Below are 72,089 nucleotides of genomic sequence, written 5' to 3' on the forward strand. Positions count from 1 at the left end.
TTTGACCCAAGTTAATAAATTTGTAGGTAATGCTACCAAAAACTAATTGAGTGTATGTAAACTTCTGACCCACTGGGAATGTGATGAAAGAAAAAAAAGCTGAAATAAATTGTTCTCGCTACTATTATTTTGACATTTCACGTTCTTAAAATAAATTGGTGATCCTAACTGAGCTAAAACAGGGAATTTCTTCTAGGATTAAATGTCAGGAATTGTGAAAAACTGAGTTTAAATGTATTTGGTTAAGGTTAAGGTGTATGTAGACTTCCGACTTCAACTGTAATATGGTAATTCCCAGTGGTGTGGTGTTTTCTACTATAGGTGTTTCCTAAAGCAGTGTGAACATCTAACGGCTTTGTGAGTTACACTGCAATGATACATCAGACTGTACCGGCCAGATACAGTGGCAAGAAAAAGTATGTGAACGCTTTGGAATTACCTGGATTTACCTGGATTTCTGCATAAATTAGTCAGAAAATTTGATCTGATCTTCATCTTAGTCACAACAATAGACAAACACAGTGTGTTTGTTTTTTCTTGTCTATATTGAATACATAATTAAAACATTCCCAGTGTAGGTTGGAATAAGTATGTGAACCCCTAGGCTAATGACTTTTCCAAAAGCTAATTGGAGTCAAGAGTCAGCTAACCTGGAGTCCAATGAGACAAGATTGGAGATGTTGGTTAGAGCTGCCTTGCCCTATAAAAACACTCACAAGCATTGCCTGATGTGAACCATTCCTCGAACAAAAGAGATCTCAGAAGATCTCCTAAGATTAAGAATTGTTGATTTGCATTAAGCTGGAAAGGGTTACAAAAGTATCTCTAAAAGCCTTGATGTTCATCCGTCCACAGTAAGACAAATTGTCTATAAATGTAGAAAGTTCAGCACTGTTGCTACTCTCCCTAGCAATGGCCGTTCTGCAAAGATGACTGCAAGAGCACAGTGCAGAATGCTCAATGTGGTTAAGAAGAATCCTAGAGTGTCAGATAAAGACTTACAGAAATCTCTGGAACATGCTAACATCTCTGTTGACGAGTTTACCATACGTTAAACACTAAGCAATAATGGTGTTCATGGGAAGACACCATGGAAGAAGCCACTGCTGTCCAAAAAAAACAGTGCTGCACGTCTGAAGTTCGCAAAAGAGCACCTGGATGTTCCACAGCGCTACTGGCAAAATATTCTGTGGACAGATTAAACTAAAGTTGAGTTGTTTGGAAGGAAGGAACACACAACACTATATGTGGAGAAAAAAAGGCACAGCACACCAACATCAAAGTCTCATCCCAACTGTAAAGTATGGTGGAGGGAGCATCATGGTTTGGGGCTCAGGGCCTGGACAGCTTGCTAATTTTACCGGGGAATGTAAGGCTATCTGTCCGCCAATTGAAGCTCAACAGAAGTTGGGTGATGCAACAGGACAACGACCCAAAACACAGAAGTAAATCAACAACAGAATGGCTTCAACAGAAGAAAATGCGCCTGGAGTGGCCCAGTCAGAGTCCTGACCTCATCCCGATTTAAAATGCTGTGGCATGACCTCGAGAACGGTTCACACCAGACATCTTAAGAATATTGTTGAACTGAAACAGTTTTGGAATGGTCCAACATATCTCCTGACCGTTGTGCAGGTCTGATCCGCAACTACAGAAAATATTTGGTTGAGTTTATTGCTGCCAAAGGAGGGTCAACCAGTTATTAAATGCAAGGGTTCACATACTTTTTACACCCTCAATGTGAATGTGTACATGTTGTGTTCAATAAAGACATGAAAACGTATAATTGTTTGTTGTTTGTGTGTAGACTATGTTTGTCTAATTTTATGACCAATTTATTCAGAAATCCAGGTAATTCCAAAGGGTTCACATACTTTTTCTTGCCACTGTAAGTTAATGGAGCATGCATATAGGAGAGGGTCGGATGACTGTGGTGGCTGTATGAGTTTGCTGTCAAGGAGTTGTTGATGCACTCCCATTCAGGTTCAGTGAACTGCTCTAATTCTCTATTGTAAATGCCTTTCGGGAGAATTCCGAAGTGTGCCATGTGATGAGTAAAAAAAGAGGGAGCTGTTTGTTCCTCTGGATAACAGCCAGAACTAAATGCTACTGAAGCAAAACTTCTAAATAAATTCCCAGACGAATGACGGGGACCAGATCTGATAAATTAACAAACAACAAACTGTTCTTCATTCTACAGTGTTGTTTTAAGATACTGATTATTGGTTAAATTACACAATAGGAAAACAAGGACAGGCAGATCATGCAGATTAAAAAGGCAGTTCAAATGTCAGGGGGGGGGGGGGGGGGGCAGTCCAGAAAGATCACTTAACATTTTTGTCTCAAATTTCTTCTCTGCGTTAAAAAAATAAAATCTTCATTTGCCAGCTTTGGCAGCTGACACTTCCGTACTGGCAAAGGGTATGTGTACTGACAGGGATTAGCCAGTGCATGTGTTTTACCCCTTTTCAGCTTGGTTGTGTAATGTTCAAGACCAAGGTGTGATCGTGTGGTCCTTTCTTTGTAGGCCTTTGTCCTCCTCCTTCCCCTTATACTGGGTGGACAAACTGGTAGACCAGTCTCTGGGAGACGTCAGGCTTACGGATGATGCCCTTCTTGTAATACTGCCGTATGGAGCGGCTCAGCTTGTCATAGTTCATCGCTGGTCGGTTCTTCCTCCGTCCCCAGAGTCTTGCCACATGAGCAGAGTCCTCGATTTTGAAAATACCTGGCATACAGCAGAGTGGGATTAGATATGGAATACATTGTCACTCCATTCAATTGTCAGTTTCCGTCTTTTTGATGAAATTAGTAAATTATAATAAACATTAGAAGAGAGAAAAGGATGGATTATTGCAGAGTTGAAAATACTTCTGAACTTATCCCATCCCAGTTCTTGGCGGGTCACACAGCCTGCCTGGCTCACCTTTCTCCTTGTTGAGCCAGCGGATGCAGCGTCCGTAGTTGTGGGGCTTGAGGAGCAGCTCTCTGAGGAACTGCCACAGGTGGATGGGCTGGCCTGAGCACGACGAGTCTGCCTCCAACCACAGCTCTTCTCCACCTGCACAGAGGGGGGAGGGATGAGCACACACACACACACACATATTTGCCAACAAGACTGCACTATACATGACCCTCTGCTCTTCTACCTAGGAGCTATGAACACAACTGTCACTACTCCTTCCCAAGGGCCAACAACACTCTGGTCCTGGAGAAACGAGATTCATGTCACTTTCTGTCCTAACAAAGCTAATAGGCTAAACCTACCTGTGATTTTGCTGTCTCCAACTGAACACCTCTCTTTCATCCAGGCAGCTGTGGGGAGAGAAAGAAGGGGATACGAAAAGAGAGAGATGAATTGTTGCATTGTTTGAACAGAATAATACAAGCTTCACTATAGAAAACAGTAGCACAATATGTGCAGACTGTCTACGCTAGTCATACAGCTACAGTATTATAACACAGCTGACTGTCTGCACCAGTCATACAGCTACAGTATTATAACACAGCTGACTGTCTGCGCCAGTCATACAGCTACAGTATTATAACACAGCTGACTGTCTGCGCCAGTCATACAGCTACAGTATTATAACACAGCTGAATGTCTATGCCAGTCATACAGCCACAGTATTATAACACAGCTGAATGTCTACGCCAGTCATACAGCCATAGTATTATAACACAGCTGACTGTCTACGCCAGTCATACAGCTATAGTATTATAACACAGCTGACTGTCTACGCCAGTCATACAGCCACAGTATTATAACACAGCTGACTGTCTACGCCAGTCATACAGCTACAGTATTATAACACAGCTGACTGTCTGCGCTAGTCATACAGCCACAGTATTATAACACAGCTGAATGTCTACGCCAGTCATACAGCTACAATATTATAATACAGTTGAATGTCTGCGCTAGTCATACAGCCACTGAATTATAACACAGCTGACTGTCTACGCCAGTCATACAGCCACTGTATTATAACACAGCTGACTGTCTGCGCTAGTCATACAGCCACAGTATTATAACACAGCTGACTGTCTACGCTAGTCATACAGCCACAGTATTATAACACAGCTGAATGTCTATGACAGTCATACAGCTACACAGAGGAAAAAATATAAACGTAACATGGAACAATGTCAAAGATTTTACTGAGTTCCAGTTCATGTAAGGAAATAGGTAAATCAAAATGAATTAATTAGGCCCTATTCTATGGACTGGGAATACAGATATGCATCTGTTGGTCACAGATACCCTTTAAAAAATAGGGGTGTGGATCAGAAAACCACACCATTTGCGTTATACAGTGCTACACATTTCCTTCGCATAGAGTTGATAAGGCTGTTGATTGTGGCCTGTGGAATGTTGTCCCAGTCCTCTTCAATGGCTGTGCGAAGTGGCTGGATATTGGCGTAAATTAGAACACGCTGTCGTACACATCGATTCAGAGCATCCAAACGTGCTAAATGTGTGACATGTCTGGTGAGTATGCAGGCCGTGGAAGAACTGGGACATTTACAGCTTCCAGGAATTGCGTACAGATCCTTGCGACATGGGGCTGTGCATTATCATGTTGAAACATGAGGTGATGGGGGTGGATGAAAATGGCCTCAGGATCTCGTAACAGTATCTCTGTGCATTCAAATTAGCATTAATATAATGGGCAGCCATATGCCATACCATAACCCCACCACCACCATGGGGCACTCTATTTGCAATGTTGACAGCAAACTGCTCGCCCACACAACGCCATACACAATGTCTGCAATCTGCCTGGTACACACTTCTCCAGCGTGCAAGCGGCCATCGAAGGTGAGCATTTTCCCATTAAAGTCGGTTGCTCCATGAACTGCAGAGCCTGGTGAGGACGACGAGTACGCAGGTAAGCTTCCCTCATGAAATATGGGACCAACACTTTACATGTTGCATGTATTATAGCATACCTGACTGTCCACACCAGTCATACAGTTATTATAACACACCTGACTTCCAGATGTCCAGGTGGGCGTGCAGAGTGTCTCCGCACTGAGGGACCCTCTGCCTGAAGTCATCTTCACTCATGGCACACAGGTCTTTCCCAGTCTGCTCCTGGAAGGTCTTTCCAGCCTGAGGCAGTCTGTACAGATGCTCTGTCCACAGCAACCACTTCTGAACGTTCCCCGAGCTCCACTCCATGGGGTCTGGGGATAACAGATAAAAACAATAAAAATACAACTTTTGGGGGGGTTAGTCCCCTATACATCTATAGAAACTATTAGCTAGCAGTACTATTAACTAGCAGTAACATTTACGATAACTGTCAACTGCATGTCTGTTGACCTTCAATAGGGAAGGATCTTTTCAGGGTTAAAAAAAAACGTATGTGTGTGTGTGTGTGTGTGTGTGTGTGTGTGTGTGTGTGTGTGTGTGTGTGTGTGTGTGCGTGTGCGTGTGCGTGTGTGTGTGTGTGAGATCAAAGATCAAGTGACACTGTGGTATAGGGACCACACACACATCTAGCATCTCTACTGTGTTCATCGTTGTTTTGGTAACCCTCTTTAACTACCCTGAATAGATCCCTCCCTATATGTATCTATGTATGTATGCAGACATATACAAACACAAATGCTGTCAGTCAGAGGCCTATCACTGTCTTCATCTCAAGCAGTTTATTTGACTAGTATTTTCTCTGTGAGGTTCACTCTGGGTAAACTCTAATCACAGGCATGAGCTGGGGAGAATGGTGGTTTGCATAAGATACTGTACTGTTCTGTTGTGTATTCTACAATCGTTTTCATCATTTGAAACGCACCATGACACCACATTTTTGATACAACAGCAGCAGCAGCAGGACGAGGGGCTCTGAAATGTCAGGGTGTGACTGACTGAAGTCATCTTACAGTACACACACAGTACTGTATTCCTTCAACCTGCTGTTTGCTTTGCCAGTTGAACAGACCTCACCCAAGTACTGTGTACACGGCTGGCAGGCGAGCAACAACGTCATTCCCATAAAGTCCTGTTGGGTATGTGTTAAATGCATGCAAAGGTTGGGATTATACAGATCCTGGAGCAGACAAACATGACTTGCGTCAGAGAGATATCATTCTTCATCGAGCTGTCATCCAGCCATTATCATCTAGCAGCAGGAGTATCTTTTGTCTCCGGGAGACTTGTCTGCTCTGAATCAATACATCAATACCTCTGTCAATACCTGGACAGTAATGAATGAATACGCTAGAATGATCGGCCACGGTGTTCTTAATGCTATTAGATAATAAGAAGAATCTACCGCACACCCACAGCTGATTAGTGAAGGTGCTGAATCTACCGCACACCCACAGCTGATTAGTGAAGGTGCTGAATCTACCGCACACCCACAGCTGATTAGTGAAGGTGCTGAATCTACCGCACACCCACAGCTGATTAGTGAAGGTGCTGAATCTACCGCACACCCACAGCTGATTAGTGAAGGTGCTGAATCTACCGCACACCCACAGCTGATTAGTGAAGGTTCTGAATCTACCGCACACCCACAGCTGATTAGTGAAGGTGCTGAATCTACCGCACACCCACAGCTGATTAGTGAAGGTGCTGAATCTACCGCACACCCACAGCTGATTAGTGAAGGTGCTGAATCTACCGCACACCCACAGCTGAATAGTGAAGGTGCTGAATCTACCGCACACCCACAGCTGATTAGTGAAGGTGCTGAATCTACCGCACACCCACAGCTGATTAGTGAAGGTGCTGAATCTACCGCACACCCACAGCTGATTAGTGAAGGTGCTGGAGGCAAAAGGCAAAACTGGAGAAACCGGAAAAAGTCTCTGCACATTTCAAGTCAGATGCACATTATATGCTATTTTGTTAGTTATGTCGCATTGTTTGTAACTTATTTTGTACATAATGTTGCTGCTACGGTCTTTATGCCTCGTTATTGATATTTTCTTGTGTAACTTTTCATTTAATATTTTTTTTTGACTTTAGTTTATTTAGTAAATATTTTCTTAACTCAATTTCTTGAACTGCATTGTTCGTTAAAAGGGCTTGTAGTAAGTAAGCATTTCACCTGTTGTATTTGGAGCATGTGACAAATAAAATTTGATTCGATTTGTCATTTGATTTCTTTAATTATGGCTGAGCTTTCAGTCAGTCGACCTTCCTTTAATGCTCTTGAAAAGGAGACAGGATCATGTAGCGATGGCACCATAGAATAACAAGTAGGAGAAAGTGCATGGACTATGGTTTGTGGCCCACATCAAATATGAAATGCACAGAATGCTGATGTAACTACTAGAGGTCGACCGATTATGATTTTTCAAAGCTGATACCGATACGATTATTGGAGGACCAAAAAAAAAGCAGATTCCGGATTAATCGGCCAATTTTTAAAATGTATTTGTAATAATGACAATTGCAACAATACTGAATGAGCAATTATTTTAACTTAATATAATACATCAATAAAATCAATTTTGCCTCAAATAAATAATGAAACATATTACATTTAGTTTAAATAATGCAAAAACAAAGTGTTGGAGAAGAAAGTAAAAGTGCAATATGTGCCATGTTAGAAAGCTAACATTTAAGTTCTTTGCTCAGAACATATGAAAGCTGGTAGTTCCTTTTAACATGAGTCTTCAATATTCCCAGGTAAGAAGTTTTAGGTTGTAGTTATTAAGGGATTATAGGACTATGTCTCTCTATACCATTTGTATCTCATATACCTTTGGATGTTCTTATAGGCACTTTAGTATTGCCAGTGTAACAGTATAGCTTCCGTACCTCTCCTCGCTCCTACCTGGGCGCGAAGCAGGAACACAAAGACAACAGCCACCCTCGAAGCAGCGTTACCCATGCAGAGCAAGGGGAACAACTACTCCAAGTCTCAGAGCGAGTGACACTTGAAACGCTATTAGCGCGCACCCCGCTAACTAGCTAGCCATTTCACATCACATTGTTGCATCAGCCTAATCTCGGGAGTTGATAGGCTTGAAGTCATAAACAGCAGAGCTGCTAGCAAAATGCACAAAAGTGCTGTTTGAATGAATGCTTAATAGCCTGCTGGTGCCTACCATCGCTCAGTCAGACTGCTCTATCAAATCATAGACTTAATTATAATATAATAACACACAGAAATACGAGCCTTAGGTCATTAATATGGTCAAACTCGGAAACTATAATTTCGAAAACAAAACGTTTATTATTTCAGTGAAATACAGAATCGTTCCGTATTTTATCTAACGGGTGGCATCCATCAGTCTAAATATTTCTGTTACATTGCGCAACCTTCAATGTTATGTCATAATTGCGTAAAATTCTGGCAAATTAGTTCGCAATGAGCCAGGCGACCCAAACTGTTGCATATACCCTGACTCTGCGTGCAATGAACGCAAGAGAAGTGACACAATTTCACCTGGTTATATTGCCTGATAACATGGATTTCTTTTAGCTAAATATGCAGGTTTAAAAATATATACTTCTGTGTATTGATTTTAAGAAAGGCATTGGTGTTTATGGTTAGGTACACGTTGGAGCAACGACAGTCCTTTTTCACGAATGCGCACCGCATCGATTATATGCAACGCAGGACACTCTAGATAAACTAGTAATATCATCACCCATGTGTAGTTATAACTAGTGATTATGATTGATTATGTTTAATGTTAGCTAGCAACTTACCTTGGCTTCTTACTGCATTCCTGTAACAGACGGGCTCCTCGTGAGGCAGGTGGTTAGAGCGTTGGACTAGTTAACCGTAAGGTTGCAAGATTGAATCCCTGAGCTGACAAGGTAAAAATCTGTCGTTCTGCCCCTGAACAAGGCAGTTAACCCACCATTCCTAGTCCGTCATTGAAAATAAGAATGTGTTCTTAGCTGACTTGCCGAGTTAAATACAGATTAAATAAAGGTGAAAAAAATAAATAATATTAATACAGAAATAAAAAAATCTGTAAAATCGGCGTCCAAAATTACCGATTTCCGATTGTTATGAAAACTTGAAATCGGCCCTAATTAATCAGCCATTCCGATTAATCGGTCGACCCCGATTAATCGGTCGACAACCATCAATTAATTGTACATTGGACATGGAATGAGTATCCACCACAGAACATAGCTTCAAACAGAAATATCCATAAACTCTAATAATAATATTTCTAGAATGAGAGTGGCAGCTTACTACAGTACCAGTACCTACCTGGGGTGATGTTGAGCAGCTTGCAGGCCGTCTCGATGTCCTTCAGAACCTCTCCGACCACCATGCTCTGGACCTGCTCCAGGGATCGCTCCTCCTCCTGGCCCTCTAGCCCCGGGGAGAGCCCCAGGGCCTGGCTGTCGATGACGGGGCACTGCTCTGGCTCCTCTCCGTGCGCCATCCTGGGTACAGGGACAGGCACGGCGCAGGCCAGACCCGGGGAGGCCTCGGACACCTTCACCAGCCAGGTGGAGTCCTCGGTAAAGAGCATGTCAAAGCAGGACAGGTAGAGGCCTGGAAACCCACAATGCTCCAGAGCCTCCATGCAGGGCTTGGTGTCCTCCATCTCCCAGGCAGCCCCGGCCCTGTGTCCCATGTTTCTCTCGGACAGACCTAGGCAGGGCGGTAACAATGAGCTGCTGCCCTCTGATGATAGACTCTCCCCCGGACTCGACATGGCTGCTGCCTCCTGGAATGGAAATATAGTTTACAATAGTCATTCATATTTATAGGTCAAAGGTCAAAGTAGTCCATCAGTATTTCATATTTGATATGTTTATATACTGTAGGTGATTGGCCACATTCGTAAAGTTTAGATAATGAAATAATAAATAACAACAGTTTGTCATCAAATGGTGTTTGATCCTGCAACACCATTTCAGCCATTTCAGTGTGCTATGCGGATAATTCTCTGACACTTTCACATAGTCTACTTGTTGACCCAAAGTAAACAAGTGTTTCTTTATTTAAGTGGGAATGAGCAATAGCACGCACTAGCTCTCTTATTTCATATTCAAATCAGTTCAATGTCGGACAGGAAAACGTAAAAGACTCTTTCACTGAAAACTATGTAAAGAAGATGTTGCCAGTGACCTAAACGAGCTTCCTGATAGCCAAATTGTAATAACGTTTTGGAATTATTGAAATGATTGAAATTCCAAAACAAGGTATTATGAACATATCATTTTATGCAGTAGGTGTTACTCCTGCAGTAAATCAAAATCACAGTACCTTCGAGAAACTATCCGTGCCCAAAGCTCCGGCTGCTAAACATGCATCAGTTACAAAACTGTAAGAAAGTCCATCAGAGGGACTGTGGGTGTGAGTCCTCCAGGGGATTGTGGGCGTGAGTCCTCCAGGGGATTGTGGGTGTGAGTCCTCCAGGGGATTGTGGGTGTGAGTCCTCCAGGGGATTGTGGGTGTGAGTCCTCAAGGGGATTGTGGGTGTGAGTCGTCCAGGGGATTGTGGGTGTGAGTCCTCCAGGGGATTGTAGGTGTGAGTCCTCCAGGGGATTGTGGGTGTTAACCCTCAAGGGGATTGCGGGTGTTAGTCCTCCAGGGGATTGTGGGTGTGAGTCCTCCAGGGGATTGTGGGTGTGAGTCCTCCAGGGGATTGTGGGTGTGAGTCCTCAAGGGGATTGTGGGTGTTAGCCCTCAAGGGGATTGTGGGTGTTAGTCCTCCAGGGGATTGTGGTTGTGCGTCCTCCAGGGGATTGTGGGTATGAGTCCTCCAGGGGATTGTGGGTGTGAGTCCTCCAGGGGATTGTGAGTGTGAGTCCTACAGGGGATTGTGGGTGTGAGTCCTCAAGGGGATTGAGGGTGTGAGTCCTCCAGGGGATTGTGGGTGTGAGTCCTCCAGGGGATTGTGGGTGTGAGTCCTCCAGGGGATTGTAGGTGTGAGTCCTCCAGGGGATTGTAGGTGTGAGTCCTCCAGGGGATTGTAGGTGTGAGTCCATCAGGGGATTGTGGGTGTGAGTCCTCCAGATGGACTGCGGGGCAGGTGTGACTCCAGAGCACCCTTGTGTCAATTCACTCTGTTTACCTACATGTTGGTTTCAGTAGTTTTCCCTGCCTCATGTAAAATGTCCCAGAGGTATTTCTCAACACGTGACCTGAACAGGAAAAACCTTTGGAACATTTTCTTCACAGGTGCATTTCTACTGGCTTTAAATTTCCATCCTAAGTCAACATCAAGAGGATGCCAGTGTAATCACAGGATGACCTCACTATGGTTAAGTGTACCTGGCTACCTGCTGCCACAGGTTGTAGAAGGGAAGGAGCATAGGTGTCATACAGACAGGGTTATCAGTAGTTGTGCTATTATGTTAAAAGATGCTTGCTCTCACATAGCACATGCTCAAAGAGTGACATGCTTTGTTTGTCCAAAGAGACTGTGAGCCAAGGTATTAATAAAACCGCTATAACACTACCGTGCCACACCCAGCAACAGCCACCGAAGCCATCAATAAGGACAATAGATTTAAGTTGATCCATTTTTCCACTTGTTATATTGTTGTTTTATCAAAGAAACGAAGAAACTTGTTATAGAATATCCCTGGGGTGGGAAAAAGGCTTGTTTAGCTTTACCCAATAATCCTTGCAGGAACAAACTTGACCGACCTACAACAACTCTGTATCAGTCCCAGAGCTGTAACCACCCTAAAGGAAATGAAGTTATCCTCCCCAAAATAGTTCTACTCTCTCCTCTTTCTCTCTCTATTTCTCTATTCTCTGTGTCTCCAACCCCCAGTATACCCCCTCCCCCATTCCTCCTTTTATCTCCCAATGTCCCGCTAAGGGTCTAGGGATAACCCACTGAGTTTTCCCTTCATCAGGGGTCAGATTAAAAAAGCGCCAGGCAGTGTCCCGGCTAGCCTGCTGTGTGTCCACTCTCCTCTGTAACAGCTTGCGCTAAGCCCATTAGCCTGGCAAATGTAGCCATGTTAGCTTTTTCCAAAAGGAGAAGGGACGGGAGAAAGAGGCGCAAACATGCTCCCCAGGGGAAGGATTAAGGGCCTGCCTGATCTCTAAATGAGTTTGGTCAAGACGGTGATATTCATTTCAGGAGAATTAGGATCTGCTCCATTTGCTGGACAGGTCAGACACACAGTCAGAGGGACTATTGATGTGAAGGCAGCCATCATCCCTGGTAACCATCCAGTGCAGGCCTTAGACACACAGTCAGACGGACTATTGATGTGAAGGCAGCCATCATCCCTGGTAACCATTCAGGGCAGGCCTTAGACACACAGTCAGAGGGACTATAGCCGTGAAGGCAGCCATCATCCCTGGTAACCATTCAGGGCAGGCCTTAGACACACAGTCAGAGGGACTATATCCGTGGAAGCAGCCATCATCCCTGGTAACCATTCAGGGCAGGCCTTAGACACACAGTCAGAGGGACTATATCCGTGAAGGCAGCCATCATCCCTGGTAACCATTCAGGGCAGGCCTTAGACACACAGTCAGAGGGACTATATCCGTGAAGGCAGCCATCATCCCTGGTAACCATTCAGGGCAGGCCTTAGACACACAGTCAGAGGGACTATATCCGTGAAGGCAGCCATCATCCCTGGTAACCATTCAGGGCAGGCCTTAGACACACAGTCAGAGGGACTATATCCGTGGAGGCAGCCATCATCCCTGGTAACCATTCAGGGCAGGCCTTAGACACACAGTCAGAGGGACTATATCCGTGAAGGCAGCCATCATCCCTGGTAACCATTCAGGGCAGGCCTTAGACACACAGTCAGAGGGACTATAGCTGTGAAGGCAGCCATCATCCCTGGTAACCATTCAGGGCAGGCCTTAGACACACAGTCAGAGGGACTATAGCCGTGAAGGCAGCCATCATCCCTGGTAACCATTCAGGGCAGGCCTTAGACACACAGTCAGAGGGACTATATCCGTGGAAGCAGCCATCATCCCTGGTAACCATTCAGGGCAGGCCTTAGACACACAGTCAGAGGGACTATAGCCGTGAAGGCAGCCATCATCCCTGGTAACCATTCAGGGCAGGCCTTAGACACACAGTCAGAGGGACTATATCCGTGAAGGCAGCCATCATCCCTGGTAACCATTCAGGGCAGGCCTTAGACACACAGTCAGAGGGACTATATCCGTGGAAGCAGCCATCATCCCTGGTAACCATTCAGGGCAGGCCTTAGACACACAGTCAGAGGGACTATAGCCGTGAAGGCAGCCATCCTCCCTGGTAACCATTCAGGGCAGGCCTTAGACACACAGTCAGAGGGACTATAGCCGTGAAGGCAGCCATCATCCCTGGTAACCATTCAGGGCAGGCCTTAGACACACAGTCAGAGGGACTATAGCCGTGAAGGCAGCCATCATCCCTGGTAACTAAATTCATTCCTCTTTCTTTTCTTTCTTGGCTTACTCTGCATCTCAGCTTGATGTTCAGCTAGAGTCTCTGTGGTTCCTAACCAGCTTTACTATGACAGGTCCTCTATGGAGACATGAAGTATGTAGGATGGGTGGTCAGGTTAAGTAACACTTATTGTTTTGGGTCCTATCCCTATGAGAAGCTCATTAAGGCAAAACTTTCTTTCCATTTCAATATTAGGATGCTAGTGACTAGTGACTTTCTCAGGAACAGGAGTCAAATACCCTGACTGCTTGGTCTTTTACAAGACTGTTGTATCTGGTTTAAAATTATTATTTGAGACAAAAGTTGGCATAAGTACTAGATATAGGGAAATGCAACAGTCACCACATTTCCCTTGTTAAGTCCTCTCCCTGTGCTCCTCCAAAGGGCTCCCCTGTTTGATTTTGGGGTTAAAGAAGTACATACAGTCAGGCATGTTTGCTGTGTGTGTAAATGTGTACGGTTTAAAGAGAAATCTGGAGCCACAGGGATTCGTTGTCATTGTTTCTCACGGGAAACTTGGAACGGACGAATGAAAGAACAGGTCCGAGACGAAAGAAAAGAAAAGATAATGATTGCGCTCTACGGCAGGCTCCTACCGCAACAAGAGAATGCTGGGAAGCTACATATACCCAGCAGTCTGCTGTTCCCAGGAAATAGTCTTTTCTGAGAGAAATATAACCTAATACAGCCATTTGACTCTCCTTACACCATGTCATAATGTTTTATTTAACCTTTATTTAACCAGGAACTCCAATTGAGGTCAGAGGAAATCTTTAACACACTGATAACCAGGTGTTTTATATGAGGTCTGTTCAAAAAGTAAAGACCCAAGAAGCTTGTGTCAATAATGAAGAGATATTGAAAACACATGTGCAGAGAAATGTGCAGAGAAAAGTACAATGAATGGGACTCATTTTAAATATTCGTGGTGAGAGTTCATAATAGATCAATGTGTCATTATTAAGATCAGTCATTCAGTAACAATTGAAATCTTTATAACAATGACACAATCATGTTCTGTCCCCTAGCTCTCTTCCCATCTGAGGGCATATACCTCACACTATTAAACTTCAAATGGGGAAGTCTTGGAATGAGTAAAATATCTCTATACCTCTGGCCCTTCTTTGGACATTGTGTTAACTAACCTCCAGACGGGCTTCAATGCCATACAACTCTCCTTCTGTGGCCTCCAACTGCTCTTACATGCAAGTAAAACAAAATGCATGCTAATCAACCGATCGCTGCCCGCACCTGCCCGCCAGTCCAGCATCACTACTCTGAATGGTTCTGACTTAGAATATGTGGACAACTAGAAATACCTAGGGGTCTGGTTAGACTGTAAACTCTCCTTCCAGACACACATTAAGCATCTCCAATCCAAAATTAAATCTAGAATTGGCTTCCTATTTCGCAAACAAAGCATCCTTCACTCATGCTGCCAAACATTCCCTCGTAAAACTGACAATCCTACCGATCCTCGACTTTGGCGATGTAATTTACAAAATAGCCTCCAACACTGTACTCAACAAATTGGATGCAGTCTATCACAGTGCCATCCGTTTTGTCACCAAAGCCCCATATACTACCCACCACTGCGACCTGTACCCTCTCGTTGGCTGGCCCTCGCTTCATACTCGCCGCCAAACCCACTGGCTCCAGGTCATCTACAAGTCTCTGCTAGGTAAAGCCCCGCCTTATCTCAGCTCACTGGTCACCATAGCAGCACCCACCCGTAGCACATGCTCCAGCAGGTCACCCCCAAAGCCAAATCTTCCTTTGGCCGCCTTTCCTTCCAGTTCTCTGCTGCCAATGACTGGAACGAACTGCAAAAATCACTGAAGCTGGAGACTCATATCTCCCTCACTAGCCTTAAGCACCAGCTGTCAGAGCAGCTCACAGATCAGCTCACACTGCACATGTACATAGCTCATCTGTAAATTGCCCATCCAACTACCTCATCCCCATACTGTATTTATTTATTTTGCTCCTTTGCACCCCAGTATCTATATTTACACATTCATCTTCTGCACATTCTACCATTCCAGTGTTTAATTGCTATATTGTAATTACTTCGCCACCATGGCCTATTTATTGCCTTTACCTCCCTTATCCTACCTCATTTGCAAATCAAATCAAAGTTTATTTGACACGTCCACCGAATACAACAGGTGTAGACCTTACAGTGAAATGCTTACTTACAGGCTCTAGCCAATAGTACAAAAAAATTAACAATAGGTAGGTAAAGAAATAAAACAACAGTAAAAAGACAGGCTGTATACAGTAGCGAGGCTATAAAAGTAGCAAGGCTACATACAGACACCGGTTAGTCAGGCTGATTGAGGTAGTATGTACATGTAGATATGGTTAATGTGACTATGAATATTTGAAGAACAGAGAGTAGCAGAAGCGTAAAAAGAGGGGTTGGTGGGTGGCGGGACACAATGCAGATAGCCCGGTTAGCCAATGTGCGGGAGCACTGGTTGGTCGGCCCAATTGCAGTAGTATGTACATGAATGTATAGTTAAAGTGACTAAGCATATATGATAAACAGAGAGTAGCAGCCTGAAAAGAGGGGTTGGGGGGCACACAATGCAAATAGTCCGGGTAGCCATTTGATTACCTGCACACACTGTATATAGACTTTTTCTACTGTACTATTGACTGTATGTTTGTTTATTCCATGTGTAACTCTGTGTTGATGTATGTCGAACTGATTTTCTTTATCTTGGCCAGGTCGCAGTTGTAAATAAGAACTTGTTCTCAACTAGCCTACCTGGTTAAATAAGGGTGAAAAAAAATACAAAATAAAATAATAATAATTAGTCTAGACATTTTTTTGTGGACATAAATATTTTGGGGCATGACCAATAACACAGAAACATACTGTAATTGCAGAAAACAGTAAAAGCTGAAAAAAAGCTGCTTCATAACTTCTTGACTCACTGTCTAATTAATATTAATCAACCATGATGACTGTATCACCCAGGAGCATTCACATATACTGTATATTTGCATGTGAAGCATGAGGAAGCATGTCCCTGGGACACACTTCTGGACATATTTCCTATTGACTACTTTCCAAGGAAGTCTCTTGAGTTATTCCCCTCTTTCTTTATGGACACGTGGAATGACCCCAGAAAAGTAAGCAAGAATCAAGAAGTATTTCATCACCATGTAAAGTATCTCTAATATATTAATTGTGACATAGCCCTACATATCCAGACTGTCATGTACTGTCATGTTGTGTCTTGTCTCTGTCCTTTCCCTTCACCCTGTCTCCCTCTGCTGGTCGTTGTTAGGTTACCTTTTCTCCCCCTCTTTCCCCCAGCTGTGCCTTGTCTCCTCCTAACCACCTCGTCACCCCTTTTCCCACCTGTTCCCTTTTTCCCTCTGATTAGGTCCCTATATCTCTCTCTGTTTCTGCTCCTGTCCTTGTCGGATTCTTGTTTGTTGTGTTTCATGCCTGAGCCAGACTATCGTCATGTTTGCTGTAACCTTGTCCTGTCCTGTCGGAATCTGCCGGTCTATCTGAGCCTACCTATGTTTGGTTATTAAAGAAGCTCTGTTTAAGTTAGTTCGCTTTTGGGTCCTCATTCACTCACCGTAACAGAAGAATCCGACCAAGAATGGACCCAGCGACTTCGGATCCTCTCCACTCAGCCGTCGAGATCCAGGGAGCGATGCTAGGCAGACACGAGCAGGAATTGTCTGCTGCTCGACATGCCGTTGAGACCCTGGCCACCCAAGTCTCCAACCTCACAGAACAGGTTCACCATCTCCGCCTCGATCCACCGGCCACTTCCAGGGCTTTCGAATCTCCGGAGCCCAGAATCAATAACCCGCCGTGTTACTCTGGGGAGCCCACTGAATGCCGCTCGTTCCTCACCCAGTGTGATATTGTGTTTTCTCTCCAGCCCAACACTTACGCCAGGAGCACTGCTCGTGTCGCCTACGTCATATCTCTCCTTACTGGACGGGCTCGTGAGTGGGGCACGGCAATCTGGGAGGCAAGGGCTGAGTGTACTAACCAGTATCAGGACTTTAAGGAGGAGATGATACGGGTTTTTGATCGATCTGTTTTTGGGGAGGAGGCTTCCAGGGCCCTGTCTTCCCTATGTCAAGGCAATCGATCCATAACAGACTACTCTATTGAGTTTCGCACTCTTGCTGCCTCCAGTGGCTGGAACGAGCCGGCTTTGCTCGCTCGTCTTCTGGAGGGTCTCCGCGCAGAGGTAAAGGATGAGATTCTCTCCCGGGAGGTTCCTTCCAGCGTGGATTCCTTGATTGAACTCGCTATTCGCATTGAGCGACGGGTTGATCTTTGTCACCAAGCTCGTGGAAAGGAGCTCGCGTTCTCCGTTGCCCCCCTCTCCGCATCACTACCATCTTCCTCTGCCGGCTCGGGAGCTGAGCCTATGCAGCTGGGAGGTATCTGCATCTCGACTAAGGAGAGGGAACGGAGAATCACCAACCGCCTCTGTCTCTATTGCGGTTCTGCTGGTCATTTTGTCACTTCATGTCCAGTAAAAGCCAGAGCTCATCAGTAAGCGGAGGGCTACTGGTGAGCGCTACTACTCCTGTCTCTCCTTCAAGATCCTGCCCTACCTTGTCGGTCCATCTACGCTGGACCGGTTCGTCAGCTTCCTGCAGTGCCTTAATAGACTCTGGGGCGGAGGGCTGTTTTATGGACGAGACCTGGGCTCGGGAACATGACATTCCTCTCAGACAGTTAAGGGAGTCCACGGCCTTGTTCGCCCTGGATGGTAGTCCTCTCCCCAGGATTCAGCGTGAGACGCTACCTTTAACCCTCACTGTTTCTGGTAATCATAGCGAAACCATTTCTTTTTTGATTTTTCGTTCACCTTTTACACCTGTTGTTTTGGGCCATCCCTGGCTAGTTTGTCATAATCCTTCCATTAATTGGTCTAGTAATTCTATCCTCTCCTGGAACGTCTCTTGTCATGTGAAATGTTTAATGTCTGCTATCCCTCCTGTTTCCTCTGTCTCTTCTTCACAGGAGGAGCCTGGTGATTTGACAGGGGTGCCGGAGGAATATCACGATCTGCGCACGGTGTTCAGTCGGTCCAGGGCCACCTCTCTTCCTCCACACCGGTCGTATGATTGTAGTATTGATCTCCTTCCGGGAACCACTCCCCCCCGGGGTAGACTATACTCTCTGTCGGCTCCCGAACGTAAGGCTCTCGAGGATTATTTGTCTGTAGCTCTTGACGCCGGTACCATAGTCCCCTCCTCCTCTCCCGCCGGAGCGGGGTTTTTTTTTGTCAAGAAGAAGGACGGGTCTCTGCGCCCCTGCATAGATTATCGAGGGCTGAATGACATAACAGTTAAGAATCGTTATCCGCTTCCTCTTATGTCTTCAGCCTTCGAGATCCTGCAGGGAGCCAGGTTTTTCACTAAGTTGGACCTTCGTAACGCTTACCATCTCGTGCGCATCAGGGAGGGGGACGAGTGGAAGACGGCGTTTAACACTCCGTTAGGGCACTTTGAATACCGGGTTCTTCCTTTCGGCCTCGCTAACGCTCCAGCTGTCTTTCAGGCATTAGTCAATGATGTCCTGAGAGACATGCTGAACATCTTTGTTTTCGTTTACCTTGACGATATCCTGATTTTTTCACCGTCACTCCAGATTCATCTTCAGCACGTTCGACGTGTCCTCCAGCGCCTTTTAGAGAATTGTCTTTTTGTGAAGGCTGAGAAGTGCACTTTTCATGCCTCCTCCGTCACATTTCTCGGTTCTGTTATTTCCGCTGAAGGCATTAAGATGGATCCCGCTAAGGTCCAAGCTGTCATTGATTGGCCCGCTCCTAAGTCACGCGTCGAGCTGCAGCGCTTTCTCGGCTTCGCGAACTTCTATCGTCGTTTCATCCGTAATTTCGGTCAGGTGGCAGCTCCTCTCACAGCCCTTACTTCTGTCAAGACGTGCTTTAAGTGGTCCGTTTCCGCCCAGGGAGCTTTTGATCTCCTCAAGAATCGTTTTACATCCGCTCCTATCCTTGTTACACCTGACGTCTCTAGACAGTTCGTTGTCGAGGTTGACGCGTCAGAGGTGGGCGTGGGAGCCATTCTTTCTCAGCGCTCCCTCTCTGACGACAAGGTCCACCCTTGCGCGTATTTTTCTCATCGCCTGTCCCCGTCGGAACGTAACTATGATGTGGGAAACCGCGAACTGCTCGCCATCCGGTTAGCCCTAGGCGAATGGCGACAGTGGTTGGAGGGGGCGACCGTTCCTTTTGTCGTTTGGACTGACCATAGGAACCTTGAGTACATCCGTTCTGCAAAACGACTTAATGCGCGTCAGGCGCGTTGGGCGCTGTTTTTCGCTCGTTTCGAGTTCGTGATTTCTTATCGTCCGGGCTCTAAGAACACCAAGCCTGATGCTTTATCTCGTCTCTTCAGTTCTTCAGTAGCCTCCACTGACCCTGAGGGGATTCTCCCTGAGGGGCGTGTTGTCGGCTTGACTGTCTGGGGAATTGAGAGGCAGGTAAAGCAAGCGCTCACTCACACTCCGTCGCCGCGCGCTTGTCCTAGGAACCTTCTTTTCGTTCCCGTTCCTACTCGTCTGGCCGTTCTTCAGTGGGCTCACTCTGCCAAGTTAGCCGGCCACCCTGGCGTTCGGGGTACGCTTGCTTCCATTCGCCAGCGTTTTTGGTGGCCCACCCGGGAGCATGACACGCGTCGTTTCGTGGCTGCTTGTTCGGTCTGCGCGCAGACTAAGTCCGGTAACTCCCCTCCTGCCGGCCGTCTCAGGCCGCTTCCCATTCCCTCTCGACCGTGGTCTCACATCGCCTTAGATTTTGTCACCGGACTGCCTTCGTCAGCGGGGAAGACTGTTATTCTTACGGTTGTCGATAGGTTCTCTAAGGCGGCTCATTTCATTCCCCTTGCTAAGCTTCCTTCTGCTAAAGAGACGGCACAAATCATCATCGAGAATGTTTTCAGAATTCATGGCCTTCCGTCAGACGTCGTTTCGGACAGAGGTCCGCAATTCACGTCTCAATTTTGGAGGGAGTTTTGCCGTTTGATTGGGGCTTCCGTCAGTCTCTCTTCCGGCTTTCACCCCCAGTCTAACGGTCAAGCAGAACGGGCCAATCAGACTATTGGTCGCATCTTACGCAGTCTTTCTTTTCGCAACCCTGCGTCTTGGTCAGAACAGCTCCCCTGGGCAGAATACGCCCACAACTCGCTTCCCTCGTCTGCAACCGGGCTATCTCCTTTTCAGAGTAGCCTCGGGTACCAGCCTCCGCTGTTCTCATCTCAGTTCGCCGAGTCCAGCGTCCCCTCCGCTCAGGCTTTTGTCCAACGTTGCGAGCGCACCTGGAAGAGGGTCAGGTCTGCACTTTGCCGTTATAGGACGCAGACTGTGAGGGCTGCTAATAAGCGTAGAACTAAGAGTCCTAGATATTGTCGCGGTCAGAGAGTTTGGCTCTCCACTCAGAACCTTCCCCTTAAGACGGCTTCTCGCAAGTTGACCCCGCGGTTCATTGGTCCGTTCCGTATTTCTCGGGTCATTAATCCTGTCGCAGTTCGACTTCTTCTTCCGCGATACCTTCGTCGCGTCCACCCGGTCTTCCATGTCTCCTGTATTAAGCCCGTTCTTCGCGCCCCCGCTCGTCTTCCCCCCCCCCCCCCCCATCCTTGTCGAGGGCGCACCCATCTACAGGGTCCGCAGGATTTTGGACATGCGTCCTCGGGGCCGTGGTCACCAGTACCTCGTTGATTGGGAGGGGTACGGTCCTGAGGAGAGGAGTTGGGTTCCCTCTCGGGACGTGCTGGACCGTGCGCTGATCGAGGATTTCCTCCGTTGCCGCCAGGTTTCCTCCTCGAGTGCGCCAGGAGGCGCTCGGTGAGTGGGGGGGTACTGTCATGTACTGTCATGTTGTGTCTTGTCTCTGTCCTTTCCCTTCACCCTGTCTCCCTCTGCTGGTCGTTGTTAGGTTACCTTTTCTCCCCCTCTTTCCCCCAGCTGTGCCTTGTCTCCTCCTAACCACCTCGTCACCCCTTTTCCCACCTGTTCCCTTTTTCCCTCTGATTAGGTCCCTATATCTCTCTCTGTTTCTGCTCCTGTCCTTGTCGGATTCTTGTTTGTTGTGTTTCATGCCTGAGCCAGACTATCGTCATGTTTGCTGTAACCTTGTCCTGTCCTGTCGGAATCTGCCGGTCTATCTGAGCCTACCTATGTTTGGTTATTAAAGAAGCTCTGTTTAAGTTAGTTCGCTTTTGGGTCCTCATTCACTCACCGTAACACAGACATGTTATGGAAGCCCAGTATCCCCTTACCCTTTCCAGGGTAACAATGCCCTCTGGTATAAATCAATCAATTAACAATAGTGGTTGAATCTACATGACTGGATTTGAATGAGGGATGTTGGTTTTTTATTTCCTTGCTTAGAAGGGATTGGTATGAACTAGAGTGAATGGTTTCTTTCTGTGTCACGCTATTTTGCAGTTCTTGTGACAGGACCATTTCCACCTGCAATGGCACCAGGCCAGGATATTCAGAGAGGGGTGGCTACAGTTACTTTTTTTTATATTTTCTAAATATTTCATTGCTGATTTATTACTCTGAATTGGATGTTTTGAGTGTGGAGAGCTCTTGAGCACCCGCACCCTTTCTATCTCTGAAAATGATGTGGGCGAAATGCACTTTGTTATTTATTTTGAGACGTATTCATGTGCTATGGTGTTATGGGTTGGGTAGCAGCCAAACCAAAACAGCTACTTTTCTGTACAACCTAAAACCATCAGGTGCCTATAATTTTCTGGTCTAATTTTTATTACTGTTGGCATCCTCCAGTATCTCCTATTGGAAAGATACTTTGTACAATATGCCAGATAAATCGGTTTGTGGCCACATTTGTGATTGAATGGAGATTACTATATTGATTGACAAACATCCAAAATACACAGATGGATGCAATAGCACAGATTCTGTAGTATCTTAATGTTGAATAAAATTCAATAAACTAAAATACCAAACTGTGTGGTATGACTCAGGAAATTAGAATATTTACATCTTTATCAGCATAAGAGCTACAAACTGTATGTGTTTGATAGTGTTGGGTCATAGTGAGCTACATTTAGTTAAACTAGTCATTTAACTACATTTTGCTGTAGCTTGGTGGTAGTTTAACTCAAATAAAATCTTGGTAGTGTTTGTCAGTACTTGATATGGTTTTTACCACGTAGCGGTGCAGCGAACTACTGGAACTACACTGTCACAATCGTTGGAATGAATGGACCAAGGCGAAGCGTACGTAGAGTTCCAGGTGTTCATTCGATGAAACTCACAAAAACAATAAAGAGTAACGAAACGTGATGCTAATGGCGTGCTCACAGGCAACTAACCAAAAAACAAGATCCCACAACAAACAGGTGGGAAAAGGCTGCTTAAATATGATCCCCAATCAGAGACAACGATAGACAGCTGCCTCTGATTGGGAACCATACCAGGCCAACATAGAAATAACAAAACTAGGATGCCCACCATAGTCACACCCCGACCTAACTCAAAATAGAGAATAAAGGATCTCTAAGGTCAGGGCGTGACATACACACTACTTTAAAAATAAAATGTGGGTGAAGTAATAATAATTTCCTTTATTTTTTGGTATCAGACCTGCCTATTTCTCACTTGAAACATTGTTTTTGTGTTCAATACACTAAATTACACTTTCTGTTAACATATGACCCAAAGTGATCTGTTCTTGCAATTCAGATTGACATATAATAAGTATTTATTAAGTATTTTGTATGTAGTGACCTACACTGCAACATGCAATAATTTCAATAATTTCAAAGATTTTACTGAGTTACAGTTCATATAAAGAAATCAGTCAACTGAAATACATTCATTAGGCCCCAGATAAGCATCTGTTGGTCACAGATAGCAATTATTTTTTTAAGTAGGGACATGGAATTGAAAACCAGTCAGTATCTGGTGTGACCACCATTTGCCTCATGCAGCGCGACACATCTCCTTCTCATAGAGTTGATCAGGCTGTTGATTGTGGCCTGTGGAATGTTGTCCCACTCCTCTTCAATGGCTGTGCAAAGATGCAAAGGATCCCAAACGTGCTCAGTGGGTGTCTGGTGAGTATGCAGGCCATGGAAGAACTGGGCTATTTTCAGCTTCCAGGAATTGTGTACAGATCCTTCCGATATGTGGCCGTGCATTATCATGCTGAAACATGAGGTGATGGTGGCGGATGAATGGCACGACAATGGGCCTCAGGATCTCGTCATGGCATCTCTGTTCATTCAAATGGTCATCGATAAAATGCAATTGTGTTCGTTGTCCCTAGCTTATGCCTGCCCATACCATAACTCCCCGCCACCATGGTGCACTCTGTTCACAACGTTGACATCAGTGATGTGAACACATTTGTTCACAACATTTTTGAGAAACATGCTTTCTGTGTATACCGTATGGAACATTTCTGGGATCTTCTATTTCAGCTCATGAAACATGGGACCGACACTTTACATGTTGAGTTTATATTTTTGGTCAGTTTTCTTTTTCAAAGTAACTTTAGTCAAATATATTTTTATTAAGGGTAGTTTTAGTGTAGCTAAACTTCTTCCAGTGTGAAGTAATTGGTAGCATGGCAAACTATATTTTTGGAGTAGCTTGCCTGATGGTGCTTGATCTCGCTTCATAAAACATAACCCCATAGACCTTTACCCCATAAGACACAGTGCCTTCATAAAGTGTTCATACCTCTTGACTTATTCCACATTTTCTTGTGCTACAGCCTGACTTCAAAATATATTCTACACACAATACCCCCTAACAACAAAGTGAAAACATGATTTAAGAGGATTTTAAAAAAAAAACGTTTTAGAAGCACCTTTGGCAGTGATTACAGCTGTGAGTTTTTCTGGGTAAGTGTATAAGAGCTTTCAACGGCTGAAATTCGCCCATTATTCTTCTCAAAATTCTTAAAGCTCTGTCAAATTGGTTGTTGATCATTGCTAGACAACCATTTTCAGGTCTTGCCATAGATTTGAAAGTAGATTTAAGTCAAACCTGGCCCCTCAGGGACATTCAATGTCGTCCTGGTAAGCAACTCCAGTGTTTTTGGCCTTGTGTTTTAGGTTATTGTCCTGCTGAAAGGGGAATTCATCTCCCAGTGTCTGTTGGAAAGCAGACAGAACCAAGAATTCCTCGAAAATGCTTGAAAATATGGAGAGTGGTACTCAGTAATGTGTTGCATTGGATTTGGCCCAAACATAGCACTTTGTATTCAGGACAAAATGTTAATTGCTTCGCAACATTTTTTGCAGTATTACAGAATAGTTTTTTTTTCTGTACAGGCTTCCTTCTTTTCACTCTGTCAGTTAGGTTAGTATTGTGGAGTAAATAAAATGTTGTTAATCGATCCTCAGTTTTGTCCTATCACAGCCATTAAACTCTGTAACTGTTTTAGCCTCATGGTGAAAACCCTGAGCAATTTCCTTCCTTAAGTTTTGAAAGGCTGGTTATGGCTCACAACAACACCACCATCCCAGAAACCCTAGACCCACTCCAATTTGCATACCGCCCCAACAGATCCACAGATCACGCAATCTCTATTGCACGCAACACTGCACTTTCCCACCTGGGCAAAATAAACACCTACGTGAGAATGCTGTTCATTGACTACAGCTCAGCATTCAACACCATAGTGCCCTCAAAGCTCATCACTAAGCTAAGGACCCTGGGACTATACACCTCCCTCTACAACTGGATCCTGGACTTCCTGACGGGCCGTCCCCAAGTGGTAAGGGTAGACAACAACACATCTGCTACGCTAATCCTCAACTCGGGGGCCCCTTTGGGGTACGTGCTTAGTCCCCTCCTGTACTCCCCATTCACCCAAGACTGCGTGGTCAAGCACGACTCCAACACCATCATTAAGTTTGCCTACGACACAACGGTTGTAGACCTGTTCACCAACAATAGCGGGACAGCCTATAGGACAGTCACCTTGAAGTGTGGTTCCAGGACAACAACCTCTCCCTCAACATGATCAAGATAAAGGAGATGATCGTGTACTACAGGAAAAGGAGGGCCGAGCATGGCCCCATTCTCATCGACAGGGCTATAGTGGAGCAGGTTGAGTGAATTGTTTTTTTTTTACATTTAGTTTTCTTAAAACTCCATTGTTGGTTAAGGGCTTATAAGTATTTCACGGTAAGGTATACCTGTTGTATTCGGCACGTGTGACAAAGAAAATGTGAAGGACGCCCCTATCTTTGTAGTGACTGGGTGTATTGATACACCATCAAAAGTGCAATTAATAACTTCACCATGCTCAAAGGGATATTTAATGTCTGCTTTATTGTATTTGACCCAATAACCAATAGGTGCAGGAAATTCGAAAACCTCCCTGGTTTTTGTGGTTGAATCTGTGTTTGATTTCACTTACAGACAATCGTATGTGTGGGTTACAGAGATGAGGTAGTCATTCAAAATCATGTTAAACACCACTATTTCACACAGAGTGAGTCCATGTATCTTATTATGTGACTTGTTCAGAAAATGTTTACTACTGAACTTATTTAGGCTTGCCATAACAAATGGGTTGAAGTCTTATTGACTCAAAACATTTCAGCTTTTCATTTACATTTAAAAAAAAATTGGACATAAATCCACTTTGACCTTATGTATTTAGACCAGTGACAAAATACAATTATTTTTTTATCCATTTTAAATTCAGGCTGTAACACAACAAATGTGGAAAAAAGTAAAGGAGTGTGAATACTTTCTGAAGGCACGGTAACTGCAAAGTCATTTTCTTTCTGAAAACATAAAATAAGACCAACACAGAGTGAACAGCACCTGATAAATTTGCCATAAGAACCCTGGAGCCAGTTCTGTTTCTTTTTTCTTACACACAGACCCCACAGAATGCCGACTTCCTGTCCAACTCCTTACCTGGGCCAAGGTGTGCTGGTCTCTGGGTGGTCTCTGGCAAGGATGAGACTATTGCTGAGTGTAGACAGGACAGGACAGCAACAGATGTAATGTAGACTAGTGGTGATGATGACGTCTGGTCCAGTTAGCCCAGACTCCTCTTCTATTAGCCTGCAGATGTCTGGTGTTTTCTGATGGGCCAGGAGAGGCACCAGGCAGGAAGGCAAGCAGGTACCAGGTAGGGCAGGCAGGCAGGCCTCTATGTCACCCAGAAGACTGATGAAGAATCGTCTGCATTGGGACCTGAGGGCTGAGGCTGTCTCCTAGACTCTACTAGATCACTCAAAAGACTTGAAAGGTGCAGCCTAAAAGCTCACCAAGGCTAACTTATGCTATTGGTGACACTATACCTACTGTGGGTGTGACAGAGGGAGAGCAAGAGCGTGTGAAGGAATTTCAGTTCCATTGGCTGCAGGTCATATTTATACTAGGGCAGCCTTGTTACCTATGCACACAGTGTGTGTGTGTGTGTGTGTGTGTGTGTGTGTGTGTGTGTGTGTGTGTGTGTGTGTGTGTGTGTGTGTGTGTGTGTGTGTGTGTGTGTGTGTGTGTGTGTGTGTGTGTGTGTGTGTGTGTGTGTGTGTGTGTGAGCTGACCCCTGTCAGAGGGCCTTGTTGCCACCCCAGCCCACTCCTCCCAAACTAATGCCTAAGCCCCTTCAGAACTCTGTTAGTACAACAGCGTCTGATCTTAGTTCAAAGTAAATGGGGGTCTGAGTGTCCATGACAACTTCTCATTTAATCTGGTAGATTCTGCAAAGGTAAACTGAAAAATCATTGGGAAATAGACAGTAGGTTGCTTTGTAAATTGTACTTGAAAAGACAGTTGTTTTGACATTTAAAAAATCTAGTTGTCTTCTTTACTTGAATGTAGTTAGGCAGCACCTTAACAACGGTTAAATCAAATAACATTTGATAACTTTTCAGTCTCCTGAGAGGGGTAATAGACATTGTCATGCCCTCTTTTTTAAAATATTTATTTAACTAGGCAAGTCGGTTAAGAACAAATTCTAATTTACAATGACAGCCTAGGAATAGTGGGTTAACTGCCTTGTTCAGGGGCAGAAGGACAGATTTGTACCTTGTCAGCTAAGGGATTCGATGTAGCAACCTTTCGGTTACTGGCCCATCACTCTAAACACTAGGTACCCTCATCACGACTGTCTTGTTGTGTTTGCACCATGATGGTTGGTTAGTGATGTGGACACCAAGGAACTTGAAGCTCTCGACACGCTCCACTACAGCCTCATCAATGTGAATCGGGGAGTGCTTGCCCCTCCTGTTCCTGTAGTCCACGATCAGGGCTTAGGTCCTCCGAGAGAGAGAAAGAAAGAATTAGAGAGAGCATACTTAAATTCACACAGGACACCGGATAAGACAGGAGAAATATTCCAGATTTAACAAACTGACCCTAGCCCCCTGAAACATAAACTACTGCAGCATAAATACTGGATGCTAAGACAGGAGGGGTCTGGAGACACTGTGGCCCCATCCGACAATACCCACGGACAGGGGAAAACAGGCAGGATATAACCCCACCCACTTTGCCAAACCACAGCCCCCACACCACTAGAGGGATATTTTCAACCACCAACTTACCATCCTGAGACAAGGCAGAGAATAGCCCACAAAGATCGCCGCCACGGCACAACCCAAGGAGGGGCGCAAACCCAGACAGGAAAATCAGGTCAGTGACTCAACCCACTCAAGTGACGCACCCCTCCTATGGATGGCATGGAAGAGCACCAGTAAGCCAGTGAGTCAGCCCCTGTAATAGGGTTAGAAGCAGAGAATCTCAGTGGAGAGAGACGGGAACCGGCCAGGCAGAGACAGCAAGGGCAGTTCATTGCTCCAGTGCCTTTCCGTTCACCTTCACACTCCTGGGCCAGACTACACTCAATCATAGGACCTACTGAAGAGATGAGTCTTCAATAAAGACTTAAAGGTTGAGACCGAGTCTGCATCTTTCACATGGGTAGGCAGACCATAAAAATTGAGCTCTATAGGAGAAAGCCCTGCCTCCAGCTGTTTGCTTAGAAATTCTAGGCCTGCATCTTGTGACTGTAGCGTACGTGTAGGTATGTACGGCAGGACCGAATCAGAAAGATAGGTAGGAGCAAGCCCATGTAATTCTTTGTAGGTTAGCAGTAAAACCTTGAAATCAGCCCTTGCCTTAACAGGAAGCCAGTGTAGAGAGGCAAGCACTGGGGGAATATGATCAAATTTTTTAGTTCTAGTCAAGATTCTAGCTGCCGTGTTTAGCACTAACTGAAGTTTATTTAGTGTTTTACCCGGGTAGCCGGAGAGTAGAGCATTGCAGTAGTCTAGCCTAGAAGTAACAAAAGCATGCATTCATTTCTCTGCATCATTTTTGGACAGAAAATTTCAGATTTTTGCAATGTTACGTAACTGGAAAAAGCTGTCCTTGAAACAGTCTTGATACGTTTGTCAAAAGAGAGATCAGGGTCCAGAGTAATGCCGAGGTCCTTCACAGTTTTATTTGAGACGACTGTACAATCATAAAGATTAGTTGTCAGATTCAACAGAAGATTTCTTTGTTTCTTGGGACAAGCATCTCTGTTTGGTCCGAGTTTAAAAGTAAAACATTTGCAGCCATCCACTTCCTTATGTCTGAAACACAGGCTTCCAGCTAGGGCAATTTTGGGGCTTCACCATGTTTCATCGACATGTACAGCTGTGTGTAATCCGCATATTAGGGAAAGTTAACATTATGTTTCCGAATGACATCACCAAGAGGTAAAATACAGTGGGGAGAACAAGTATCTGATACACTGCCGATTTTGCAGGTTTTCCTACTTACAAAGCATGTAGAGGTCTGTAATTTTTATCATAGGTACACTTATGTGACATAAATACTTATGTCATGCAATAAAATGCAAATTAATTACTTAAAAATCATACAATGTGATTTTCTGGATTTTTGTTTTATATTCCGTCTCTCACAGTTGAGGTGTACCTATGATAAAAAATACAGACCTCTACATGCTTTGTAAGTAGGAAAACCTGCAAAATCGGCAGTGTATCAAATACTTGTTCTCCCCACTGTATATAGTGAAACCAATAGTGGTCCTAAAACAGAACCTTGAGGAACACCAAAATGTACAGTTGATTTGTCAGGACAAACCATCCACAGAGACAAACTGATATCTTTCTGACAAATAAGATCTAAACCAGAACTTGTCCATGTAGACCAATTTGGGTTTCCAATCTCTCCAAAAGAATGTGGTGATTGATGGTATCAAAAGAGGCACTAAGGTCTAGGAGCACGAGGACAGATGCAGAGCCTCTGTCTGACGCCATTAAAAGGTCCTTACCACCAACACAAGTGCAGTCTCAGTGCTATGATGGGGTCTAAAACCAGACTGAAGCGTTTTGTATACATTGTTTGTCTTCAGGAAGGCAGTGAGTTGCTGCGCAACAGCTTTTTCAAAAAGTTTTGAGAGGAATGGGAGATTCGATATAGGCTGATATTTTAAAAATATTTTCTGGGTCAAGGTTTGGCTTTTTCAAGAGAGTCTTTATTACTGCCACTTTTAGTGAGTTTGGTACACATCCAGAGGATAGAGAGCCGTTTATTATGTTCAACATAGGAGGGCCAAGCACAGGAAGCAGCTCTTTCAGTAGTTTAGTTGGAATAGGGTCCAGTATGCAGCTTGAAGGTTTAGAGGCCATGATTATTTTCATAATTGTGTCAAGAGTTATAGTACTAAAACACTTGAGTGTCTCCCTTGATCCTAGGTCCTGGCAGAGTTGTGCAGACTCAGGACACCTGAGCTTTGGAGGAATACGCAGATTTAAAGAGGAGTCCGTAATTTGCTTTCTAATCCTTTCTAATGGCTGTCTCATCGTTGTCGGTGATGTCTCATCGTTGTCGGTGATAAGACCTACCACTGTTGTTTTGTTGGCAAACTGAATGATGGTGTTGGGAATCGTGCTTGGCCATGCAGTTGTGGGTGAACAGAGACTACAGAGGGGACTAAGCACGCACATTACACACTAGTGTGTAACGGTACCAAATATGATTTTCTTCCTTTCATGGGACCTGGAGCCGTATTCATAAAGCTTCTCAGAGTAGGAGTGCTGATTAGGGCTGTTGCTGATCTAGGATCAGTTTCGTCTTTTAGATCATAAGGATCAAGATTACAAGGACACACACATTGCTCCTAGATCCGCACTCCTACTTCAAGAAGCTTTATGACCTGATAAGAAAAAAGCATGTGGCCCTAATGTCCCGTCAATTAGAATCTAAAGAACGTAATGTAGAAGTACTCGCTTTTTAGCAATAAAAGATGCATGCGCCCCCTATATGACAGTAGTTTAATTTCTTTCCCCCATTAATTACTTTGTACTTGCACTGTAAAACATTATTTAATTGCTATAAGGATGACCGGACCTCGATGCTGCTCTCTTAGCTATGGAGGAGTTGAGTTTAAATGATAATAGGATAAAATAACATTATTAGGTTTCATGTGTGAAAGTACATATGAGAAAGGAGTTTGAAGCTTGTATCCATTCTCTTTCTGTACACCAACACAGGTGATCAGTGGCTCAATAGAACACATCTAATGATTTACCTCTAATCAACTGTGTCTTTTAATCCCTAAGAGTGCCATTCTTCTATTTTACTTTTCCATTACCAAGAGCGTAAGTTAGATATCATTACGCATGCAGTGTGTGAATAGAGTAATTGTGAGATAGGGAGAGGGAGTGCTGCTAGCATGGGGCCTTTAGAGAGACAGCCTGGTGTGTGTTTGTACTGTTAAACAGACACACCCACACTAGCCCTGCTCTTTTACACCTGCAATAATCACATGAACCATGACAGACGGACTGTTATAATAGTTCCAAGATTGAGAGTGTGTGTGTGTGTGTGTGTGTGTGTGTGTGTGTGTGTGTGTGTGTGTGTGTGTGTGTGTGTGTGTGTGTGTGTGTGTGTGTGTGTGTGTGTGTGTGTGTGTGTGTGTGTGTGTGTGTGTGTGTGTGTGTGTGTGTGTGTGTGTGTGTTGGGAACGTTTTTTGTAGCCTACTGCATTATGAAGCATTTCATATTGTGTGAAAGGCTGGCATTGTAATACTATACATCCAGACTGAACTTGTCTGCAAAATTGAAGACATATCTTGCAATGGAGCGACACTTTTAATTGGAAAATAATTCTATCCGCATTCATTCAGCATTACCACAATGAGTCAAATGGCGTAAAAATGAATCATCTCAGTTGAGCTCAACGGCACAGAGCTCCTTCTTCTCACTCTCTTCTGTTTGTTTTTGCCTTTGCCGACATCCCATCTGTCTGAAGAAATTTGCATGGCAGTTACTTGAGATGTGGGAAGAACTACTTCGCTCTTTTAACCTTTAGAAAACATTGCTTTAGAATAACATTCACATGGTTGAGATAGGATTTGAGAGAGTTAAATAATCATGTCACAGTTCAAATTTACAACTGTGTCTAAACAATTGCAGCTATTGTAATAGACGTGATCTTGAGCAGGCGTTTGGGCCAGGCAACTGTCAATTGTGTACCTTGGTGTTATTAACCCCACTGCAACCTTCCTCAGTGACTTTCAGGGTTGGAGCAGGTGTTTCTGGCATGAATGATGTATTCAGTTATGGGTTGATTAACTGTTCTGGGTTCTTGACTTATTTTATGTTCGTAGGCAGTGACAATCTTTAACTGCCTGATCAAATTAATATACAGATCAGTAGATAGAGTACCAATGAATGGGGATTATGTCCTCAAATTACTTTGACTAAATGTGATGCGACACATTTGCAAATTAAACTGTGTTGACAATAATGAAAACATAATTTGGGGAATCTTCATGGTAAATACATTGTTGGGGTTAATTACATTTCAACAATCTATGCTAGGGATAAAAACCCTACCAAATAATCAAGGTAATCAATATTTAATTGATGTGGTTGTCAACTAGGCATAATGGTGCAAAACACTCCAACAAAATATGTTCTTATGAAATCTTGTTTTCAGTACAGAGAGGAAGCAAAATGAAATGACCAAAAGGCAACTGGCAGCCTTCCTTTTGAAGGCCCTCAGATCAATTAAATAATATATAAATAAATCATTTAGGAACTCATTTGGGGTCTCAACTTACTGTTGCAAGTTAGAATAGTAGAATAGGTGCAATTTAGAAATGTGGTTGTGCATCAGCAGTTTTTATCTTGTGTTTTTATGTGAACAAATGTTGAATTATAATAAGGTTGGTAGCAACGTCAAATCGTTATGGAAACCTGTTGCAGTTCAAGTTGACTACTAAACTCGCAATGCTCTTTCTACCGGCTGCCTGGCCAGCTAGCTAGCAAATGTAGCTACACACAATAATACCAAAGTCAATATCAGACCATGGAGTGGTTTGGAATTAATCATTTTCTAACTGCAAGCACCGCAAAGCATTCATTAGCCTGCTATTCAATGGAGTGCCTGTGTGGTCCCAGAAAGTTTAAAATAGTTTAAAATGATAAAAATTCAACATTGGCTATGCTGTCAATGAAGCATGATTTGTGCCGTGCTCAAAACAACTTAACTCGGAACTGAGAAGTCTGACTTCAGTGAGTTCAAGACAACTGGGAACTCAGAAAAAACAATCTCCAACTGGCAAAATACGTTTTGAACGGTCATCCAACTCGGAATTGTAAATCGGGAACTCGGGCCTCTTTCTACATGAATATCACTGAAAGCACCATAAATTCAGAGAATGACAGAATTTGATGACAAATTTCGCCCAAAAAGGAACTCCCCGCCACCTTCCTATTCAAGTGAGCACAACAAGGTGACCCTAATAATTTGGTATATTTTCACCTCTTAATTTCACCAAATGTTCTGACTTGGTGGTGCACATGTAGCCTATAACCTATTTTAGAGAAATGTAATCTTCAAATATTGTAAGAGCTTTCATTATCTGTTGATATGCCCCCTGCTGAAGAAATAGTTATATTGACTACATCCGTCTTAGCTCGCTCATTAATATCTTAATCGAAATTACGGATTACCTCTTATCTGCTTGTCGTCCTCGTATGCAATAGTTTGTACACCTCATTTGTCAGTAGAAACCACATCTGTTTAAGCAAGTCAGCCATAAAAGCTATGTTTTTTAAAAGGCAGTAAATGAGGCTGAAAAACTGTTTCGCTGCCAGACAAGGCTCCGCTGATAGCCATGTGTAGCAGTGGTAAGGTGTTGGGACAGCTTTATGTAGGTGCTAACAGTCTGTGGGCACCGTTTGTCACCGTTAGAGTACAATTAATGTATTATTTTGTGTTTTGTTGTGTAGTGTATTGGCTTTGCTGGCATCCATCCCACATTATTACATTTTTTGCCCCACCAAGATTTACATGCTACAATCGCCACTGGACATGGGTCCATATTGATATCTTACATGTATGATACCCATTTTTGCAATCTTAAAGTTGTTTTCCTATTAATTTCCAGTGTAGTGAGAGCGGCTTTATCGCAATGCTACACTACATGAACAAAAGTATGTGGACACCTGCTCGTCGAACATTTCATTCCAAAATCATGGGCATTAATATGAAGTTGGTCTCCCCTTTGCTGCTATAACAGTTTCCACTAGATGTTGGATCATTGCTGTGGAGACCTGCTTCCATTCAGCCACAAGAGCATTAGTGAGGTCGAGCACTGAGGTAGAGCCTTATAGTTGCAAAGAAAAAGCCATATCTCAGACTGGCCAATAAAAAGAAAAGATTACGATGGGCTAAAGAACACAGACACTGGAGAGAGGAATCTGCCTAGAAGGCCAGCATCCTGGAGTCGCCTCTTCACTGTTGACATTGAGACTGGTGTTTTGCGGGTACTATTTAATGTAGCTGCCTGTTGACCACTTGTGAGGCATCTGTTTCTCAAACCAGACACTCTAATGTACTTGTCCTCTTGCTCAGTTGTGCACCGGGGCCTCCCACTCCTCTTTCTATTCTGGTTAGAGCCAGTTTGCGCTGTTCTGTGAAGGGAGTAGTACACAGCGTTGTACAATATCTTCATTTTCTTGGCAATTTCTCGCATGGAATAGCCTTAATTTCTCAGAACAAGAATAGACTGACGAGTTTCTTAAGAAAGGTTTTTGTTTCTGGCCATTTTGAGCCTGTAATCGAACCCACAAAGGCTGATGCTCCAGATACTCAACTAGTCTAAAGAAGGACAGTTTTATTGCTTCTTTAATCAGAACAACAGTTGAAAAAGGGTTTTCTAATGATCATTTAGCTTTTTAAAACTTTAAACTTGGATTAGCTAACACAACGTGCCATTGGAACACAGGAGTGATGTTTGGTGATGATGGGCCTCTCTACACCTATGTAGATATTCCATAAAAAAATCTGCTGTTTCCGGCTACAAAAGTAACTTACAACATTAACATTTTAATAGATATAAAATGTGCTTTTTTTCAAAAACAAGAACATTTTTAAGTGACCCCAAACATTTGAACGGTAGTGTAGATGTTACCATTTTAGTAATCAACCGAGCTAGCTAGTAACCTTTTTATTTTTGTCTTTCAGATGGACCGGAAGCCCAGTGCCAACACTTGGGTCTGTAGCTGCCATTTTCCGGTGGGAAAGAGAAAGGGCCCTATACTTACCAGAAAAGGTAGCTCATCCACCATGGCAGAAGAGGAAGATCCAGACTGTTGATTGGGAAACAAGAACAAACAGCAAGTCATGATGATTGGGAGTTGAGGGACCAGTTGTCACATTGTCCAAGGTGTATTTGTGTTATGATAAACTATGAGTTTTCTGTCCTGATAAAGATTATGATACCGCATTGAAAAAGACCCACTGCTGATCAAATGTCTCTTTGTTTTCAAGGACAACAGGAGTGAATCCTTCAGGACATCCTGTGCATGGACATCCGGTGCATGGACATCCGGTGCATGGACATCCGGTGCATGGACATCCTGTGCATGGACATCCTGTGCATGGACATCCTGTGCATGGACATCCTGTGCATGGACATCCGGTGCATGGACATCCGGTGCATGGACATCCTGTGCATGGACATCCTGTGCCAGTGTGATCCGAGAGTGAGCGTCCAGTTGTGGAGACTGCAGCACATGGAGCCTGTGGACGGACAGGTCAGTAACTCATCAAATATGATACAATATTGTGTAAAACATTGAATTTGTAGATGCGTTAACATTTTTACTTTATGTCCCCTTTCCCCATGTTTTAAACATGAAGTGTGACATGTGGAACATCAGGCTCACCCCACCAGAAGCAGTGCACGATCAACGCCACCCTCAGCTAGGTGATCTGCTGGAAGTGATGTACTCTCTCACTCTGGGGGTAAGGCATCATTTAAACATCACAGATATATATCCCCACTGTGCCCAAGATAAAATGCAATGTGAATTGCTTTTTGAGTAAAACTTTTATGTATTATAACCTATTCTGGGAGCCTTGTGTGCGTGTGCGTGTGTGTGCGTGTGCGTGTGCGTGTGCGTGTGCGTGTGCGTGTGTGTGTGTGTGTGTGTGTGTGTGTGTGTGTGTGTGTGTGTGTGTGTGTGTGTGTGTGTGTGTTGTCTTCCCTGAAAAGAGGAACTGACAGGAGGAGCAATAAGAGTATGGTGGCAAAATTACAAACTTTGTTTTGCACATGCGTTGTATGAGCCTTAACCTGTACATTTCCACTGTCTGTTTCTCTCATGTAAGAAGAAGCCAGTGTTTTTTCCCCTCTTGTTTCTGAGCAACTTGGTCACGCGGCCAAAGACAAAGAGCCTCTGAGAATGACAACACCGTTTTTGGTCCATCCTGTTCTTTTTGTATATCTTTCAAGGGCACAGCTGTGTGGAGATATGAAGAGAACAAAGACTAGCTTGAGCAACAGCGACAATTCTATCAGCAAAAAGAAGTAACAAAACTGACGTGATCACTTGTTTGTGTGCTATGTTCCCACCAAGATCTCACACACCTGCTAAACTGCCATGTAGACAGAGGTTGTATTTTTCTATAAAGGCTGAGACCCAACTCTTATTTGTTAGGCTCTTAAAAACCTCTACAGGATCGGTGGGTCCCCCGCGGGACGGTTGAGCAAACGTAGGCTAGTGTGATTAGCATGAGGTTGTAAGTATCAAGAACATTTCCTGGGACATAGACATATCTTATATTGGCAGAAAGCTTAAATTCTTGTCAATCTAACTGCACTGTCCAATTTACATGAACTATTACAGTGAAAGAATATTGTTTAAGGAGAACTAGAAAATTTATTAATAAACCAATTAGGCACATTTGGGCAGTCTTGATATGAAAGTTTTAACAGAAATTAAATGATTCATTGGACCAGTCTAAAACATAGCAAAGACACTGCTGCCATCTAGTGGCCAAAATCTAAATTGCGCCTGTGCTGGCATAATACATAATGGCATTTGTCTTGCATTTCATAGATGATGGTACAAAAAAAATATTAAAAATCACGTTTTTTCTATGTATTATCTTTTACCAGATCTAATGTGTTATATTCTTCTACATGAATTTAACATTTCCACAAACTTCTGTGTTTCCTTTGAAATGGTATCAAGAATATGCATATCCTTGCTTCAGGTCTTGAGCTACAGGCAGTTAGATTTGGGTGTTTAATTTTAGGTGAAAATTGGATCCTTATTAAAAGGTTATTAACTCAGCACTGTTGTTGAGTGGATTGTTAACCAGCTCCAAATGTGCAAATCTTAAAATAAAAAGTTGTTTTTCTGAAGAATCTGCAGTTTCTCTTCCCTTTGATTAGAATTTCCACAACAATTTTTTTTTTGTAAAAAAAAAATATGTTTTTGCCCATTTTCATGGTATCCAATTGATAGTTACAATCTTGTCTCATCACTGCAACTCCCGTACGGACTCGGGAGAGGCAACGGTTGAGAGCCGTGCGTCCTCCGAAACACATCCCAACCAAGCAATACAGCTTTTTGACACATTTCCCACTTAACCCGGAAGCCAGCTGCACCAATGTGTCGGAGGAAATACAGTACAGCTGGCGAACGTGTCAGTGTGCACTGCGCACGCCACAGGAGTGATGGGACAAGGACATCCCTGCAGGCCAAAGCCTCCCCTAACCCGGATGACGCTGGGCCAATTGTGCGGGGCCCCATGGGTCTCCCGGTCGCGGCCGGCTGGCTGGACTCAAATTCAGAATCTCTAGTGGCACAGCTAGCACTGCGTTGCAGTGCCGTAGACCGCTGCGTCACTCGGGGAGGCCCTCCATGACAATTCTTGGCGATGAGGATGGGATGGCTAACTCCGTTTGCTGATTGTTCCCAAGGACACCAAGGTTGACTGTGTGCAGGGGCTGCATTAGACGTGGCTCGGGGAGCGCACACTCCTCCTAAGTGGAGCAGAAGGGACGCACCTCGGACACTACAGGGAGCATCAGTTAACGGATACGCTATTCCAAAAAATACAATTAAGGGTGAGACTGACTTTCTTTAGGGACAAAAGTGCAAATTAAAATAAAGTTATTGTCTTAGTGACAGAAGACTGTGTGTAGAGAAGAATTCACTGTGTGTGTGTGTGTGTGAAGAAGACCTTGTCTTTTTGACAAGGAGGGCTCTGCTGTGTGTGGAGAGAACTTTTCCATAACAGACGTATTCCCGGGTAAATGTGCGTTATTTGGCAAAGTACTCAATCAATTCAAATCAATTGACATGCCATGGTTTCCATGGTTTGCGATCGTCAAATGTAAAATGTAAATGTAAACGCATGAGCTATGTGATTCTAGGTCAGGGTCCTGAGATAGAAGTAAGGAAATATTCCTGCAGGTTAACACATTATTTTAGAATGCCTTTTGACCAACGGAGCCATAGGAGAATTGGATATACTTGGGAAATAATTGATTACATACATTAAACACAGACAACATTTTGTATAGGGGGAAATACTGTATGGGTACAGAATTCTAAACTACATAATGAAATTAAAACACATGTTGATGGAAAAGAAATGCCCCCTTTTGAATTAACTCATGATCCATTTATTTTTGCATTAACCCATAATTCATTTTAAGAAAGGAAGACGTCCCTAACTAAATACTGTTTGTTTTGTTTTTGTTTATCTGTGTGTGTGTGTGTGTGTGTGTGTGTGTGTGTGTGTGTGTATAGATGGTGTTTTACAATGGGAGCCAAGAGCAGAAGGGGAGAACCCTGTACCCTGAACCTGCTGACTGGACTGGTAAGGTAATGGTGGATAAGTGGGATAGGGACATTCCTGAACAGGTACCAAACTTTCTCTTGAAAGGCACATTAAGCAAAGTTTTGTTAGCAGAATGTACAAAGAGGTTATAGGACTTTGAGAGATAAACCAAGAAAGGCAAGTAGAATAGACTGGGGATGGTTTTAGGAAGTGGGAAAGAGAAACAGAGAAGGGCAGACAAGAAAATGTAAGGAATAATGGTGAATGATGAGAAACAATGACAAAACTGGCATTATCAGTTGTTTGTGTGCTATGTTCCCACCATGATCTCACACACCTGCTAAACTGCCACGTAGACAGAGGGTGTATTTTCCTATAAAGGCTGAGACCCAACCCTTGTTTGTTGGGCTCTTAACTCTGCACTGTTGTTGAGTGGATTGTTAACCAGAACCTTGTGACAAAAAGCCCTGACTCCTGCACATCCATCCCTGTAGCCATTTGAATGCCTTGATGCCATCTTCTTCATCATCTGTCCCCCACTTTACAGACAACACCCCTTCCAGCGACTATTCGCAGCGACAGAGTAACGCATTTGTTCCTATTCATTGCTCCAAAATTGACTGCTGTCAACCTCCCTCTCCTCATGGTGTGTTGTTCAACTGTTGCCTGCCATATAGCCCCCCTGCTCCACCACCGACAGCGCCATGCCAGCCAGGATGCCTGCATGCCCCAGGTGCCCCTGTTTTTTTTAACAATGTCTGGTACAGACTGGGATGACAGGGAGGGTAGCGGTTGTTCTGGCTCAGGTTCAAGGAGCCATGCCATTCCACTGAACCTGCCGCGGAGACGGTACCTTAGCCACTGAAGATCGTCCTCTGTGGGCTCTTGGGACAGAGGGTTCAAGTCTTCGGCCAGGTACAGATCCCCCACTGACTGCAACTGGTTGGGCCACGGCTGGCTTCCTCCACTCGCATTCCACATCAGTACGGACAATATTATGAACCGCCAAAATAGGCTGCATGGCTGCATGCATGGCTGCATGCATGGCTAGCTCCACGGAGGCATTCACATGTGGTAGAGAGAATCCCCTGGTCACCTATAGAGATCTGCCAAGAGGAAGGTTAAATCAAATCAAAGTTTACAGTGAAATGCTTACTTACAGGCCCTAACCAACCAATGGTGAACAATAGATAAGAAATAAATAAGAAACAACAGTAAAAAGACAGTGAAAAATGACAGTAGCGAGGCTATTTATAGTAGTGAGGCTATAACAGTAGTGAGGCTATATACAGGCACCAGTTAGTCGGGCTAATTGAGGTAGTATGTACATGTAGGTATGGTTGAAGTGACTATGCATATATGATAAACAGAGAGTAGCAGGAGTGTAAAAGAGGGGGTGGTGGGTGGTGGGACACAATAAAGATAGTCTGGGTAGCCAATCTGAGGGCACCGGTTAGTCGGGCTAATTGAGGTAGCATGTACATGAATGTATAGTTAAAGTGACTATGCATATATGATAAACAGAGAGTAGCAGCAGCGTAAAAAGAGGGGTTGGGGGGAGCCACAATGCAAATAGTCCAGGTAGCCATTTGATTACCTGTTCAAGAGTCTTGTGGCTTGGGGGTAAAAGCTGTTGAGAAGCCTTTTGGTCCTAGACCTGGGACTCCGGTATGCCGTGAGGTAGTAAAGAGAGCAGTCTATGACTGGGGTGGCTGGGGTCTTTGACAATTGCCCATGTCTTTCAATGCATGACTGTGAACACCTTGAAATGCATTCGTTGTAAGAAATGTGCTATATAAATATATGTTTATTTGATTGATGACATTACAACTGTAGAATATTTAATAAACTGTGATTTTCACATGAGGACAAGTGCAGTTTTTCCATAAACCTGTAATTGATAATTGGAGATTTTATCACTTTACATATCAATCGTATAGTGGGAAGAATCCTACAAATCAAAACTGTGAATGCATGTACCACTCTGGATAAATAAATACTGTGCCTTTGAAGATTTGTCTCTGTTCATGAAACTACAATACAGGCTGGATGTCAAAACAAAGTCAATTCTGAATGTCAATAGATTGTTAGATTCATTCTCATCAACATTCTTGAACTGAGTTATCAATCATCGAAGTCTGGTATCCGGGGATGTCACTCCCTGATCTGTTTCACCTGTCCTTGTGCTTGTCTCCACCTCCCTTCAGGTGTCGACCATCTCCCCATTATCCCATGGGTACTTATACCTGTGTTTTCTGCCTGTGTGAATTTGTTTTGTTCGTTCAAACCTACTAGTGGTTTCCCTTGCTCCTGTCCTTGCCATAGTCCCTGTTTTCTAGTTTCCTGGTTTGGACCTTTCCTACCTGCCCTGAGCCTGCCTGCCGTCCTGTACTTTTGCCTCTACACTGGATTACCGACCACTGCCTGACCTGAGTCCGCCTGCTGTTCCGGTGCCTTACACCCTCTCTGGATTACCGACCTCTGCCTGACCTGAGTCCGCCTGCTGTTCCGGTGCCTTACACCCTCTCTGGATTACCGACCTCTGCCTGACCTGAGTCCGCCTGCTGTTCCGGTGCCTTACACCCTCTCTGGATTACCGACCCCTGCCTGACCTGAGTCCGCCTGCTGTTCCGGTGCCTTACACCCTCTCTGGATTACCGACCCCTGCCTGACCTGAGTCCGCCTGCTGTTCCGGTGCCTTACACCCTCTCTGGTTACCGACCCCTGCCTGCCTTGACCCGTTGTTTGCCTGCCCCTGTTTAATGAATACACTTTCGTTCCTTCAACACTGTCTGCACCTGGGTCATACCTTAAAACGTAACGGGGTAATCTGGTTAATGATTAAATGGCTCTTTCCTTGTATAATGTTGGTGGCAGTATAGAACATGTTGTATTGCTAAGATTTTCAAATTTAACTTAATAGCTACATTGACGTAGACAGGATAAACTTCATCCCTCATGCTGGCCCTGACCAAACCGGTAAATTGCCCCTCACTATAGCTGCACTTCTCTACATGGCCAGACTTCTAGTGGTCTTCTCCCCTTTTAGTGCTCATACTTGAAAAATGCCATAAGATCTAAAATGGACACAAGTCAACATGCAGTACAAACAATTATACATGTCACTATTTTTTGATCCACTGCTCTGCTAACTAGCTAGGTAACGTGTGGTAAGTAGCTAGCTAAGACCGAGAAAGGGGACATAAGAAGTTCCTGGATTGGGCACAGAAGGTCTCTGATCAAACTGGTGAAAGGTAGCTGAAAGTGTCGGACAGAAATTACGTGCATGAGCTTCCTGAAGGAATTTGTAGTCTTGCCGAGGTCTTCTCTGTTGCTAATTAGCATTTACATTTTGGGGGAGTAAATTGATAAAACTCACCTTGTCCAAAAGAGAATTACGCGGTTATCAAAACATAATGCCAGGGTAAGCCTACACAAAATACAGACCTTACCTGAAGTAGTTCTAAAATCCCAGACACAATAGTTAATGATGAGAAAACTATTGGAACCATTACTGGGATTTAGAGCATTTGTCCAGTAACCGAAAGGTCGCTAGTTTGAATCCCCAGGCCAACTATGTGAAGAATTTGAGTAAGGCACTTAACCCCAATGGCTCGTGTAAGTCACTCTGAATAAGAGCATCTGCTAATTGACTAAAATGTACATTTAAAATGTACCGCTAGGTTTTATGGGTATTATGATGCAACCACTGTGCCAGACTACAGCTCAGATACACATAAAACATAAAATTACCCCTGGGAATTGATAGAACATCGCTCAGAGATGCATGAAAACAATATAACATTCAAAATGGGTGAATCGGTCCTTTATGTCAAGAAAGTCAAGCAAGATAGGTGAAAATAATGTTAACTTTTTCATAAAATAATAAAACATTTATACAGTTTGGGGCAATGAACATTTTCAGAGATGGATCCAAACTTTCACCTAATTTAAAAAAAAATATTGTCGTGAAATAAAGCGATGGAGCCATCGCAAAAACGCCCTCTGGCAGCCGTGGTGGCCATTTGTCCATTCCGTCATAACCAGGCAATGTGTTTTCCTTCATATATAATAATTGGGTTGATTTAAATGCACTTGCAGATCCCAGATATGATAAGCAGCGGTTTGCCATGTCTTCCTTATTCAAGTTGCCAATGTACTGCAGAGAGTCAAAGTCAATATTTGTCTTCATTTGTTCTGTTGACACCATGTCTGCACAGTCCCACTCAAATAATCACCATACACACATATTATTTTATTCAAAAACCATCATGGTACCTGTCCATCACATAGTCAGAGACCATTCCAATGTTTTTGTATACAGGAAGGTTTGTGTTGTGTTAAGTGTCCTCAGAAAGTGTTCATACCCCTTGACTTAATCCACATTTTGTTGTTAGTGTCTGAATTCAAAATTGATTTTAAAAATATTATTTCACACCCACCTACACACAATAACCCATAATGACAATTATGGAAGGTGATGCTAATGTTTAATAACTTAGTATATATACAGTACCAGTCAAAAGTTTGGACAACTACTCATTCAAGGGTTTTTCTTTATTTTTTACAATCATTTGTGTTGTGACAAGGTAGGGGTGGTATACAGAAGATAGCCCTATTTGGTAAAAGACCAAGTCCATATTGTGGCAAGAAGAGGTCAAATAAGCAAAGAGAAATGACAGTCCATCATTACTTTAAGACATGAAGGTCAGTCAATACGGAACATTTCAAGAACTTGTAAAGTTTTTTCAAGTGCAGTCGCAAAAATCATCAAGCGCTATGATGAAACTGGGTCTCATGAGGACCGCCACAGGAAAATAAGACCCAGAGTTGCCTCTGCTGCAGAGGATAAATTCATTAGAGTTAAACTGCATCTCAGATTGCAGCCCAAATAAATGCTTCACAGAGTTCAAGTAACAGACACATCTCAACATTAACTGTTTAGAAGAGAATGTTTGAATCAGGCCTTCATGGTCGAATTGCTGCAAGGAAACCACCACTAAAGGACACAAATAAGAAGAACATACTTGCTTGGTCCAAGAAATACGAGCAGTGGACATTAACCGGTGGAAATGTGTCCTTTGGTCTGGAGTCCAAATTGGAGAATTTTGGTTCCAACCGCGGCGTCTTTGTGAGACTGGGTGAACGGATGATCTTATCTCTGATTGTGTATTTCCCACCGTAAAGCATGGAGGAGGAGGTGTTATGGTGTGGGGGTGCTTTGCTGGTGACACTGTCTGTGATTTATTTAGAATTCAAAGCACACTTAACCAGCATCGCTACCGAAGCATTCTGCAGTGATACACCATCATATCTGGTTTGGGCGTAGTGGGACTATCATTTGTTTTTCAACAGGACAATGAACCAACACACCTCCAGGCTGTGTAAGGGCTATTTTACCAAGATGGAGAGTGATGGAGTAATGCATCAGATGACCTGACCTACACAATCCCCCGGCCTCAAACAAGTTGACATGGTTTGGGATGAGTCGGACCACAGAGTGAAGGAAAAGCAGCCAATAAGTGCTCAGCATATGTGGGAACTCCTTCAAGACTGTTGGAAAAGCATTCCAGGTGAAGCTGGTTGAGAGAATGCCAAGAGTGTGCAACGCTGTCATCAAGGCAAAGGTTGGATATTTGAAGAATCTCAAATATAAAATATATTTTGATTTGTTTAACACTTTTTTGGTTACTACAAGATTCCATATGTGTTATCTATGTACAAGGTAGAAAATACTAAAAATAAAGAAAAACCCTTGAATGAGTAGGTGTTCTAAAACTTTTGATCTTTTAAACATTCACAGTGTGGGTTGGAAAAAGCATGTGAACCCCTAGGCTAAGGACTTCTCCAAAAGCTAATTGGAGTCAGGAGTCAGCTACAAAAGTATCTCTAAAAGCCTTGACGTTCATCAGTCCATGGTAAGACAAATTGTCTATAAATGGAGAAAGTTCAGCACTGTTGCTACTCTCCCTAGGAGAGGGGTGGCAGGTAGCCTAGCAGTTAAAGCGTTGGACCAGTAACTGAAAGGTTGCTAGATTGAATCCCTGAGCTCACAAGTTAAAAATCTGTTGTTCTGCCCCTGAACAAGGCAGTTAACCCATTGTTCCTAGGCTGTCATTGTAAATAAGAATGTGTTATGTACTGACTTGCCTAGTTAATAAATAAAGAAGGAGTGGCTGTCCTGCAAAGATGACTGCAAGAGCACAGCACAGTGCAGAATGCTCAATGCGGTTAAGAAGAATCCTAATGTCAGCTAAAGATTTACATAAATCTCTGGAACATTCTAACATCTTCATTGACAAGTCTACGATACGTAAAAAACTAAACAAGAATGGTGTTCATGGGAGGACAACACGGAAGAAGCCACTTCTGTCCAAAAAAAGTTTACTAAAGTGCACCTGGATGTTCCACAGTGCTACTGGCAAAATATTCTGTGGACAGATGAAACTACAGTTGAGTTGTTTGGAAGGAACACACAACACTATGTGTGGAGAAAAAAAAGGCACAGCACACCATCAAAACCTCATCCCAACTGTAAAGTATGGTGGAGGAAGCATCATGGTTTGGTGCTGCTTTGCTATCCTCGACGTAAAAATGAATTCCAAAGTTTATCAAGACATTTAGCAGGAGAATGTTAGGCTATCTGTCCGACAACTGAAGCTCAAAAGAAGTTGGGTGATGCAACAGGATAACAACCCAAAACATAGAAGTAAATTAACAACAGAATGGCTTCAACAGAAGAAAATACGCCTTCTAGAGTGGCCCAGTCAGAGTCCTGACATCAACCCAATTGAGATGCTGTGGCATTACCTCAATAGAGCAGTTCACACCAAGCATCCCAAGAATATTGCTGAACTGAAACAGTTTTGTAAAGAGAAGTGATCCAAAATTCCTCCTGACCGCTGTGCAGGTCTGATCCCCAACTACAGAAAATGTTTGGTCGAGGTTATTGCTGCAAAAGGAGGGTCAAACAGTTATTAAATCCAAGGGTTCACATACTTTTTCCACCCCTGCACTGTGAATGTTTACACGGTGTGTTCAATAAAGACATGAAAACGTATAATTGTTTGTGTTATTGGTTTAAGCAGACTGTGTTTGTCTATTGTTGTGACCTAGATGAAGATCAGATCAAATGTCATGACCAATTTATGCAGAAATCCAGGTATTTCCAAAGGGTTCACATACTTTTTCTTGCCACTGTAGTTGTACAGTTTAGTTTATTAAACTAGCTGTTACACATGCAGTTTAGTAATATAGTTTCTTCTTCTTTAAGTTTTTTCGACCTCAATCTGCCTTGGTCAAAACTAGCCTTTTAGGTGGTTGAATCCGTGTGCATCAGAATTCCAAAGAAGACGTTACCTATCACCATAACAACATTAACTGTCTCAATAACTTTTGTAAGAACTATTATGGGAACTTGCTATTGAGCATGAAGAAAAACACAGCTATGCCACACGCACAGGTAATTATCCCAATGCTAAACACTACCTGGAAGCCAAACATTGGAATTCCTGAGGTTATTTATTCAGATGGGCTGGTGACAGACAAGCGCCTCAAGCTAAGGGAGACATACTGCAGTGGTGGAAAAAGTACCCAGTTGTCATACTTCAGTAAAAGTAAAGGCACAGTTGATGTCGGAAGTTTACAAACACTTAGGTTGGAGTCATTAAAACTTGTTTTTCAACCAATGTCGGTTAGGATATCTACTTTGTGCATGACACAAGTCATTTTTACAACAATTGTTTACAGACAGATTATTTAACTTGTAATTCACTGTTTCACAATTCCAGTGGGTCAGAATTTTACATACACTAAGTTGACTGTGCCTTTAAACAACATGGAAAAGTCCAGAAAATGATGTCATGGCTTTAGATGCTTCTGATAGGCTAATTGACATCATTTGAGTCAATTGGAGGTGTACCTGTGGATGTATTTCAAGGCCTACCTTCAAACTCAGTGCCTCTTTGCATGACACAATTTTTTTGTAGACCTCCACAAGTCTGGTTCATCCTTGGGAGCAATTTCCAAACGCCTGAAGGTACCACGTTCATCTGTACAAACAATAGTACGCAAGTATAAACACCATGGGACCACACAGCCGTCATACCGCTCAGGAAGGAGACATGTTCTGTCTCCTAGAGATGAACGTACTTTGGTGCGAAAAGTGCAAATCAATCCCAGAACAACAGCAAAGGACCTTATGAAGATGCTGGAGGAAACAGGTACAAAAGTATCTATATCCACAGTAAAACGAGTCCTATATCGACATAACCTGAAAGGCTGCACAGCAGCAAGGAAGAAGACACTGCTCCAAAACCGCCATAAAAAAGCCAGACTACGGTTTGCAACTTCACATGGGGACAAAGATCACACTTTTTGGAGAAATGTCCTCTGGTCTGTTGAAACAAAAACAGAACTGTTTGGCCATAATGACCATCGTTATGTTTGGAGGAAAAAGGGGGAGGCTTGCAAGCCGAAGAACACCATCCCAACCGTGAAGCACGGGGATGGCAGCAGCATGTAGTAGGGGTGCTTTGCTACAGGAGGGACTGGTGCACTTCACAAAATAGATGACAGCATGAGGGAGGAACATTATGTGGATATATTGAAGCAACATCTCAAGACATCAGTCAGGAAGTTAAAGCTTGGTCGCAAATGGGTCTTCCAAATGGACAATGACCCCAAGCATACTTCCAAAGGTGTGGCAAAATGGCTTAAGGACAACAAAGTCAAGGTATTGGAGTGGCCATCACAAAGCCCTGACCTCAATCCCATAGAATATTTGTGGGCAGAACTGAAAAAGTGTGTATGAGCAAGGAGGCCTTCAAACCTGACTCAGTTACACCAGCTCTGTCAGGAGGAATGGGCCAAAATTCACCCAACTTATTGTGGGTAGCTTGTGGAAGGCTACCCAAAATATTTGACCCAAGTTAAACAATTTAAAGGCAATGCTACCAAAAACTAATTGAGTGTATGTAAACTTCTGAACCACTGGGAATGTGATGAAAGAAATAAAAGCTGAAATAAATAATTCTCTCCATTATTATTCTGACATTTCACATTCTTAAAATAAAGTGGTGATCCTAACTGACCTAAGACAGGGAATTTTTACTAGGACTAAATGTCAGGAATTGTGAAAAACTGAGTTAAATGTATTTGGCTAACACGGAACCCAAACTGGCTGCACGCGTGCGCCATCGTGCATAAATGTATTTTGTCCTCCTACACCAAATGCGATCACGACACGCAGGTTAACATATCAAAGCAAGCTCTGAAACAACTACATTAATTTGGGAACAGGTCGAAAAGAATTACACATTTATGTCAATTTAGCTAGTTAGCTACCACTTGCTAGCTAATTTGTCCTATTTAGTTAACTTGCTGTTGCTAGCCAATTTGTCCTGGGATATAAACATTGAGTTGTTAATTTACCTGAAATCCACAAGGTCCTCTACTCCGCCAATTAATCCACACATAAAACCGTCAACCGAATTGTTTCTAATCATCTTTCCTCATTCCAGGCTTTTTCATCTTTGAACTTATACGGTGATTGGCATTTAAACTTTCATAGTATTACTACACCGACCGACAACACAGTTCGTCTTTCAATCACCCACGTGGGTAAAACCAATGAGGAGATGGCACGTGGGTACCTGCTTCTATAAACCAATGAGGAGATAGGAGAGGCAGGACTTGCAGCGTGATCTAGAAAGGAGTTCTATTTTAGCCCTTGGCAACGGAGATGCTCGTTGATGCGAGCATGTGTGGGTGCAATAATTGAATTACATAGATTTCTAAATTTATTTTGCAATGCTCGCGCACGCAAGGTGAGCAGTGTGGTCAGCCTATAAGGTGTATGTTCCGACTTCTGACTTCAACTGCACCTTAATAGAAAATGACTCAAGTAAAAGTCACCCAGTAAATTACACCCAGTCTGAAAGTATTTGGTTATAAATATATCAATATATCAAAAGTAAATGTAATCATTTTAAATTCCTTATATTAAGTAAAACAGAGAGCCAGGGGCACACCTCTAACATTCATACATTGTTTAGAAACTAAGCATGTGTGTTTAGTGAGTCCACCAGATCAGAGGCAGTAGGCATGACCAGGGATGTTATCTTGATAAGTGTGTGAATTGGACCATTTTCCTGTCCTGATGAGCATTAAAAATGCAACGAGTACTTATGGGTGTCAGGAATAATGTATGGAGTAAAAAGTACATACTCTTCTTTTGAAATGTAGTGTGGTAAACATTGTCCATCATTTAAATAGTAAATTACAGATACTCCCAAAAAACAACTTAAGTTGTACTTTGAGGTATTTTTACTTAAGTACTTTACAGTACTGACATACTCAAATCAAATCAAATTTTATTTGTCACATACACATGGTTAGCAGATGTTAATGCGAGTGTAGCGAAATGCTTGTGCTTCTAGTTCCGACAATGCAGTAATAACCAACAAGTAATCTAACTAACAATTCCAAAACTACTGTCTTATACACAGTGTAAGGGGATAAAGAATAAGTACATAAGGATATATGAATGAGTGATGGTACAGGGCAGCATAGGCAAGCATACAGCATACTGAATCCATACGCTCAAACGCACCACCTATCTCAATGAGGACATCGATTTCTCCCCTTTCCAGTAGCCCCTCCCCCCTACACACTCAAGTCTGGTCCTTTCAGGCTACAGACTTTAGTCCCTAAAAAATCCAATGTATTCTCTTCTCCAACATTAAGTGGGGTTGTTTCAGAAGAAATAAGTTGTTTCTCCTTTTCAGGCACCATACATTTACATTTAACATTATTATGTTCATATTGTCAGTCTGCCACAAAAGTTATGGGTTGTTTAATGAATGTCAATTTTTCTACCATTGTCCAACTGTAATTTATTTATATATTTTTTACATGTGTATGCACTGTATATCGTTTATTTTCCGCTCTTCATGACAATGTGATTTAAGGTGTAGCTAACAGCAAAGTCAGTGCGAGTAGTACAAAAGTGCAAGTGAAGGTTCACGAAAGGTAAACGTGTTCATTTGGGGGATGCTGTGGGACTTTTTCCATTCCATTTTTTTTTATTGCTTTTGAGCATGTCTGAACTTTAGTCATTGTGATAACCCCACTTAAGTCAGTGTACAGTAAGATGAAGAAGTGAGATGGCCTACACTGAACCCTGGATAGAAGAGCCCACTGTGAGGAAACATCATACCTGTCCCATAAACCAACGGCCACACCATAAATGTGGGAAGCAACCCCTCTGTCACCACTACTGCTTACTTCTCAACAATAGACTTGCAGTTGTTTGTATTGCCACAGTAATGTTTTTCTCGGGGACCCAATACCTCATTGTTCTGTCATTTGGGAACTGCAGCCTCATCCTAGTGGTTAGAGTGTTAGACTAATAACCAAAAGGTTGCAAGATCAATATCCCTGAGCTGACAAAGTAAAAAAATCTGTCGTTCTGCCCCTGAACAAGGCAGTTAACCCACTGTTCCTAGGCCATCATTGAAAATAACAATTTGTTCTTAACTAGTAATTTTTTTTATTTTTTAAAAATCCTGTCAAAAGAGAACATACAACTGTGCTGTTGTCTCCTTGCCAAACGGGGCCGATTCCAAGGAATCATTCCCGTCACCTGCTAACCAATGTTTCAAACAGTGTGTTACATAAGTCAAAACTGAGTCAGAAAATAAACCTGGTGCCACATTTTCTGTTTCAGTGTTAATTTAATCGTACAAATGTTCATTTATACATATAGGAAAAAGGCTTTAATTTGACATTTTCTCTTCTCATGAATGTTCTATCATAAGACTATGCAAACACGCCACTCTCCATGCCATCTTGCTTACAACTGCACCCTCCCACCAAAATAAAAAAAACGGAATAAAGCTAAGAATTAAACACTCTCTGGTTTCAGAGTAAAATGCAGAACAGTGAACACAGAGGACTAACATAATGCCCTTGACAAATACATAAATATGAAAGGCTGGTGTGAAAGCACAACAGCCACAAGAAAACAGGGCCTTTTCATCAGAAGAAACCATAAGATAAGCCTCTACAAGATCTTTAGTCTATGAATAACAATTGTCATCAATTTCCTTGTTTTTCATTTACTCATAACCTTGTGGAAATTGTGAAACATTGGAAGCAGAGAAATCTTGATTGCTTGAAGAACGTGAAGGTAAATAAAATAAATTAAAATAACATTCCAAATGGGAAACAAATTGCATAACATGATGTTAACTTGGTTGATACCATGTAATTGTAAACAATAATTAATATGACTACATCTCGTAATAGAGCATTCCACTTTGACGCAGAGGAATGAATGAATCCCAGGGTTGAACCTGTCCTTTTGAGCGTATGTACCCACTCTACTTAATTTGACAATCAAAACGGGACTCAACGTTGTTAAGTGTGGAAGAAAACTAAAACACGGAGAATATATACTATTACAACAGACAATAATATCTAGATCCAGACAGCATACAGAAACTAAATCAAATCACCACTTGTAAACATCTGAAGTGACATCGTGCAAACTGCAGAAACAAAACAAACGGTGCTGATATTGTCAATGGCTTGAGCAGTCACAAACCCAGAATGTAAATACCTCTCCCTACGATGGGAAAGGGAAGTCTATTTTTCAATGTCTGTCGTGATGTGTCAGAGACCATTTGGTTTGGTTGTTTAGTTAATAGCACCATCTGCTGGCTCTAAAGAACAAGCTTTACCACATATGTGTCGTAAGTACAGTACAGCAAAGGCTTGTTTACGGGGCAACTCATTCACAGGCCTGTATCCTCATTTCTGAAACACCTGTGGAGAATTATATATTTTTTTATTAGTATTATTTTGTTTAATCTATTTAGATACATAACCTACCTGGCCTACATACATAGGTCACCACAACTTCTTTACCCAAGTTGTATCCACCACTGTGTTCAGTAAAATCCAAAAGGAAACTATACACGTGCACACATGCACAATTCAGAAAACACAGACAAGGATTCAATTCCTACAGTAATAGCTCAACAGGCAAAATAGTTTTAGATGGCTTTTTCTCACACATTTCATTTGCTCAAGCTCACACACACATCTATCCTTTTGCTAAGCTCAACCAGCAGTGCCTACCCTACACTAATGAGGTGTGTTGACAGCTACAAAATAATAACAAAACATGTATGTAGTAGAATTTAGGATTTATAGCACTCTTAATGTAGCATTCACTCATGCTGATCTTGGGAGGGTGCTGATGATGCTGGTAGGGTGTTCACTGGGATAGGTGCCTCCTTGTTCTCACTGTAGCTTGTGTTTTGGTGGAATGGGGTAGGGCCCAAGGGAGAGAGTTGTCTAGAGTCTGTATGAAATATGTGTCCCTCCCCTCTCCAGTGCCCCTGCCGCAGGTCAGCATCAGCATGCCCAGGTCTGTTCAGCACCACCTGGCCTGGGTCTCCATCTGTCTAACTCTGGCCTAACGGATAGGGTCCATGAACACCCTGAGGGGAGAGACAGAACACAGTCAACACAATGTATTCTACGAGTTATAATCTTTCTGTTATTTTTATCTCTGCATTGTTGGGAAGTATTTCACTGTTAGTCTATACTTGTTGTTTACGAAGCATGTGGCAAATATATATATTTTTATTATTAGTTTGATTTGCATGATAGAAGTTCAGTGATCGCCCTGTAGCATTCACATCTGTAATTATGAAGTACTTTGAAAGGCTGGTCATGACAGACATCAACACCATCATCTCAGACACCATAGATCCACTCCAATTCTCATACTGCTTCAACAGGTCCACAGATGACGTTATCTCAATTGTACTTCACATTGCCCTCTCCCACCTGGATAAGAGGGAAAATAACTCAGACTTCAGGTCAGCGTTCAACACCATAGTCCCCTCCAGGCTCATCACCAAGCTAGGGACCCTGGGACTGATGGAGATGAGTCAGCCTACAGGAAGGAGATCAGCGACTTAGCAGTGTGGTGCCAGGACAACAACCTCTCCCTCAACGCCAGTACGACCAAGGAGCTTTGTGGACTATAGTTAAAAGACGGGAGAGCACGTCCCCATCCACATCCACAGGGCTGTTGTGGAGCAGGTCAAGAGCTTCAAGTTCCTTGGTGTCCACATCACTAAGGACCTAACAAGGTCCACACACACCTGCACAGTTGTGAAGAGGGCACGGTAGCGCCTATTCCCCCTCAGGAGGCAGAAAATATTTGGTATGGGCCCTCGGATCCTCCAAAAGTTTGACAGCTGCACCATCGAGAGCACCTTGACTGGCTGCATCACAGCTTGATATGGTAAATGCACCACCCTTGACTGCAAAGCGCTTGAGGGTGGTGCGGACAGCGCAGTACTTCACTGGGGGCCGAGCTCCCTGCCATCCAGGACCTCTATATCAGGCAGTGTCAGAGGAAGGCCCGAAAAAAATGTCAAAAGACTCCACCCACCCAAGCAAGGCTGTTCACTCTGCTACCGTCCGGCAATCAATATCGGAGACATGGCCAACAGGCTCCGAGCCCGCTTCTACCCCCAAGCCATAAGACAGCTAAATAGTCCATTAAGGGTGCCCAAAATATCTTCACTGACCCTACGCACACTCACTAGACTATATAAAGTGCATTCGCAAAGTATTCAGAGTCCTTCACTTTCCCCCCATTTTGTTACGTTACAGCCTTATTCTAAAATGGATTCTAAAACATTTCCTCAATCTACACACAATAATGACGAAGCGAAAACAGGTTAAGATATTTTTGAAACTTTATAAAAATACTTATTTACATAAGTATTCAGACCCTTTGCTATGAGACTTGAAATTGAGCTCAGGTACATCCTGTTTCCATTGATCATCCCTTTTCTCCCCAATTTCGTGATATCCCACTTGTAGTTACAGTCTTGTCCCATCGCTGCAACACCTGTACGGACTCGGCAGAGGCGAAGGTCGAGAGCCAACACAACCCCGCCAAGCCACACTTCTTCTTGACACACTGCCCGCTTAACCCTGAAGCCAGCCGCACCAATTTGTCGGAGGAAACACTGTACAGCTGGCGACCGAGGTCAGCTTGCATGCACCAGGCCCGCCACAAGGAGTCGCTAAAGAGAGATGGGACAAGGACAATCCAGCCGGCCAAACCCTCCACTAACCCGGACAGTGCTGGGCCATTCTGAACAGGGCAGGCCCCTACATACAGCACAGCTGTATTTTTCAGAAAGATAAGCTCAGCCGTATGTAAGGAAGTACCTCAGTCTATTACTGGCTCAATAAAATCTGTGAATGAGCAACAGAAGCATGTGTTTCAGAACAGACTAGTTTACCCAGCCAAGAGTGGCAGTAAGTTAACAATGCTGGAATAAAATGGATTGCTCTGACAGAAGTAGGAGGTGATTTAGAGCAGGCACACACAGCTCTGAGGGCTATTGCACCAGTATATGGTTGTGAACTGACAAATGGTTATTATCGCATAAAGATAAACTGGGCAGATGGTGGATGTTATTGCTCAGTGAAAACCACCAGCTGACACGTAGGACCAGTTTCCCAGAAACAGATTAGGACTACAAGGTGCTTTCAATGGCGAATATCAGTTGAGAATGCTTTTTAGTCCAGGATTAGGCTTAATATGGGTCTGGGAAACCCGTAGAGTTGACCTTTAGAGCAGGGGTGTCAAACATACGGCCCATGAACCCATTCAATCCGGTGGTTTGAGCAAACAAAATAGCACATTTTGTTTTGGGGGGGGACACACACAATCTCAATCAACACTGAAATGACTAAAACGAGGCCTCCCGAGTGGCGCAGCGGTCTATGGCACTGAGGCACTTGAGGTTTCACTACAGACCCAGGTTCAAACCCAGGCTGTGTCCGGTCGGCCGGGATTTCCTCTAGCCTGAAAACTGACTTCAGTCACCAGCTGGGCAGTATTTCCTCCGACAAATTGGTGAGGCTGGCTACTGGGTTAAGCAAGTAGAGTGTCAAGAAGCAGTGTGGCTTGGCAGGGCCCTGTTTCGGAGGACTCTTGACATTCGCCTCTCCCGAGTCCGTAGGGGAGATGCAGTGATGGGACAAGACTAACTACCAATTGGGAAGAAAAATGGGTAAAAGTACAAAAAAATATATAGATGAAACTGAGTAGAAATGATAACGGTGCTACATTTACAGTCTCTTCACTCTGTCCAGCTCGTTAACAGTCAGGGAGCACAAAAAAATCCAAAAGCGCTGGAGAGTCAGTCATCTTTATGGTGGGGGAAATATAACCAATTTTAAGAGCAGCCCTCCAGACCTCACAGGGCAGGGCAGGGGTGCCTGAGTGAAAAAAGTTTGGGAACGCCTGCCTTAGAGGAACTGCACAGATGCATAGAATACCAATGAGCTCACGTGTGTTTTCTACATCTGTTCAACAACATGTGGTACGATAGAGCACGGTGGTTGACATGTTACATTTTCCTCTACTACTATTGTTTTGCATAGGAGAATGGTGGAATTTTTAGAAGGTCTGTCTGTTGTGTCTGGTCACTAAGGTGACAGGTAGGCTTACTTTTGAGCCAGGTGAGGGTGCAGTAAACACTGTAAAAATGTATAACGTGTCGAAATCACAACAATGCTTTTCATAGATTACTGATTAACAATACTGATGGAAAACAATTTATCTGTGCCACAATTCAGAGCAGAGATCTATTGTGATTTTTCCACACATACTGTAAAGTTACAGTAGTGGCATCATCTGGAAAACCTGAGGGCTATTGCACCAGTATATGGTTGTGAACTGAACACTGTACTCTTTTGTGACAACAACATGTTTTATTTTGAATCGGACGTTTCAAAGCCAGCCATGAATAGAGCACTTTTTACACACATCCAAATGTGGCACAGAAATTGAACTTGTGCTCCCACAATGTTAAGCAAAAAACAGTGAGGAGTGGACATCAGCTTGTTTCGAGGCAAGCTAACCTTGGTTCATTCATTCATACATACCTGACTGTAAGTCACTACTGACAGATTGTTTTGTAGCCCATTCGATGCTCTATTTACAGCATTGTGAGACAGTCCGTTTTCATCTTGCTGGATGGCGTCCTGCCTGCCCTCCCAGGCTCCTCCAGGCTCTTTGAAGTTGTTGTCGTCTCCGGCGTCGCGTTTGCTCTTCTGTGGCGAGGCAAAAGGGTTGAAGTCTCCCTCTACGTTGCGGTGCGGCTGGGTGTTGAACTCCGTCTCGAAGCAGGAAAGCTGCTGTGTCACGCCCAAAAGGCCACCCACCTCCACGCTGAGGATCACCCAGATGACGTCTGTGTGGACAGAGAAGGTGACACACACCAGGCATTAAGGGTGACTTGTTCTGTCCAGGAGACAGCACTGGTGGTAGTGATAGGAGTTAAACACCCAAAATGCTCAGTAGTCAATTAGAAAAAAGTTTACTTTACATTTTGGTCAAGTTGACCAATTTCAAGACATTGATTGACTACTCAATGTCTTGAAAAAGTACTTCACACTAAAAATGTTTCATGGGTCCGAAATGGATCCGTGGCTTTCCCACCCGACCCAATATATATATATATATAAAAAAAATTTTTCCTCACTGAGACATGTTCCGAATAGACCAGAGGACAGTCAGTCCCGTTCCGAAAAGGACAGTGGAAAACAGACCCGTGCTGGTTCAGATCCGAGAGTAGAAAGAGAGAGAAAGAAACCTCCAACTGGGCGCTGCCAGCGCCATCAATAAACAAGCCATATTGGCCAAATGATCCACAGGCACATCCTTAAAAAAATATTTTGTTGTGTTTCGATGTGCAGCATATTCAAAACATTAGAATCTATTTATTACTTTATTCGTTTTTACTTTCATAAAAAAATATTTGTCTATGTCACAGTTCAGCTGTCGGAGATTTGAGTGATAAATGCATCAGGGAATTGCATGCATATAGGCCTAAATTATATTGTATGATATTAATACAAATGTTATATTAAAAAGGAGACATTTAAGAATTATATTGTTAGATTAAAGGAGTAAGTCTGGTTGGCCTAAAACCTTCTTCCTCACCTCAAATTCAACTGTCGAAGTCAGTTGGAATGCCGGAGTGCACTGCCTTCATATGCCTGCAGTAAGCCTAATAATAGCCATACGCCACAAAACCTTCACAAAAGTTGCTTAACTTTATTAGGGTAATATCAAAAGTAAGTCAAGTCATTGTTTATAGGGGAAATACGAACAGGTTATTATATAAATGGATGAAATTAATGACCAACAAAAGACGATTGCCTACCGTAGGACAATCCAGCGAATGACATCAATACGCTAATGCTATTTATTTTACAACATGCCTACTTTAAACCTTGAACTAAATAGGGAGGACAAAATTAAAGACGGTTAGAATTTAATTTAGCCAACAAAAATGTATCAACAAAATGAAACAAAACACTTTTTGCATAGGTTATTTAAAGAACTGATTAAGATGATTAAATAGGCCTACAATAACAATAATGACTAAACAATTGATAAATACAAAATGCATCAAACCTAAATAGCGAGATGCACACAGTCCATTTGGCCACGCCAGCTTTCTTATCTTTGTCCACTACAATATTAAAACTTGTCCCTGGGGACATTCCCCTTGTCGGCTTCTTTTCACTCTACTCTTTCACGTCAATGAAGGACTCTTAGCAATCAACTGTAGCCTAGGCCAAGGTTGTTATTTTATTTTATTTATTTATTTATTTACTCTCATATATATATATATATATATATATATATATATATATATATATATATATATATATATATATATATATATATATATATATATATATATATATATATATATATATATATATATATATATATATATATATATATATATATATATATATATGTATATATATATATATATATATATATATATATATATATATATGTGAGGGTAGCAGCCGGAACCAGTTTCAGCTGGACAAAAGCTGTACGTATTATTGAGTTGCAATTAGCTGACACAGATAACAAGCTCGCAGTTCTCATCACACAAACACAAAATTAGGACAGGTCCAATTGGGTCCAGTCAGTAAATGCATTTTAATTGCACATACCCAAGACACGTGGCAATTATATCAGACCTGACCAATATCTGAGACAAAAGTCTGAATTTAGGACCCAGACCCGCTACGGTCCCGTGTCGGATCTCAGAATTTCAGGTCTGTTGAAATCGTGAAGACCTGTAGTCAGCACACAAACATGCAGGTTGACGTTTAATGTCATGAGTCTTGCCCTTTAGGCAGAACTGAGCGGTTTCTGTAGGATGGGCCAGCAGCAAAGTCAAAATTGGCTATATTGTAAAAATTCATGAAAACAAACAATGAGCTTTTTGGTCTTAATTAAAAGGTTAGGCATTATGGTTAGCAGTGTGGTTAAGGTTAGGGATAAAATCAGATTTTATGACTTTGTGGCAGTGCCAGCTACTGACCACTCAGCAGAGCTGCCTCCAGAACAAGATCCATGTCGATAAACGCTAACCTGCCACAAACATGCAAAGGTTAACATGTGTGGATAATTTCTAGACTTGGTTACACACTTATAAAACATGTTGTCCACAAAACAGTGTGCCTGCACCCAAAGACCTACCTCCGTAAAACAGCCCTGTGGGTGTGCACATCCTCCATTGGCCCTGGTACATGCCGGGCGCTGCGGGGCTACGCATCTGCACACTGACGTCTGAGATCTCCTGGGGTTCCAGACAGCGCACCATCACTATGTTGACGTGGCCAAACTGGTCCCCTCCAATGTACTTCAGACATACCCCAGGTGGCCAGGAATCTGCACCTGTGAAAGAGACAGACAAAGAGATTACACACGTTTACAGGCCAGTGGTTTCCGGGTCTTACATTGCAGTGAAGGTTTTTCTTCTTGTGTGACATTACATTGATGAATCATAGGTATGGCGATATGATGTACATGTCTGAAAGGTAACCCCACCTGTGTTCTGTATCCTCCAGGTCTTTGTGAATGGTGTGTCGGGGGGAACAGACTCTCCCTCACCAATCGTCACATCCTCCACAAAGGACATGGATGGTGTGTTGATGCTGGGACTCTCAACATCATAATAGGCACCGATGGCTGCCTGTAGATTCCTATTTTAATGGCAAAAGGCATTTAGAAGAGTGGGTGAGTCAATGCCATGTTTAATTAGCAAGTATTCAAACCTGATCCAGTTCCTGAAACTACTTCACAACAAGAACATTTAAAAGAAGGAAAAAAATGTAAAAGTATATCTTGCTGATAATGATTTTCCCTTGCAAGAATGAGTCGAGGTCATTTATCAGGATTGTTTTATTTTGTTCAGTGATAAAGTCTTGATCACTAGCCTAGATTAGCTCACTACCGATTAAATTACGTCATCATATCACAAACACTTGTTAGGTGATATAAAATGTACGCCTAGAGCCTCTTGGCGCAAGCTTTAACATTAGCGGTATATCTAGACCACAACTAGTTCAAACGCTTACAACTAGTGTTAGCTAGCTAACGTTACACAATTAACAAATCTGGTCAGGTTAGTTATGGTGAATATTTATGTTGCAATACGTCCTTTTGTTTTTAGCAAAAGGTAGCTAGACTTAATTTGTAACAGATGACCAGTGACTAACTATCTGGCGTTAGCTACAGTTTCACATAGCTATGTCTTAGCAGCAATGACAGTCCGTGCAAAATATCGACACAAGAAGCTATACATGCAAGAGAAAAAGAGAGCCTCGGGGACTACTCAAAATGTACCTAGCTAGCTACTATACAAGCTAGGCCCCACATCCCCGAACTCACCAGTTGCTCATGTCAAGGAAGAAAGCGCATCCTGCCGGGTTGACCTGGAACCCCAGCAGTCTTTGGAACTCTGAGATGAGGACGTCCTTGTCAGTGGTGCCCATGCAGTTGAATTTCTGAACGAACTCCGGGTCCAGGTCTATGTCCATGCCCTCCATTGGCAGGTCTCCCGTGGCAGCGACGAGGGGTTCTCTCCTAATTTAGTCCGAGGCCTTGTCCAGTCATAACAACCAGTTCAACAACAACAAGCGTAATACGCATGGCTGCGGGAGGGACAACGTTGGACGTCGGTGCAATCGAACGTCACCTTTCGTCACGGTGTATGGACTAGAATTAGAAATTAAAATAATGAATTTAATAGGATCTCTATGTGTGGACTTTTGTTTACGTCATCTGTTGCTATTCGAATTATTATTTTCATTGGCTTTTCTTTCGTTAATGATAAAACAGATTAGGTCATTCAATTAATGCTATTCATCCGTCTTTTTGTAGTTACTAAACAAAATATAAACGCAACATGCAACAATTTCAAAGATTTGACTGAGTTACAGTTCATAGAATGAAATCAGTCAATTGAAATAAATTCATTAGGCCGTAATTTATGGATTTCACATGACTGGGCACAGCCATGGGAGGGCTTAGCCCCAGCCACTTGGGAGCCAAACCAAGTCAGTTTTTCACCACAAAAGGGATTTATTTCAGACAGAAATACTCCTCCTCTGGGATCTTTTATTTCAGCTCATGAAACACTTTACATGTTGCATTTATATATATTTTTTCAGTATTGTTAGCTCTGGTCCAATGCACAGCTATATATTTGGATTCCAGTAACTTGGTTAACCTGCTTTTCTGTATCCCACAGATACAAAAAAAGCTATGCAAGCTACTTACCTTACGGGTGATACGTACCTTACACATGACTCGCCAGCCTTTCATTTTCAGGTTTTGACACACACACACACACAAACTTTGCAGGTCCATCAACCTATTTAAATACCTCATACCCTACAGTAACCTGTAGGTCATGAGAGAACCTTCATAAATCTGCAGAACGTTAATAACCTATTTATTCACACTTTATGTAGTATCCTGTAATACTTAGTCCATATCGCATGACTCTGTATTTAATTTAAAGTTATACCCCTTTGGTCATTTATAACGCATACATAAATGCCTTGTATCATATGACGCTGTATTTAGTATGAAGTCAGACACCTTTGGTCAATCATAACACAGACATAAATGCCTTGTATGTGACTGACCGGATCGATTCGATCTTAAGTAGCAACATTGTGTTTTTTTTACATTGGATAAAAGTAGAGATTTAAAGCTAGAAAATAGTATATCACTACAGTTGAGGAACAATGAGAAAGTCATTCTGCTTTGAAAGTTGATAAACTGGTAACCTCACTTTTGAGAAAATGGCCTTTGAATGTTTTGGTAGACCAACTGGAGAGCACTTCTTTGTCTACACACATTCAGCATCGTTCGCACCCTCTTAAGCTTTAGCCCCACCCATCTGTTTAAGGGTTGATCTGAGCATTCTGTCCTAACAACAGCAGCCAAGCACTCAAGCTAACATGCTAGCTACTTCCAGACACAAATGAGAGAACAGCTCACTCTGACCCTTTTATTCGCCCTAGCAGATCTGGTTAGGCTGTTTTTATGTTATCCAGGGCATTGGTGACTGCAACTGTGCTGCTGGCAACAATGTATTATTTTTTGCCAACGTTAACTGACACCGGCCATATTCAACGGGTGTTGAGCGTTCGTAAGTTATTCTGTGCTCGGGCACACTCAGGCAAGATTGCTCTGAAATCTAGGTAGATAGCCAGAGAGAATTTACCAGCTACGTCTATCAACAGCTGTCGCAATGACATTCCATTTGTGAATTATCGGGACCCCGATCTGGTGCTGGTTCGAGAAGAACATTGGTACTGCTGCTGCTTCATGTTTCTCTCCTCCTCCTTCATAGACCATTCAACATGAAGGATGTGCATCTTCATATCATGCTCTTCTTTTAAATACTTTAGTTTGCGCCCATGAAATTCAATGGCATGTTTTGTTACCAATCCAGGGCTATTGTTTGAGCTATCTTTGTTGTGAGAAGTGCTGCATAGCCAAAGCATCTCAGCGGGCTAGTCAATTTCTGTCATTGTCTGCCTCAACCATGGGATCATCTGGGTCATCCTCATCTTCAATGCAAGGATCTGGGCAGCCATGCTGTTTGAGGTCATTGAGACACACTGCTGTTGCAATCGTGACAATTCAGCAATTTCTTTGTTGAAAGCGCAATGTGTTTCTGAGACCCTGGAAACGACTCCTCCATACACCAAACATGCACTCCACTACACCTCTGGTGCGGATATGAGCTTGGTTGTACCATTGTTGCTCAGGTCCTATTGCATGAAGATAGCGGGTGAGCAAGAAGTTGGTCTGTGCATACCCACTGTCACCAAGTAGGATTCCCCTATGTTGTCCTCCTTCAAGCTGAGCATACAAAGAGAAGTTTTGGACAATCCTTGTGTCGTGAGTTGTACCTTTACAACTTGCCTCGATGTTGGAGAATTGCACACTGGGAGTGTACACACTTTGTACATTTATTGAGAACCAGTTTTTAAGATTCCTGTACTCCTCAGCATCTGCTGTAGCGGTACAGTTGATGGGAATATGGCATTCCCGTATTCATAGAACCTTATAGGTGGCTTGGGCAGCAGCATCAGGGACCTTTATGTAATTGTATTTCAGTTCACATATAGCATTGCAGACTTTGTGGAGTATTCTGCATACAGTCTGTTCACTTACACCACACAAATCTCCTGTTTCACAATGGAAGGTTCCAGATGCCAAAAAAAAAGATGATCAGTACTTGAATGGAAGGAGTGATGGATCTTCCCAGAAGAGAGTCAGATTAAAGCCTTGGCTCAAGCAAACAAATGTCAACTACATTTTCTTTGTACATACCGAAACGGTCACAGAAATGAATTTCATTAAAATCCTTCAGTGGGTTGCTCTTGACTATAACCACCCCTCTGTCTAGCCTTGGTTGTGCTCTTTGATCGTCATTGAAATAGTCAAGGTAATCCCTTTTCCTCCATTGCCAAGGTCAACCTGGGGGCCAACATCGGTGCGAAAGACCCACTGCAGCTCATGAAAACATAAAGAGAATGTGAAAGACTACTACCAGAAATGGATGGAGGAGAAGGCACAGAGCCTCATCGATAAAACAGGCAGGGTTGGATAGGTTACTTTTTAAATGTAATCCGTTACTAGTTACCTGTCCAAAATTGTTATCAGTAATGTAACTTTTGGATTACCCAAACTCAGTAACTTAATCCGATTACATTTAGTTTATTTTAGATTACGTTCCCTTTAAAAGGCATTAGAAGAAGACAAAAATGTATGTTACCAATTGAACAACATTATTGCAGGATAAATCAATGTTAAAGTTAACATAGCTGGTCATATATGGATGTTACATATTACTTTGTTTTTTTACTAAGGCTTCTTCTAACCCATCGCTTTCTATGACATTTTATACAATTAAATGATATCTTTACATTAATAAATATAATTTAAAAGTCCAAACAGGGACAACTACAGATTGTCTCTGTAAGTCTATCAAAAGTGTTTCCAGTTTGAGCATGTGTCCATTAGGCCTATGGATTTATTTATTTAATCAGCATGAATTAGATTGAGCAATAGAAGCCCCACTTTTATTCGATAGGCTGGGATCCGCACTATGCAGCTGTTGCCAGAACGCATTTTTCACTGGCTGCCCACTGGTTTGAAAAACAATGATTGATAGGCAGCTTAAACTTCTTGAATTCAACCATTATTGGGTTCAAATACAGATTGTGAACAGCCATCCACAACAACTAAATGAGAGAGCAGCAGTGTGATTCACATCAATGCGCTATGTAGATATCAATAATAAGTTATATCCGTGCTGTCATTCGTACCGCCAATTCTTTATTCAAGTTGGATAATCTTTGGATGCCGACAGCAGTTGCACCATTGGAAGACAGAGCTTGGACTGTAGCCTACAAAAGCCTATTTCTGAGCTATGTTCGAATACCCGTACTAACATACTGTATACAACATACTTAATGAGTATATACTACATATTATATACAATTAGTTAATTTTATTTACTATAAACGAACAGTATGCTTTCAGTTGAGCTCTTCACCTGTCTACCGGAAGTTGATGGTGTTGCTATGCAACCTCTTGCTAGCTAGTTAGCATAACAAATTACTAGTTAGACATTCGAGTGTGTTAGAAAGAGGAGGAAGGGAAGCGCTACTAAGGTACACAATAGTACACTTTGGTTGACAGAAGATGCTCTTTGGTAAAAGTGGTGAATTGGTCATCAAAAACAAAGGGGGACCAAGGCACTTCTTAAATTCAATCTGGAGTGCCAGAGTGCGCTCGTAGATTCAGAACATTGTCAGATTGTCCATTTTTAAATTCAGAGCGTTTCACTCTCGGAGTGCACACTGGACGCTCAGGCCTATGAGTGGGGTTGGTTTGAGCATTCTGACCTTACAACGGCAGTCAAGCACCCAAGCTAACATTGGCTAGCTTGCTAGCTACTTACAGACACAAATGAGACCACTCTGACCATTTTACTCACCCTAGCAGAGCTGGTTAGGCAGTTTTCATGTTACCCAGAGCATTGGTGACTGTAACTGTGCTGCTGGCAACAATTTGATTAAAGGTTTACTGACACCGGCCATATTCAACAGGTGTTGAGCGCTGGTAAATTCATTATTCTGCAGTGAAAGTGCTCTGAAATCGGAGTAGATAGAACGCACAATGACTATACCATTTAGCTAAGCTAAGAATGACGGGAATAATCAAGTCAATAAACATTGGGTAGTTAGTTAGATAGCCTATATTTAATATAATGTCAAGTTTGATGTATAAGTAGCCAACTAACGTTAGGTAGCTAACTAACAACATACCGGTAATGATACGCTATGTGGTTCGTAAGGACAGCGTAGCTAACAAATTGTCAGCCAATATAACGTGTGAGGTAACTTATTTGAAAAGTCATTACTTTATTATATTGCTCAACATATTCTTAACATTTGTCATAATTAGTTAAAGCAATGAATTTGTATCTGCTCTCGTTTTGACTTTGACTGCATATTTTCCGCCATTTTCTTCAAATCTGGTAACAATGTGAAGCCACACCCATTTCCTGAAGAATTGCATTATGGGCACTAAAGTATGGAAATAGTGTCCTCTGCGTGTATACTTCATATTTTGGCGAATTTAGTACGACACCCCGGAACTTTTGGCATACCAACTATATCCATACTATGACCAATAAGCATACTATATACTCAATTCACGTCACAAATAGTATGGTTAGTGTGGTTAGTATGAGTATTCAAACACAGCTCTGCTGTTTTCCCGCGATTCATCAAACACATTTGGTGTGTCATCATAGTGGTCTTTGACTTGTGGTCAGACTTGCTCAGGTGGAACAAACTTAAATTTGTGTCATTTTTCAATGATGATTTGAATGTCAGAAAACAGAGAAGTGTCAAACATTTTTTTTTTCGCAAACATACTTTCTGAATTTAAAAGTAATCCTCTCAATAATCATCTAGTTTTTCAAAAGTATCTGTAATCTGATTACAATATTTTTGCTGGTAATTTAACGAATTACAATTACCCTTTTTTTTTGTAATCCCTTACATGTAACAGATTACATGTAATCCGTTACTCCCCAACCCTGAAAACAAGTAAGCACATATGAAGGGGGATAGCTAAACATTCAGCAGATTCCATGCAGTTTTGTTTATAAGCAACAGATACAAAACATTCACAAGCCCCACACACCCATAATAATAATATAGTGTGAATAATGTAGAGAATTCAGGGGTAGCCCTGACCAGGACTTGAACTCCAGTCCAGCAACTGTCAGCCCAACACCTTAGCCCTTACGCACTAATCATCAAGGGCAGAGATCCCAACCTCTTTTACACGAAGAGATCCCAACCTCTTTTAAGGTCGCGACACTACCCCCTTCTTTTGAGTCCTCATGCGTCTTTATGCCAAGACCTTCACTTTAACAAACGCCTGTCCGATGGCCTCAGTGGCACCATCCCACGTTTCACACCAATGTAGTGAATTGAGGGGTAGCCCCGACCGGGACTCAAATCAGGTTCCTGCCACTGTCAACCCAACACCTTAGCCCTAGGTGTTGTTTGTTTAGGTGTTGGGTCGCTACAATAAGTTAACATGTTGCCTTGTGTTTTCCTCCTCAGCGGATGCCTTCCAATCGGGGGAAGATCCCGCCGAGTCCGTTCACTGGTTCCCTAGTTCGTTATGTTTTTATCGGCTTGTCAAAGAAATATCTTCAAAAAGTAGGTTACCTTCGCACGTTCATCCAAACTAATTCCAGCATCTGAACAGTGCACTGTGCACCCGCCAACTTTCCTTGAATTTGTAAGTGGCTGAAACAATTTCACTGGAGAAAGCATTCAAGCGAGCGAAACAGCGTCCCTCTGTCTTACTATGTGTGGCCCATGTATCTGATGCTGTCTGGCAAAGAAAGTGTATGACATGCCTTACTCTTTTTGGCCAGACAGCATCAGATTAATGGGCTACACATACTGAGACAGAGGAGCACTGTTTTTCTCGTTCAGATGCTTAAATCTAGGATTGATGCGTCATTATTTCGGCTTGCAACTCGGTCAAATAAATTATCAATATTTAAATTTTTATTTGGATGGGCAAGGAGGTACGGTACGGAGGGCCAGGCCCCCTAAGGCCCGCCCATAATGTCGGCCCTATCCTGGGGACTGAGCTTTTGCAGCGTTCATAACATCTCCTACTATTGTAAAAATGAGCATGAGACTGGGAAACGCCCCTCCAGCTCATAATTACTAGTGGGATCCCTGAGCTTTGACTTCTCTTACATGCTGAACTCTGATCACTACTAAATAAATGACCCTTGATAACAATTTCAGCAGTTAAATGCAACAACCAAACATTATTTATAAAAAGCAATCTATTGATATTGTTTTTGAACACTATAATTTGTTTACAAGCATGATAGCTGTTGTTTTAGTTTATGGTTGACAAAGCTTGTTTGCCATTAGTCAATTTGTATTTCTCAACCATTTCACTGTGAAAGCATTCAACTGTTTTTTATGACTTCACAACTGGTAATTACCCCCTTCCCACTTGGTTATGAACGCAGCAATAAACCTTTGCTTTGTGAACCCCAGGTGGCCCTCCACACCCAGGCATGCTACCAGTGCCCGGGCCCCATATGAATGGTCATGGTCCTCCTATGATGCAAATGAGGGGCCCCTCACCACATGGAATGATGCCTGGAAGTGAGATTGTTGCCCCAACACTTAAATTATATATTGTTGATGTAAATATATTTTTGATAGGCATTGGATTAAAGATCTACAAGTTCTCACCTGCATTTACAAAATGTATCTACTGCTGATCACCAATATCTTCATTGAACAAAATACAGTAGTTCATGCATGGTCAAGGTCATAACTTTGAGATGTATTTTTCACCAAGATTTGATAGAATGGATTCATAAGGGACATGTATACTCGACCATGATAAGGATCTAATGTGAATAACAAGTGAAACCATTTAAGATATCTGTGATGTTTGCTGTCCTGTAGGCCAGGTATGCGAACACCAATGGGCCACATGCAGATGATGCCTGGCCCACATTAGATGTGCCCCCATCGGCCTATGATGCTAATCAGACCGGGTATGATCCAGCCAGACAGATGAGACCCAAAATCAAGTGGTTCTGCACTGCAATACATGCTCTTTGGAAGTCACTGCTGCCCAAAATGCATTGTTTGGGTTTTTGAAGTGGCCACCTATTGTCTTGACTCAAAAACCCTTTTGGTTAGAGTGTTTCAGCGAGCTCCCGTGGCATTAGTTAATTTTTCTCTTTATATTAATTTCTTAGCTTGAAAAGGTAGTACAATTTGCAAAACAAGTTACTCTACAATGAGTCTTGACGGATGTGTCAAAAGTTTCTGACAACATGCCCGGCAGAACTACTAAGAACTCGACCAAAACCACCACCCCTGTAGGGCTCCCGAGTGGTGCAGTGGCCTAAGGCACTGCATCTCACTTTGACTATATTAATTGGTGCAATGACAGATAACAGACTGTGTTTATGTAAGGAAAAAAAACATCCTCTTGCAGTGGATTAGTGACATCTATTCAAGGTTGGCACATGCAAACACCTCTTATCCCTTGGGTTTTGTTATTCCAATGTAAAATTGGCTTTTTTTTAGACCCACAGACTTTTATTTTTTTCAATAAATAACATTAGTAGACTTGAACATGTATGTTGGTCTTCAATCATTTTGTTTGAATAATAGATGGATGACAGAGGCTCCTAACTATCTATAGTTTCATCAAATGAGAACACCTGTTGTTTAGTAAATGGTCAACACATTTATTCCTTCAAATATTGACCCATACATTATTAAATTAAAAGGGCATTACTTAAGTGTGCCATATAGATAGAAGGCTACTTTTCAGATAGACTCTTTCTCCGCAGGTCACTTGTACGTTCTTTTCTTCTTGTGAATGTGCAGCATGTGATTCGTAAGGGCATTTGTACGACTGAAGCACTTGCCACAATCATGACAGCTAAATGGTTTCTCCCCAGTGTGTATCCTCATGTGCTCCGTCAGGGCTCCTTTCAGTTTAAAGCATCTTCCACAAACATGGCACCGGTGTGGCCTTTCCCCTGTGTGAAGTTTCAGGTGTGTCTTTAAAGTGCCTACCGCAACAAAGCCTTTGTTACATAAAGGACATGTAAATGGTTTCTCTCCTGCATGACCCATCATGTGCACGATAAGACTTTTTTCCCTCTTGAGGAATTTGCCACATACATTGCACTGAAATGGTTTGTCTGATTCTGCATTGCCAATTAGCTGATTCATATTTAATGTGCTCACGGAGCTGTAAGGGGTTACTACAGAGAGGGTTTGAGAGTCACTGGTTGGTTCTGATACTCTGTAATCCTCTTCATCTGGTTCTATTTTGATCTCTTCAATTGTGCTGGTAGGTAGTGAGTCCCTCTCTCTGTTCTCCACAGTTTGTATGTGGTAAAGTTGGGAGGACTTATGTGGGTCATCCTGATCACAGTCACTTTTCACAAAGGGAGGAGAACATGTTAGAATGTTGGTATCAGACTCCAGCCCCTGAAGCTGCTCTTCCTCCTGATTGGTCCTGAGTTCTTCCTGTTCTTCTTTAATCTGTGTGGGGTCTGAGTCCTCCTGCACCAGACCAGGGGTCCACTCCTGCTCACAGTGCTGCTGCTCAAGGGGAACCTCCTCAGGGACAGGGAGAATGAGCTGCTGGGTATCTGGCAGAAAGGACAGAGGATGAAAGAGTTGTCTAGATCTCCATATTCATAGTGGTGACAAGACGAGATGTAATCTGTCCAAGTATTAGGCACTAATATTTAAAAATATTCACATTGATTATAAATGAATGGGTGTTGTAAAAACTCTAGAGGCTTGCACAGATTATTTAATCAGCCAACAGTATTCGCATGCCATGGTAACTTTGTTGCTGTCGATCTGTGCGTCTCAGAAAATTGCTTAGTATATTTGCTTCCTGAGATATTACACTAGCATGTGCTTCCTTCCCGCAAGTTGATATCAGATAATCGTGCACAGCGCGACACCAATACAGTCTATCTGGAACGCAATCAATGTGTAATTTATTGAATTGTGTAGCATAATTAATAACTAGACCTATCTGTAATGGTAGGTAGGTGGCCACAAACCTGCTTTATGTAACTTTATCTTCGGTTGGGTAACGATGTGCAGTTGCCTTTGTAGACGATCGATCTCCTCCTTTGAACGGGAGATTTCTTCCTGGTACTCCGTTATCGTTTTTTCCACTGCCCCAAATATCTCAACAGCCGCTGCAGTTAATCGCTCGGTGAGAAACGTATTCAACAGCTGCAGTTTGGACATTTTCAGATAGATTAATGCTTTTAATCCACAGAATCAACAATATTTATTGCATTTCTTCTCCCAAATGCAAATAAACGGATACACATGCGCAGCCTCTATAGCTCTTGCCCTGGGAAGTTATTGGCTGTGAAGAACAGCTCGCTACATTACCGCCACCTGCTGTGCAGTATGACTGATTTAGAGTGAATAATTATTTCATCTTTTTGACCAGAACATTTGACACATTAAACTCCAACAGTAGGCTATGTGAGCCACAGGATATCATAATAGCCAAGTTCATTATGCATAAAATTAAGTTAATAAGAAACAAACCTTGATGATTGAAGTGTTATGTCTCCTCCATGGTCTCTCATAATACTGAAGTCAAAAAATGTATGTCTCCACTATAGCCTCTGCAGTGACAGTAATTATCAGATGGTTTGCTATGCAAACCCGCCGGAGCACGGAGAAGATCTTATTAAACACGCATTTCCTATTTGAAATTATTTGCCAACCGGCTACCTGGTCCACAACGATTTTCATCATTCATGGACTACGCACCCTGTACTATCATCCTAGAAATGCACATTGCTCTTTGCACATCATATGCACCGGACTCTTTTTCAGAAACATATTTTCCCCACCGCACATCATCCTGTAAAAGTGTTTTTTTATTCATACATCTTTACATACAGTGTACACTGAGAGTACAAAACATTAGGAGCACATCCTCTTTCCATGACAGACTGACCAGGTGAAAACTATGATCCCTTATTGATGTCACCCGTTAAATCCACCTCAATCAGTATAAATGATGGGAGACCGGTTAAAGGATTTTTAAGCCTTGAGACATGGATTGTGTGTGGGCCATTCAGAGGGTGAATGGGCAAGACAAACTATTGAGGAAAGGGGGATATCAAGTCAGTTGAACAACTGAAATATGCCTTCCGCATTTAACACAACCCCTTTAGGTGCCTCAAGACCTCCAACACTCCTGAGTTTTTCAAACTCAACAGTTTCTGGTATGTATCAAGAATGGCCCACCACCCAAAGGACAGTTATCCAACTTGACACAACTGTGAGAAGCATTGGAGTCAACATGGGCCAGCATCCTTGTGGAATGCTTTCGACGCCTCGTAGAGTCCATGCTCCAACAAATTGAGGCTGTTCTTAGGGCAAAAGGGGGTGCAACATTATTAAGGTGTTCCTAATGTTTTGTACAATTAGTGTTTAATGTAGCCTGTAGTTGTTCAATTGGAGTGCATATCGCATGTGGATTTGTGTAAACTCTGCTTCTATTATGCTGTCTGTTTATCATCGTCTTTACTGTGGCAGCACTATTTCACCAAGTCAAATTCCTTTAAAATGCAAATGTGTTTGGGGAATAAAGGTGATTCTGATAGATGATATCTATGGATGTTGTGTTTGCGCAAAGGTTGCAAACTCAAGGAGTAGGCTATTTCAAGAACAAAAATGTACATTTTTAATTAATGGTAAATGTAATGGACAAATTCATAGGTTTCACACAAAATGCTGATGTTAGGTCAAACAAAAAGCTACACATTTAATTTGGGTGTCGAGCTAAGGAAGTCCATTACAATAAATGACAAAACATGTACACAATTCTTTGTTATTGCTGCAACAAATACTTTCATAAGATGAAATCAAGCCGATACTGATGATATAGTATTACATAGATCAGCACTGAGGGGAGGACAGCTCAAAATAATGGCTGGAACGGAGCGACTGGAATGGCGTCAAACACGTGGAAACCCTATATTTGATACCATTCCACCGATTCTGCTACAGCCATTACCATAAGCCCGTCTTCCCCAATTAAGGTGCCACCAACCTCCTGTGAAGTAGATACATTAATATCAAACGCATTAGCCTTAAAGGGATAGTTCACCCAAATTGGTTTCCTTACCCTGTAAGCAGTCTATGGACAACGTTATGACCTTTTCCACATGCTAACGTTTTAGTGTTTGTGGCGCAAATCCCATTCAAGTCATGCTACTGATATTAGCATTTTTCACACATCATGTCCAAATCATCCAAAAGTATCTGAAATGGATTGTGATCCTCAGTCACAAATCGGTCCCATGACTCTAATGGGATTTATGTCACAAATGCTAAAACGTTAGCATGTGAAAACAGTGCCAAGGAAACTAAACCAAAACATGAATTACCATTATACCTTGTCCATAAACTACTTACAGGGTAAGGAAACCAATGTAATTTGGTTGAACTAACCCTTTAATCAAACAAAATAAGTTTTGCTAATAGAAGATAATGACTAAATTGTTGTGACATTTGATAAATTAGCTGGGACTGTTGCTTCTGCCTTAAAAATCCACTCAATCTACAAACTTTTCAACAATGTTCTGCATGTTTATTCATGCATACCATAAGTTAATTCTACCCAGTCGTCCTCTAAGGTTCCTAATGGTATATAGAGTACAATGTGCTCTCAAACTAGGTTCTAACCTCACATTTTCCCCACACAGGTCTCTTTCAACTTTTTGAACTGTGGTGGTGTATTGTCAATTTCTCACACCAGAAAACGACAAAAATAAATTCACAATGAACGGAGGAGTTTTTACTCTAAGTGCTCTTCTCGTTCTCTCACGATTCCCATTTGATTGAAGCATTTACCACAGTCATTGAACCGGTTGTTTCTCTGCCGTGTGTTTCATAATGTGGCTAGCCAAGTACGCCTTCTGAGTGAAGGATTTGTCACAAACATTGCACTTATATCTTTTCTCCCCCGTGTGTGTCCTCATATGAATTTTCAGATCTGCATTCAAA

The 72,089-nt window shown here is 42.7% G+C and overlaps 4 protein-coding genes across 4 annotated transcripts in view; all 4 read right to left on the reverse strand.

The window, feature by feature from the left end:
• Positions 1 to 1,789: 1,789 nt before the first annotated feature.
• LOC110494728 (SAM pointed domain-containing Ets transcription factor-like) lies at positions 1,790 to 26,726 on the reverse strand. Its single transcript, XM_021570047.3, has 6 exons — positions 26,291 to 26,726; positions 9,189 to 9,654; positions 4,990 to 5,187; positions 3,268 to 3,315; positions 2,927 to 3,061; positions 1,790 to 2,728 (listed from the first exon to the last, which is right to left on the reverse strand). The coding sequence occupies exons 2-6, from the start codon at positions 9,640 to 9,642 to the stop codon at positions 2,550 to 2,552; spliced, it is 1,014 nt and encodes a 337-aa protein (XP_021425722.2). The 5' UTR covers positions 9,643 to 9,654; positions 26,291 to 26,726; the 3' UTR covers positions 1,790 to 2,549.
• A 23,475-nt stretch (positions 26,727 to 50,201) lies between these two features.
• On the reverse strand, positions 50,202 to 59,696 carry LOC110494729 (protein ILRUN). Its single transcript, XM_021570048.3, has 5 exons — positions 59,302 to 59,696; positions 58,459 to 58,613; positions 58,108 to 58,305; positions 55,479 to 55,786; positions 50,202 to 51,994 (listed from the first exon to the last, which is right to left on the reverse strand). The coding sequence occupies exons 1-5, from the start codon at positions 59,457 to 59,459 to the stop codon at positions 51,959 to 51,961; spliced, it is 855 nt and encodes a 284-aa protein (XP_021425723.1). The 5' UTR covers positions 59,460 to 59,696; the 3' UTR covers positions 50,202 to 51,958.
• An 8,045-nt stretch (positions 59,697 to 67,741) lies between these two features.
• On the reverse strand, positions 67,742 to 69,421 carry LOC110494732 (uncharacterized). Its single transcript, XM_021570051.3, has 2 exons — positions 69,110 to 69,421; positions 67,742 to 68,683 (listed from the first exon to the last, which is right to left on the reverse strand). Exons 1-2 carry the CDS (start codon positions 69,300 to 69,302, stop codon positions 67,872 to 67,874), a joined length of 1,005 nt encoding a protein of 334 aa, XP_021425726.1. The 5' UTR covers positions 69,303 to 69,421; the 3' UTR covers positions 67,742 to 67,871.
• Positions 69,422 to 70,740: 1,319 nt separating this feature from the next.
• Positions 70,741 to 72,089, reverse strand: part of LOC110494730 (uncharacterized) — a 4,395-nt gene continuing 3,046 nt past the window's right edge. Inside the window, exon 2 of the mRNA XM_090206410.1 lies at positions 70,741 to 72,089. This exon is cut by the window's right edge and continues 1,930 nt beyond it. Within this exon, the coding sequence (XP_090062536.1) occupies positions 71,942 to 72,089 (148 nt within the window). The 3' untranslated portion in view covers positions 70,741 to 71,941.

The sequence above is a fragment of the Oncorhynchus mykiss genome, chromosome 17 (assembly GCF_057628025.1).
Source record: "Oncorhynchus mykiss isolate SJ-2025 chromosome 17, ASM5762802v1, whole genome shotgun sequence".
Lineage (NCBI taxonomy): Eukaryota > Metazoa > Chordata > Actinopteri > Salmoniformes > Salmonidae > Oncorhynchus > Oncorhynchus mykiss.

Coding starts and splice junctions, on each gene's coding strand:
- LOC110494729 (XM_021570048.3), bottom strand. CDS start 59,459: ATGGAGGGCATGGACATAGACCTGGACCCGGAGTTCGTTCAGAAATTC. Junction 55,787..58,107: donor CACAGGGCTGTTTTACGGAG/GTAGGTCTTTGG, acceptor CTGTCCACACAG/ACGTCATCTGGGTGATCCTC. Junction 51,995..55,478: donor CAGTAGTGACTTACAGTCAG/GTATGTATGAAT, acceptor CTCTCCCCTCAG/GGTGTTCATGGACCCTATCC.
- LOC110494732 (XM_021570051.3), bottom strand. CDS start 69,302: ATGTCCAAACTGCAGCTGTTGAATACGTTTCTCACCGAGCGATTAACT. Junction 68,684..69,109: donor GATAAAGTTACATAAAGCAG/GTTTGTGGCCAC, acceptor CCTTTCTGCCAG/ATACCCAGCAGCTCATTCTC.
- LOC110494728 (XM_021570047.3), bottom strand. CDS start 9,642: ATGTCGAGTCCGGGGGAGAGTCTATCATCAGAGGGCAGCAGCTCATTG. Junction 3,316..4,989: donor CCTGGACATCTGGAAGTCAG/GTGTGTTATAAT, acceptor CTCTCCCCACAG/CTGCCTGGATGAAAGAGAGG. Junction 2,729..2,926: donor CTGGCTCAACAAGGAGAAAG/GTGAGCCAGGCA, acceptor GCTGTATGCCAG/GTATTTTCAAAATCGAGGAC.